The 68,662-nt window shown below is 49.5% G+C and overlaps 4 protein-coding genes across 8 annotated transcripts; all 4 read left to right on the top strand.

Moving 5' to 3' along the window:
• The first annotated feature begins 3,032 nt into the window (after window positions 1–3,032).
• On the top strand, window positions 3,033–6,673 carry LOC132344494 (testis-specific Y-encoded protein 3-like). Of its 2 annotated transcripts, XM_059884113.1 has the most exons (6): window positions 3,033–3,777; window positions 4,371–4,448; window positions 4,591–4,702; window positions 4,844–4,989; window positions 5,109–5,195; window positions 6,454–6,673. In XM_059884113.1, exons 1-6 carry the CDS (start codon window positions 3,250–3,252, stop codon window positions 6,475–6,477), a joined length of 975 nt encoding a protein of 324 aa, XP_059740096.1. In that variant the 5' UTR covers window positions 3,033–3,249; the 3' UTR covers window positions 6,478–6,673. The 2 variants fall into 2 exon arrangements, with proteins under 2 accessions (XP_059740096.1, XP_059740097.1); XM_059884114.1 differs by lacking the exon at window positions 4,371–4,448 and having other exon boundaries at window positions 3,033–3,798.
• Window positions 6,674–18,730: 12,057 nt separating this feature from the next.
• Window positions 18,731–22,371, top strand: LOC132344493 (testis-specific Y-encoded protein 3-like). Of its 2 annotated transcripts, XM_059884111.1 has the most exons (6): window positions 18,731–19,475; window positions 20,069–20,146; window positions 20,289–20,400; window positions 20,542–20,687; window positions 20,807–20,893; window positions 22,152–22,371. In XM_059884111.1, exons 1-6 carry the CDS (start codon window positions 18,948–18,950, stop codon window positions 22,173–22,175), a joined length of 975 nt encoding a protein of 324 aa, XP_059740094.1. In that variant the 5' UTR covers window positions 18,731–18,947; the 3' UTR covers window positions 22,176–22,371. The 2 variants fall into 2 exon arrangements, with proteins under 2 accessions (XP_059740094.1, XP_059740095.1); XM_059884112.1 differs by lacking the exon at window positions 20,069–20,146 and having other exon boundaries at window positions 19,030–19,496.
• Window positions 22,372–34,429: 12,058 nt separating this feature from the next.
• Window positions 34,430–38,070, top strand: LOC132344492 (testis-specific Y-encoded protein 3-like). 2 transcript variants are annotated; one of them, XM_059884109.1, is made up of 6 exons: window positions 34,430–35,174; window positions 35,768–35,845; window positions 35,988–36,099; window positions 36,241–36,386; window positions 36,506–36,592; window positions 37,851–38,070. In XM_059884109.1, exons 1-6 carry the CDS (start codon window positions 34,647–34,649, stop codon window positions 37,872–37,874), a joined length of 975 nt encoding a protein of 324 aa, XP_059740092.1. In that variant the 5' UTR covers window positions 34,430–34,646; the 3' UTR covers window positions 37,875–38,070. The 2 variants fall into 2 exon arrangements, with proteins under 2 accessions (XP_059740092.1, XP_059740093.1); XM_059884110.1 differs by lacking the exon at window positions 35,768–35,845 and having other exon boundaries at window positions 34,430–35,195.
• A 12,058-nt stretch (window positions 38,071–50,128) lies between these two features.
• On the top strand, window positions 50,129–53,769 carry LOC132344491 (testis-specific Y-encoded protein 3-like). 2 transcript variants are annotated; one of them, XM_059884107.1, is made up of 6 exons: window positions 50,129–50,873; window positions 51,467–51,544; window positions 51,687–51,798; window positions 51,940–52,085; window positions 52,205–52,291; window positions 53,550–53,769. In XM_059884107.1, the coding sequence occupies exons 1-6, from the start codon at window positions 50,346–50,348 to the stop codon at window positions 53,571–53,573; spliced, it is 975 nt and encodes a 324-aa protein (XP_059740090.1). In that variant the 5' UTR covers window positions 50,129–50,345; the 3' UTR covers window positions 53,574–53,769. The 2 variants fall into 2 exon arrangements, with proteins under 2 accessions (XP_059740090.1, XP_059740091.1); XM_059884108.1 differs by lacking the exon at window positions 51,467–51,544 and having other exon boundaries at window positions 50,129–50,894.
• Window positions 53,770–68,662: the final 14,893 nt, after the last annotated feature.

The following is a 68,662-nucleotide window of genomic DNA, read 5'->3' as shown; positions in this document are numbered from 1 at the left end:
AACTCCGTCAAGGCTTTCAGCAAAGGCCACATAGAGGAAACGTGAGGGAGGGGTGTGATTAGCCGGTGCAAACTTCTTGCTGTCACATCTTGTGTTCTTGAGGTGAGCTGGTGGCCAGCTAACTGTGTCCTGCAATCCTCAAGGGAAACAAGTATGATTCCCTATCCCCTGAAAGGAGATTCCCCAGATTGACTTTCACCCTCCAAGGTCCTGGTTGCGAGAAGGGGGTCCCCGTATAGCCTGGTAGTCCCAGCTGGAAGAGGCAGGTCTCAGTTCTCTGTGCCCTCCTCTTACCAAGGCCCCCACACACTGCCCGGCCACCTGCCATGAGGGAGCCAGGTACCCAGCACGCAGCTGACCCTCAGCCTCCTCCGTCTACCCAAATGGGGAGCTCGGTCCTGTAGACTGTGGCCCATGGACATTGCCACAACCATTCGGACATGGAGGTGGGCATGGGACACGGTGGCCGTTGCTTTGAAACCTGGGCCAGGCCGCTGAGTGGCTCCAGCAAGGCCTCCGGGACTCTGCAAGACACAGCCTTTCCTCACGCTTGTCCAAGCACCACAGTTCATTACCCAGCCCAAGGCCCAAGGGCCTGGAAGGCCCTGTGGGAAGGCTTTGATATCTCTCTCAGTGCATTCAGCTGAGAGGCTTTCTGTTGGTGGTGTTGGGTTTGCGAACTTCCCTAATGGTCTTGGGCTGAGGCCTGCAGCTCCGTTTTCCATCCTGCCTCTTTTACAGTGTCTTCCTGGATGAGCTGAGTCAACCTGTGACTAAAAGATGGTAACGTGGACCATCGGGGGCCATTTCCACTGGCCCGATGACCACATCCTACTCTCTTTCTATAACGCAGGGCTTTCAACGTGACAATGTCGTGTGATGTAAAAGCCTTCATCTTCCTCGAACTCAAGTATTTAACTCAGCATACTCTCCTCAAGAACATGTATTGCATACGGGGCTACCATTTATTTTTTCACTGCCGGAATTATACTGGACATGTGATGTACTTCCAACCATTATTTTGGGGCCATAGTCACGTTACAGTGTTTCTTTGGTTTCTGCTGTGCGTGAATCAAGTTTTAGCTGTACGTGTATCCCGTCAATTTTGGATTTCCTTCCCATTTAGGCCACCACAGAGCAGTCGAGTCCCTTTCTTCTTTCACTTTTTCTTTTTATTAAATTCAACTGGGGGTTAATTATGATACAATATTGTAATGGCTTCTGCCATGCATCAACATTAATAAGCCATAAGTACACAGGGGTCCCAGCTATCCTGGAGCCGCTCCCACATCCCTGCCTACGCTATTCTTCGGGATTGCTCCAGAGCACTTGCTCTGCATTCCCTGATTCATGCAGATGAAAACCAGAAAGATGATTTTTCTGCATAAAATATGCAATTGTCCTTCTTTCACATGTGAGAACATGGGTGCAGAGGTTTCTACCTGAAATAGGAAATCGGTATTTCATGTATGAAAATCGACTTGCATCATTTTCTTCATCATATGTGGAATCTTGTGTCTCCCAGACGTATATCTGTGCACACGTTTTCCTACATGAGTGGGGAATTCTATATATTTTACATATGAAAAGTTGAGCCTACAATTCCCTTCTTGAATCCTGAAATTGTATACATTTCGTATATGAAGATCTCAATGAAAGTTTACTGACATGAAGTGTGAAATTAAGATCTGGTGAACGAATATGGAATTGGAATTATCTCTATTTCATAAATGAAATTCTGGGCACCACTGTTTCTTCGTGAAATACTTAACTCCTTGTATTTCTCATGCATAAATCAAGGACTGTCCACCATGAAATAAGGAGTTCTCTATACTTCCTGTATCCAAATCTAGGCATGATTCTCCCTCATGGAAGATGGACTTCTCTATATTTCACATCTGAAGATCAGAATGAACATTTTCCCGTTAGAAATAAAGACATCTATGCATTTCATGCGATCCACTGGTTCTTCAGTCTCTGAAACACCTGTTGGCATTTGTGGCTCTGTGTGTTGCACGCATGTGTGTACTTGTGTCACGTGTTTGTGTGTGTTTGTGGGGGGGTGTGGGGGGTGGGGTGGGGTGTGGTGGGTCTGTGAGTGTGTCAGGACTAAGGGAGGTAGGTGCTCAGTGTGAAACAGCAGACATCCTAGGAGAAAGAGCGTGAGCAGTGGAAACTGTCCAGGCACTTAACCTGAGTGTGCCCACCTGAGCTAGGCGGCCCGGACGTAGGCGTAACTAATGGTCAGGAGGAGCACTTTGGTCCACTTGAAACACTTGCAGGAATAGCTCTGTGCCTCTGGCAAGTGCATCTGCAGGCGCACATCCTTAGCTACGTGGGCGCCTGCCCTAAGCCACGGGCCGGGGGAAAGGCCGAGGGCTGACAGATCGTAGGCCAGGGGTTCCAGGCTGGTTGGGCTTGCGGCTGCATCGTGGGGCTTGGACAGCTAGCCGAGGAAAGTGCTCTGCATCTTCCTCAGAGGAGGGCTGCATTCCTGACAACTGCTCAAGCCTAAGGCACAAGTTTAGCCATGACTCTGCAGCAGGTGCACATGGGTGAGGTCGGCGTAAGCCCGCCCCCACCCGGGCCCCCGCCCCGCTTCCCCATCCCCCTCCACCGCGCACTCCTCCCCCAAACCCCCCTACCCTGCCCGCCTCCCTCCTACTCCCCCCACCCCCACCCCGTGGCTTGCGGTTTGGATCGGAGGAGAGCAACTCTGTCCCTGAGGTACCCAGGAACCCTGTCTTCCTGAGTGTGTCCCTGAGCACACGGGCGCGCTGCCCCAGGGGCAACTTCAAGCTTGAGGACTGTTGCAGCTTCAGGTGGCCCTGGCTCTCCCAGTCGCTGCTCGGGCGCGGCTGCACTGCTAGGCAGGCAAAAGGCTTGCCAGGACACGCCCACTTTGCGCTGGGCCGACATTGGCCGCCTGTCACAGGCTGGCAAGAGGGCCCAGGATTCCAAGGGGCGTGTCCCAGGAGCGAACCGCTTTAGACTCCATTTGATTGGTTCTGGGATGAGGTCAGGAGGTCAGGGTGGAGAGTTCAGCCCCTTCCCGTCGCCATAGTAGGCGGGCCTGGTGGCAGAGGGTTCTGCGCATGCGTCTCTCCCTTTCGCCGTTCCCTGGCTCTTGCCCAGTAACCCGTCGGGAGTAGGACCACGTAGACTGCGGCCGGCGGGCGGCCCGTGAGGGCCGTCTGCCGTGCTCTAGCGTCCAGCTTGTTTGCAGTTCCGGGCTTCGGCGAGAATACCATGGAGAGTGAGACGGGGCCAGAGGAAGGCGGCAGCACTCCGGGATCCTGGATCTTAGTTGTGAGCCCGGGTCTTCATGAGGGAGGGGCCCTGGGGCCTTCCAGTCCGGTGGGGGCGGCAGAGGCGATGCAGGCCGCAGGTGGTGCGCCAGGCGAGGAGGCCGCCCTCTTCTGGGTGGAGGCAGTGGAGGAAGGTGCGGCTGTGGAGGAGGGAGAGGTGGCGGGACTCGGGCAGGAGTTCCAGCTGCTGGTGTTGGACGTCATGGAGGAGGTGGAGGTGGTGGCATACGAGGAGCAGGAGCAGGTGTCCTCGGAGGAGCATGTCCACGACCATCCAAGGCCCGGAGCCCTGAGTGACCGGCCTGCACTGGAGGCGCTGGCGGCCCTGCAGCTGGAGCTGGAGCCCGTGAATAAGAAAGCCGAAAGGGCGCATGCTCGCCTGAAACATAAGACCAGTCAGCGGCGGAAGGTGCATCTAGAGCACAGAAGCGCCATCATCCAGGGCATCCGTGGCTTCTGGGTCGAAGTTGTATCCCTTGGTGTGGTGCTTGTGAGTTTTGTGTTTGTTTGTTTGTTTAAGCCGGGCTATGGCAGGAACAGTTTACAGATCTGGCAGTTCTGGTACCGTATTTACTTTTCTGGATGGTGGGTATTGGTTACCGTCCTGCATATCTGTTCCTGATCGTAGGTGTGATGTCCTTGCTGTTCTGGCTAGCCCAAATTGATAGTTGGGCTATACTTTGAGAGGTCCCTATCAGAATTGTCATTAGCACCAGGGTCTCTTCGGAGAGAAGGCTTGTCTGGAATGGGGGAGGGGTGGGGAAGTGTAAGTGGTCCTACGGGTTCTAGCTAGGAGTGCTTGTTTTCCCGAAGTAAGCTAACTTTCAAGGGGCTGAGATGAAGCTTATCCGGTTAGGAAGAGAACCTCCTCGTGGTAGGGCATTCATGGGCACAGCCTTGGACCTTGTGCGGCATTCATATAGCCCCGCGTGAACCGAAATGTGACGAGTTAACCAGTAGCAAGTTGAAGTCAAACAGGGAGGGCCATTCTACTCTTTAGGCTAGCTTTGTTCTTCCAGCACTTTTACCTCTAGCATCTAGAGGCTCCTTGACCTAAAGCAGTTTATGAACCACCCCCAAATGTCAGTTTTGATGAGCAAGCAAGATGCAGACATGCTTCACTTCATGACCAACTTGGAGGTCAGGCAGGGGACACTGATGATTGTGGAGGGGAGGTGACTGGGGAGGGGAGAGGGCATGGTCTATCCCTAACACAGGAAAGGACAGCTCTTCTGTAAAGAGGTTTCACACCCACCCCACCCCGCACACTTTGTCCTGGCAGGTGGAGGAATTCAGGCATCCCACTCGTCACTGCAAGATCACATTGTCCTTTCGGAGGAATAGGTATTTCCAGAATGAAGTGATTGTCAAGGAGTACCTGATGAAGGTCACTGGTGAGAAGCTGCTCCCTGGATCTTGGGTGGGGGCGGGGGTGGGTAGGGGTGGCGGGCGGTGGCCCGGTGGTTGGGGGCAGAAAAGTCTAGGTTGAATCGAAAAGTGATTTAGGTCTTTCTCCCAAACTGCTTTTCCTGCAGGATACCACGCATCTCATTCCACTCCAGTTCAGTGGCACCAGGGCTTTGAATGGAAGGCATACAGGCGCAGGCACCACGACAGCAGCGTTAACTTCTTCAACTGGTTCTTTGACCACAATTTCACAGGATCTGACTGGATTGCTGAGGTGGGGTCCCACGTGGCCACTGGGCCAGAACTGGTGACTTATGTCGGAGTTGTTGGCCGTGCACGGGAGGGCTCATGGTCTGGCCAGGCCTGTGCTGACCTTGCTCATTTCCCTGGCAGATCATCATAAGGGATCTGTGGCCCAATCCTTTGCAGTACTATGTGAGGAGGAAGGCTGCACCACAAAAGGTACCAGGAGGACGAGAGGTGAGGCGCCCAGGGGCCGAGCACTGGCATAAGTGTTGTCAAAAACTTGGGTCATTTATTCCACTTGTGAAGACAGTGAGACTCCGTGGAGTACAGAGTGACACCAGGGCATGAGGGAATCAGCAAGGGACAGCAAGGGTAGAGAACTGGGGTGAAGAACAGGTTCTAAGTAGAGAAGCTTGAGGTGGATGAAGTGGCCTGGACAGGCCAAAGCCACTGCAGTTTATATCTGAGGCAGCTGCACATGGCTGAACCGTCATTCCATGGCCAACAAGTCCAGCCTCAGGCTGCTCTTAAATTGGGACCCACCTGCTCTTCCTCATGAAGTCCCATTTCCAAAAAGGCCTGTGAGTCTCCTTTGTGCAAGGCGGTTCCCCCAGTGACCCATCATTTGATTCGATTCTGATCACCACACTCGTTTTGGTTTTTAATTTGCGTTTGCATCTTTTTCCTGCCACCCTCATTCTGAGCATACTGACCACTCTGCAGGATTATGGAGAATCCTCTTTTATTTATTTTAACTGGAGGATTATGACTTTACAATACCGTGACAGGTTTTGCTGTACATGGGCCAACATGAATCACCGATAGGGATACACGTGTCCCCCCAAATGCCGAACCCGCCACCCACCGACCTCCCCTGCCTGGCTGTCTGGGTTGCCCCCAACATGACTTTGGTTGCCTTGCTGCACGCGTCAAACTCGCACTGGTCATCTGTTGTGCATAAGCTAATGTAAACGTTTTGGGGCTACTCTCTCACATTGACCCACCGTCACCACCTCCCACTGAGGCCAAAGTCTGTTCTTTATATGTCTGTTACTTCTTTGCTGCCCTGCATGTTGGATGTTCAGCACCACGTACAAGGTCCTCAACTCCATATATTTGTGTGAACGGACAGTGTTTGTCTTTCTCTTTCTGACTTACTTCACGCGGTATAGTAGGCTCCACGTTCATTCCATCTCATTAGAACTGACATGGACGCGTTCCATGTTAGTGCTGTGTAAGACACCGCTGTGTATGTGTACTCCAACTTCCTTATCCCTTCATCTGCTGATGGACACGTAGGCTGCTTCCACGTCCTAGCTATTGTAAATAGTTCTACGCTGAAGACTGGGATACCTGTTTTTTACTCTGTGCTTCTAGGGCATGTAAACGTTCACAGACACACCCCCCTGGGAACTGACTTGAAAGAATCAAGCTGTCTTTAGAGTTTCCGGGGAGGGTAAGTGTACATATCTCTGTCTCTCTGTTTTGAAAGGAACCCGATCCCCCCAGCTTTTGAGACACTTAACGATGGCGTGCCCCCCTTCACCTAAAACAGAAAACCGAAGAAGCTGCTTCACGTGAAGACCAATGGCCAGCATAGTTCTCTTGGACGGGAAAGTAGTGAAGAGTGGTCTGGTGCTGAAGTGGATCGACAGTGAGACACCAGTAACCCTGAATTCACTGCAAAGGAAAAATAAAAAGCATCAGCTGCATGCGTGCGTGTATTGTTTGGGCAGGTCCTCAGGACAAACACTTCAGCTGCATGTACGAGTGTCAGTTCACCGCGTGGGAATTACCAGTCTGTGGAGATTCATAGAGGGGGCTAAGTCGTATGTTGGGGTTGTGTCAGGGGGTGACGTTCTTCCTGTGGGGTGGGGGTTGGGGAGGACGGAGAAGGAAGATGAGGGGCCTATTGACTGTGGGTCTGGCAATTTTACAAGGGAAATGTGGCTGTTCGTGGAAAGGGTCTGGTGAACAAGGGCCAGAGATTGAAACAGTGGAATGCAATTCTGTTGGAAGGTGGTGGCCCAGGTATCTTCTCTGTTGCCTATCATCAGACACTTTAATAAGGGTACAGAACAAAGGAAAAGCCTTATCATTGAACTCGCTATGAACCTCGAAGGCCACGTGTGTATGAGTGTGTATATGAGTGCACGGTCAGCTTTGCTGAGAGTCTGCTTCCCAGAGCTAGGGTTCCAGGTAACATCTTAGGGCATTGTGTATAAGGTATATGGAGGGGGGCTGTGGCCTAGGGAGAAAGTGAGGGGTGGGAAGGCAGTGAGGATACTAGTTTCTGGCAAAGGTGACCAGGGGAAAAGAGAAATTGCAAGGAATCAGATAAAGGAAAACAGATCCCGTCGTAGATGTTAGAGCTCATGTGAACTCTGTTATTTTTTCCAAGAACTCAGCTTCGGTATAGCGTGTCCAGGGGCAGAAGTGAGGGGAAAGAGGCTGTTAGGGTGAGCCTATGCAGCCATGTGGTCTGTGTCCCATGCTGCTGCTGCTGCTGCTGCTGCTGCAGCTCAGGGGTCAATATCCCTTTTTCCAGGAAGGCTTAAGGTCTTTGCCCAAGGCCCTCTGTCAGGCCAAGCTGTAGAAAAAGCATTTTTTCTCACCAGCCCTCTGGTGACAGTTTCTCTTCCTTGTGGAATGGCTCAGCACAGAATGTTTTCAACCACAAAGGAGCTGTCCTTCATCTAGGGCTTTGCCACTACTGTGTGGGCCAAGGGCCAGTGGGAACAGCTGGAGCACATGGAGCTCACTGAGGGACTGGTCGGCACTTAGGGTGGTCCTTCTGAAGTAGATGACTGCTTTCTGGAATCGCGTCCACCTCTGGATTGAGCAAAAGACAGACTGGCACAAATGGAGTAGGCAGAGTTCAACGTCTGTCCCCCCACTGTTGTCCTCTCATCCCAGATAGAAGGGCTCCACCGTGGGCATGCCTGAGGGTGATGTCCCACATGAAGTTCTGTCTCGCATGAAGTTCTCACTCTACAACTTTTCTCCCTGAAGCAGCATCTCTTTTGAGGGCAAAGGGTAAAGTTCACAGGTTTTATGGATGTCCTCTTCACGGTGCCCTGCATGAGATCTCCTGCCCAGGGCCAGCTTTTGCATTTGACCATGTACACCCCAGCTTTGCCCCTTCTCCAGAGACGCATCTACAGCGCTAGAAGGCAAGGCTTGGCCGTCTCTGGGTGCTTTCTGAACAAGCAGCCCAGGAGACACTGGAAACATGTCTTCTTACTTTCTGAATCTGTCAACGTCCAAGAATCCGTGGGGCTCCGGCAGGCTGGTACCTGTCTTTCCCAGTCCTAGTTCAAAACAAAACAGAGCAGAAACTATGGTGTGATAACTCGACAGCGGGTGTGAGATGGCATACTGGGGCATGGTTTTCGGGACCTTAGACTGGGCTCATTCTAGGGACTGCATGGCATTTACCCACATTCAGAAGTTTCCGTAAGGCATTGCAAAGAAGTTAAAGACAAGAAAAGTTTAGGACAGGGTCCCCCAGTGCCTAATATTTCCTGCCAGTGCTTCAGGACCAGGGTTGGCATTAGCTCTAACCTGTCCTCGAGTGGAGTGCAGAGATAGTCTTCGTTGACTGGATGGTCATCCTCTGGAGACTTGCCGTGACTTGTGTCCCAGGCTCTCTAGGGCTTTCACTTGGGCCCTAAAGGCTAGGTGCTCTTAGAGTTGACTGCACACTTGGATGTGTCGTGTAAGGTTTTCTTCCGCCGAATATCGATGCGTGTGAGACTCGCCGGTTTAGTGATGAATTCACGCGCATTCTGGCTCAACCAGCCTGAGCTGCATTTGCTTCCTGTGCCCTGGATGTGTTCATGTTTTCCTCTGTTTAGAATGAAGACTGGGTGTCTCCATTGTGTTTGCCCATGAATGTGAGTTGATGTTTCTTCCTGTGGGTCTGCCTATGCCTCCTGTCCTCTTTCATGTTGCACCCATGCTTGTGCCATTATGCACAGCTCTGCTGCCATATCTGTCTGAGTTCTTGCACGTCCCTATTCAACCTACATGCGTGGTGTTGCTCGTATTTAGTCCTTCTTTGGTTAAGTTTGCGTATCTTTGTTAGACTGCATGTGAATTGGACCTATTCTTTCCTTCCTGGATCAAATGCTTCCAACATCTTGAATTGTGACTTTTTGAAAGACTTCCATGATATTTGTGCACATCAAGAAATGCTTTATCACAGGAATAGTTAACAGTGACCCACATGTGGAAACAAGAATACCCACACACTTACAGTAATGCCTGACGTGCAGGAATATCACTCATTGCAGGGAGAATATTGATTAGGATCACAGAGGGCAAAGATGTTGCAGGAATGCATATGTCAGGAAATGTTTTTGTTTTTCTCTGTCAGGAACGGTTTGGGGTTGACTTGTTAAGTGTTCTATAAACAGCGCCGCACGGTTGAAATACACTAACGTTTACCCCTACCCATGTGTCCTTGTGTTGATCATTCAACTGGCATTGCCCATGCAGAATTTCTTCATGATTGTCAGTAAATCATCCCCCAGGTGATAGGAATTGGGGCTTGCCTTTCTGTACAGAGAAAGTTGTGAAAGAGTTCTTGTGCTCACTGACCTTCTATAGCCTAGGGAAAAGGCGGTGCGAGATCAATTTCAAGTTCAAAGTCCCTTGCTATTTCTGTGTCGTTTCTGGAAGGAAAGCCCAGGGAATGGAATCACACCAACCCGACTGGCACGGTGAACCAGTCCAAGGCAACAGGAGTAGAGAACACAGGCACAGGTCACTCTGCTGTCCACAGTGAGGACTTCCAACCCTGCCAACCTCTTTGGATATCAGTCCCACTCATGAGCCATTCCCATTCACCTTCCACGATATACCATAGAAGTAGAAGAGGACACTGACTTGATCAATTACCGATTGAAAACATCAACGGGGCAAAAAAAAAAAAAAAAGAGTGGTGCTTACCAAAGTCCATTATCCTGGATCAGTAAACCAAAGTTCCGCATGTGTGCAAGTTGCTTTTCAGAATTGTTGGTGTGTGAGTGTGTGAGTGTGTGTATGAGTGTGTGTGTGCGTGCACGCGCGTGCAAACACATGTGCGCTGGGCAAAATGTGTGTGTGAACTCTCTGAACTGGCCTGGCTGGGGGATGGAAGAATGCACACTGAAAACATGAAAGAGCTTGTGTAAAGTACGACGATCTTGGGGCGGCAGAAACACTGGAGAAAAGCCCTGGAGGAAAGCCCAGGGATCTCACCCACGGAGCAAGCTGTACATGTAAACAGGCATGTAAGTGTAAACACGGATCCCTGAGGAGAAAGGAGAGGCAGGCCAAAAGCACCTGAGGCAAGTCAGGGAGGATGCTAAGGAGCAGAGCCAGAGTGGGCCAGACTCCCCGGCACAGAAGAGGGGCTACGCACAGCCCTTAGGACACCCGGCCACAAAGGGTTTTCTGTCCTCAGGTGAAGGAGCATTCTTTCCCCGACATGACCAGCCATATGAACACAGCTTGCCCTTTTCTCTAAGGTTTGGGAACTGTAGCAGCACTTAGCGCTGCTATGTGCAGCCTTTGCCAGTTTGAAACATCACTCCTTAAAAGGGTGTCCTAGGTTGATCCTCTCACCTGTCCCAGTCCCACAGGCCTGGGCTGATGGGGTAGGCTGGCGTGTGTTCTCACCTGGGGGCTGGATGAGAACAGAGCTACTTTGAAAGCGCCTCTGTACAATAAATGGGCAGACTTCAATTCCTCTGGCACTGGTGAGTCATGGCTCTTAGCGGGACACTGTTCTTAGCATCTCCGGATTGAGAGATGTTTCATCTCTAAATCTCTCTCTACACAGAGAAGTCCAGGTTTGTGTCACATTTGGACACGTGGGCAACAGTCTTTTACGTGAAGCGCGGAACTCGTTATTTCCCGAAAGAATACATGCATTAAGTTTTCTGCCAAGAAATGTGGCATTCTCTCTGTTTCACCTGTGAAAATCTCACCACAAACTTCCCAAAAGGGAAATGGAATTCTCTATATGTTATATGAATCATGGGTGCACGTGTTATTTGCCGGCATGAAATTTGGAATTCTGTGTATTTCCCGTATGAAAACCTGGGTGCTGACTTTTGCACATGAAATCTGGAATGTCGTGTATTAAACTTAGGAACATCAGGCCACTGATTTTAGCACACAAAATACGGAATTTTGATGACTTTACGTATGTAATCCGGGGCACTGATTTTTCCTCTGTTGAGTACGGATTTCCTTACATGTCTTTATCTTTCCTCTGTAAGAAAATCGTGGCAGAGACTTAGTCCATGAGCTAATGAACTGTTTATATTTCATGTAGGAGAATCTGGGTCGTGATTTTCCTACATGAAACATGCAGTTCTCTGTATTTAATGAATGAACATCCGGGCACCGATTTTCCTGCCTTGAATATGGGTTTCTCTACGTCGGCATTTGAAACTCCAGGCACGGAGCTTTTCCCTGCGAAATATGAAATTCTGGTATTTCACGTTGAATTGGGCATAAACAAGGTAACACGAAATACGGAATTTTTCATCTTTCTCATTTGAAAATCTGTGTGCTGACTTGCGTTATGAGTTACAGAACACTGTATATGTAACAACTGAAAGAATTGGCCTCGATTTTCCTACACAAAATATGGAATTTTCTATTTCATACATAAAGTGATTTTCACGCTTGAGGTATGAAGTCACTGTCAATGAAAACACGAAGTCAATCCTTGTTCAAGGTGATGAACAGGTAAGTCAAAAACCTTGAGCATGAGACCACACCTGAAAGGGGAACCCTGAATGTTCTGAAACTCTGAGACTGGATAAAACCTGGTCTTTTATGCAAAATGGGGGGACAGAAGTACTAACTAAGAGCCCTAACCCCAAGACCTGGATGTTTCCTCTTTAGCCACACTCACTCTTGAGCAGGGTTGCTTTAAAAAGCCACATGTAAGAACAATCAGTCTGGGGACAGCGGACAGCCGTGGTCAGCCGGCCTGGTGTGAATTCACAAGCGAGCTCTAAGGCAGGTCAAGCGGGGATTCTAGATCCTGGCTGCTACCATTCAAATGCCAATTAGACATTCACGGATTATGTGACCCCGGACAACCTGTTTGACCTGGCCAGATCTCAGTGTGCTCATCTGTAACATGGGAGTGAGGACGTCCCTGAAACCCCACTGGTTGAGACCTAGCCTTCCAATGTGGGGGGTACGGTTTTGATTCCCTACTCAGGGAGATAAGATTCCCCAAGCCTTGTAGTCAACGACACCAAAACGTTTTGAAAGAAGGAAAGTACAGCAATATTACAACAAATTCAATAAAGACCTTACAAATTGTCCACACTAAACAAAAGTGTTACTGATATGAAGCCCAATGAGACATTAGGCTTTCTCTCAAAAGACATTAGGTGTTCACTCAAAAACCCGCTTTCATTCTACAGCTGTCTAGCAACTCCTGTTCTAGGCCCCAGCAGGGAGCAGAAGGGACTCCCCAGAGAGCTGCAATTCTGGTGGTGATTTTCACTCCCCGGGTTCTCCAGACATGAACCTGCACATCACTCCAGAGCACCCTCATCCGACAGCAAGCTTTACTTGCCCGGATTAGACAGTGAGCATGAAAGCACTCGGCAAATTAAGAGAGAAGTAGAGAGGAGGGCTGGGGTGGTGGACGGGACGCTTTGGGAATCTGGGATTACCAGGTGCAAACTCTTATACGTAAAATAAACAACAAGGTCCTCCTGTGTAGCACAGGGAACGACAATCAATATCCTGTGGTAAGCCATAATGGAAAGGAATATGAAAAAGTATGCGTGTATATAACTGAATCATTGTCTTGTACCGTCGAAATTAATACACCCTTCTACATCACCTATACTTCAATAAAATAAATTTTAAAAGACAGAAGACAGAACCTAAATGGAGAGTGTGCCCACAAGTGAACACAGAGCAGGCAAGCCTGGCCACCACATCCCTAACAAGGACCAGGCCAAGAGAACAGGTGAGTTGGGGAGGGATTCCACCACTTCCTGGTCCCCTTTAATTCCTGGAAAGACCCAAAGCTGGGCTTCCCCAATCCAACCACGGGCACTCACTCTGCTAGCGTACTCGGCGGTGCCTGCAGCGACATCAGCTGAAGCGGTGGCGATGGGCGCGCTGACCGAAGATGCAAGGGTGCTCGTGGGTCCTGAGCTGGGGACCAGGGGCGACGAATCCGTGTTGGTCACCAGGGTGATGGTGGAGGTTGATGGCTTCTGTGTGATCTCGTTCTGCTGGACACCTGAAAAAGCAAATGTGCTTGGTCTCCCCACCGCCTGGGGAAGGCTGTCCCAGCTCCAAGCGGCGGTGGGAGCAGGGCCCAATCCACACTCTTCGAGTTTCTCTGCTTTCAAAGGAAAACGACTCTCACCTTAGCCAAATTTGAGCAAGGCTCCACGGAGCCCTTTCTCAGTAAGGCCTGCACCTGGGTCTTTAAGTTTGCAACAGCTCAAGGCTGCATGCCTTGGATGACCCCCACCCCTTTAAAGTCCCCACCTACGAAAACTCAAGGCTGCCAATAGAAGTGACTATGTGCTCCACTCAACACTTAAGGATAGGGCCCGTTGCCCAGTCTCTACGGGAGGGCAGAAAGCCTGCCTTTAAGAGGTAACAGGGTTAGCAAACCCAGATATTCCGCATGGACCAACACCCCCTGCGCACGTTCTGTCAAACTGTCATTTTCTGACTCTATAGACTTCCCATGATTCCCCTTGCCTATTCCCAAATTCTCCCTTTAAAACCCCAGTTCCTTGTGTACACATTGGTGTTGGTGTCAGTTCATGCTGGGCATTTGGCCCTCCTGCAATAGTAAATAGAGGACTAAAATCTATCCAAAGCAATCGATAGGGTCAGTGTAGTCCCTGTAAAGCTATGAGCAGTATTTGTCAGAGCACTAGGACCAGTCATTTCACAATTGGTATGGAAATCCAAAACACCTGGAAGAGCCAAAGCAATCTTGACAAAGAAGAATGGAACTGCAGGAATCAGCCTGCCTAACTTCAAGCTATACTACAAAGCCACAGTCATCAATGCAGTATGGTACTGGCACAAAGACAGAAACATAAGTCAATGGAACAAAAGAGAAAGCCCAGAGATTCATATCCGCACCTACGGACACCTTATCTTTGACAAAGCAGACGAGGATGTACAATGCAGAAAAGACAATCTCTTCAGCAAGGGGCGCTGGGAAAACTGGGCAACCACGCATAAAAGAATGAAACTACAACACTTGCTAACACCGCACACAAAATATAAACTCAAAATGGATCGAAGATCTAAACATGAGACCGCAAACGATTACACTGCTGAAGGAAAATTTAGGCAAAACACTCTCTGGTGTAAAGCACAGTAGGATCCTCTCTGGCGAACCTCCCAGAATAATGGGAATAAAAGCAAAACTAAAACAAATGGGACCTACTTAAACTTAAAAGCTTATGCTCAACGAAGGAAACTACAAGCAAAGTGGAAAGACAGAATTCAGAATGGGGGCAAATAATAGCAAATGAAGCAACTCGTACAGAATTAATCTAAAAAATATACAAGCAACTCCTGCACTCAATTCCAGAAAAGTAGGCGACCCAGGCCAAAAAAAATAATAATCATCATCATGGGCCAAAGAAGTAAACAGACATTTCTCCAAAAAAGAAATACAGATGGCTATCAAACACAGGAAAAGATGCGCAACATCCCTTACTATCAGAGAAACGCAAATCGAAACCACAATGAGGTACCATCTCAGGCCGGTCAGAATAGCTGCTGTCCAAAATCTACAGACAATGAATGTTTGAGAGGGGGCAGAGAAAAAAAGAAACCCTCTCACACTGTCTGTGTGAATTTCAAACTAGCACAGCCACTATGGGAACAACGTACAGAGTGCTCAAAAACCTGGAAATAGAACTGCCATACAACCCAGCAATCCCTCTGCTGGGCATACACACCGAAGAAACCAGAATTAAAACACACTCGTGCCCCAGTGTTCGTCGCGGCTCTCTTTACAACAGATAGGACGTGGAAGCAGCCTAGATGTCCGTGGGCAGACGAACTGGAGATGAAAGCTGGGGTAGATATAGACAGTAGAATTTTACTCAGCTCTTAAAAAGAATGCATTTGAATCAGTTCTAATGAGCTGGACGCAAGTGGAGCCTCTTATGCAGAGAAAAGTCAGTCAGAAGGAAAAACCCACGCATATATATGGAATTGAGACAGATGGAATTAACAGTGACCCTATATGCGAGACAGCAAAAGAGACACAGATGTAAAGAACAGATTTCGGGACTCTGTAGGAGAAGGCAAGGGTGCGATGGTTTGAGAGAATAGCATTGAAACATGTATATTATCACATACGAAATACATCGCCAGGCCAGGTTCGATGCACGAGACAGGGAGCTCAGGGCTGGTGCACTGGGATGACCCAGAGGGATGGGATGGGGAGTGGGAATCAGGACGGGGAATGCATGTACACGGCTGATTCGTGTGAACGTACGGCAAAAAGCACCACAATAATGTCAAGTAACTCACCTCCAATTAAACTAAACTTTTTAAAAAACGTACAGGATAACAAAGAGCGAGCAGAAGATACTTTAAACGAGTGAGAATAAAAACACAGCGTATCAGAATTCGTGAGATGCAGATCTAGACGTGCTTATAATTTTAAATGCTTGTATTAGAAAAGAATAAAAGCCTAAGCCAGTGGAAAGAGAAATGGCAAACTCCGTCAAGGCTTTCAGCAAAGGCCACATAGAGGAAACGTGAGGGAGGGGTGTGATTAGCCGGTGCAAACTTCTTGCTGTCACATCTTGTGTTCTTGAGGTGAGCTGGTGGCCAGCTAACTGTGTCCTGCAATCCTCAAGGGAAACAAGTATGATTCCCTATCCCCTGAAAGGAGATTCCCCAGATTGACTTTCACCCTCCAAGGTCCTGGTTGCGAGAAGGGGGTCCCCGTATAGCCTGGTAGTCCCAGCTGGAAGAGGCAGGTCTCAGTTCTCTGTGCCCTCCTCTTACCAAGGCCCCCACACACTGCCCGGCCACCTGCCATGAGGGAGCCAGGTACCCAGCACGCAGCTGACCCTCAGCCTCCTCCGTCTACCCAAATGGGGAGCTCGGTCCTGTAGACTGTGGCCCATGGACATTGCCACAACCATTCGGACATGGAGGTGGGCATGGGACACGGTGGCCGTTGCTTTGAAACCTGGGCCAGGCCGCTGAGTGGCTCCAGCAAGGCCTCCGGGACTCTGCAAGACACAGCCTTTCCTCACGCTTGTCCAAGCACCACAGTTCATTACCCAGCCCAAGGCCCAAGGGCCTGGAAGGCCCTGTGGGAAGGCTTTGATATCTCTCTCAGTGCATTCAGCTGAGAGGCTTTCTGTTGGTGGTGTTGGGTTTGCGAACTTCCCTAATGGTCTTGGGCTGAGGCCTGCAGCTCCGTTTTCCATCCTGCCTCTTTTACAGTGTCTTCCTGGATGAGCTGAGTCAACCTGTGACTAAAAGATGGTAACGTGGACCATCGGGGGCCATTTCCACTGGCCCGATGACCACATCCTACTCTCTTTCTATAACGCAGGGCTTTCAACGTGACAATGTCGTGTGATGTAAAAGCCTTCATCTTCCTCGAACTCAAGTATTTAACTCAGCATACTCTCCTCAAGAACATGTATTGCATACGGGGCTACCATTTATTTTTTCACTGCCGGAATTATACTGGACATGTGATGTACTTCCAACCATTATTTTGGGGCCATAGTCACGTTACAGTGTTTCTTTGGTTTCTGCTGTGCGTGAATCAAGTTTTAGCTGTACGTGTATCCCGTCAATTTTGGATTTCCTTCCCATTTAGGCCACCACAGAGCAGTCGAGTCCCTTTCTTCTTTCACTTTTTCTTTTTATTAAATTCAACTGGGGGTTAATTATGATACAATATTGTAATGGCTTCTGCCATGCATCAACATTAATAAGCCATAAGTACACAGGGGTCCCAGCTATCCTGGAGCCGCTCCCACATCCCTGCCTACGCTATTCTTCGGGATTGCTCCAGAGCACTTGCTCTGCATTCCCTGATTCATGCAGATGAAAACCAGAAAGATGATTTTTCTGCATAAAATATGCAATTGTCCTTCTTTCACATGTGAGAACATGGGTGCAGAGGTTTCTACCTGAAATAGGAAATCGGTATTTCATGTATGAAAATCGACTTGCATCATTTTCTTCATCATATGTGGAATCTTGTGTCTCCCAGACGTATATCTGTGCACACGTTTTCCTACATGAGTGGGGAATTCTATATATTTTACATATGAAAAGTTGAGCCTACAATTCCCTTCTTGAATCCTGAAATTGTATACATTTCGTATATGAAGATCTCAATGAAAGTTTACTGACATGAAGTGTGAAATTAAGATCTGGTGAACCAATATGGAATTGGAATTATCTCTATTTCATAAATGAAATTCTGGGCACCACTGTTTCTTCGTGAAATACTTAACTCCTTGTATTTCTCATGCATAAATCAAGGACTGTCCACCATGAAATAAGGAGTTCTCTATACTTCCTGTATCCAAATCTAGGCATGATTCTCCCTCATGGAAGATGGACTTCTCTATATTTCACATCTGAAGATCAGAATGAACATTTTCCCGTTAGAAATAAAGACATCTATGCATTTCATGCGATCCACTGGTTCTTCAGTCTCTGAAACACCTGTTGGCATTTGTGGCTCTGTGTGTTGCACGCATGTGTGTACTTGTGTCACGTGTTTGTGTGTGTTTGTGGGGGGGTGTGGGGGGTGGGGTGGGGTGTGGTGGGTCTGTGAGTGTGTCAGGACTAAGGGAGGTAGGTGCTCAGTGTGAAACAGCAGACATCCTAGGAGAAAGAGCGTGAGCAGTGGAAACTGTCCAGGCACTTAACCTGAGTGTGCCCACCTGAGCTAGGCGGCCCGGACGTAGGAGTAACTAATGGTCAGGAGGAGCACTTTGGTCCACTTGAAACACTTGCAGGAATAGCTCTGTGCCTCTGGCAAGTGCATCTGCAGGCGCACATCCTTAGCTACGTGGGCGCCTGCCCTAAGCCACGGGCCGGGGGAAAGGCCGAGGGCTGACAGATCGTAGGCCAGGGGCTCCAGGCTGGTTGGGCTTGCGGCTGCATCGTGGGGCTTGGACAGCTAGCCGAGGAAAGTGCTCTGCATCTTCCTCAGAGGAGGGCTGCATTCCTGACAACTGCTCAAGCCTAAGGCACAAGTTTAGCCATGACTCTGCAGCAGGTGCACATGGGTGAGGTCGGCGTAAGCCCGCCCCCACCCGGGCCCCCGCCCCGCTTCCCCATCCCCCTCCACCGCGCACTCCTCCCCCAAACCCCCCTACCCTGCCCGCCTCCCTCCTACTCCCCCCACCCCCACCCCGTGGCTTGCGGTTTGGATCGGAGGAGAGCAACTCTGTCCCTGAGGTACCCAGGAACCCTGTCTTCCTGAGTGTGTCCCTGAGCACACGGGCGCGCTGCCCCAGGGGCAACTTCAAGCTTGAGGACTGTTGCAGCTTCAGGTGGCCCTGGCTCTCCCAGTCGCTGCTCGGGCGCGGCTGCACTGCTAGGCAGGCAAAAGGCTTGCCAGGACACGCCCACTTTGCGCTGGGCCGACATTGGCCGCCTGTCACAGGCTGGCAAGAGGGCCCAGGATTCCAAGGGGCGTGTCCCAGGAGCGAACCGCTTTAGACTCCATTTGATTGGTTCTGGGATGAGGTCAGGAGGTCAGGGTGGAGAGTTCAGCCCCTTCCCGTCGCCATAGTAGGCGGGCCTGGTGGCAGAGGGTTCTGCGCATGCGTCTCTCCCTTTCGCCGTTCCCTGGCTCTTGCCCAGTAACCCGTCGGGAGTAGGACCACGTAGACTGCGGCCGGCGGGCGGCCCGTGAGGGCCGTCTGCCGTGCTCTAGCGTCCAGCTTGTTTGCAGTTCCGGGCTTCGGCGAGAATACCATGGAGAGTGAGACGGGGCCAGAGGAAGGCGGCAGCACTCCGGGATCCTGGATCTTAGTTGTGAGCCCGGGTCTTGATGAGGGAGGGGCCCTGGGGCCTTCCAGTCCGGTGGGGGCGGCAGAGGCGATGCAGGCCGCAGGTGGTGCGCCAGGCGAGGAGGCCGCCCTCTTCTGGGTGGAGGCAGTGGAGGAAGGTGCGGCTGTGGAGGAGGGAGAGGTGGCGGGACTCGGGCAGGAGTTCCAGCTGCTGGTGTTGGACGTCATGGAGGAGGTGGAGGTGGTGGCATACGAGGAGCAGGAGCAGGTGTCCTCGGAGGAGCATGTCCACGACCATCCAAGGCCCGGAGCCCTGAGTGACCGGCCTGCACTGGAGGCGCTGGCGGCCCTGCAGCTGGAGCTGGAGCCCGTGAATAAGAAAGCCGAAAGGGCGCATGCTCGCCTGAAACATAAGACCAGTCAGCGGCGGAAGGTGCATCTAGAGCACAGAAGCGCCATCATCCAGGGCATCCGTGGCTTCTGGGTCGAAGTTGTATCCCTTGGTGTGGTGCTTGTGAGTTTTGTGTTTGTTTGTTTGTTTAAGCCGGGCTATGGCAGGAACAGTTTACAGATCTGGCAGTTCTGGTACCGTATTTACTTTTCTGGATGGTGGGTATTGGTTACCGTCCTGCATATCTGTTCCTGATCGTAGGTGTGATGTCCTTGCTGTTCTGGCTAGCCCAAATTGATAGTTGGGCTATACTTTGAGAGGTCCCTATCAGAATTGTCATTAGCACCAGGGTCTCTTCGGAGAGAAGGCTTGTCTGGAATGGGGGAGGGGTGGGGAAGTGTAAGTGGTCCTACGGGTTCTAGCTAGGAGTGCTTGTTTTCCCGAAGTAAGCTAACTTTCAAGGGGCTGAGATGAAGCTTATCCGGTTAGGAAGAGAACCTCCTCGTGGTAGGGCATTCATGGGCACAGCCTTGGACCTTGTGCGGCATTCATATAGCCCCGCGTGAACCGAAATGTGACGAGTTAACCAGTAGCAAGTTGAAGTCAAACAGGGAGGGCCATTCTACTCTTTAGGCTAGCTTTGTTCTTCCAGCACTTTTACCTCTAGCATCTAGAGGCTCCTTGACCTAAAGCAGTTTATGAACCACCCCCAAATGTCAGTTTTGATGAGCAAGCAAGATGCAGACATGCTTCACTTCATGACCAACTTGGAGGTCAGGCAGGGGACACTGATGATTGTGGAGGGGAGGTGACTGGGGAGGGGAGAGGGCATGGTCTATCCCTAACACAGGAAAGGACAGCTCTTCTGTAAAGAGGTTTCACACCCACCCCACCCCGCACACTTTGTCCTGGCAGGTGGAGGAATTCAGGCATCCCACTCGTCACTGCAAGATCACATTGTCCTTTCGGAGGAATAGGTATTTCCAGAATGAAGTGATTGTCAAGGAGTACCTGATGAAGGTCACTGGTGAGAAGCTGCTCCCTGGATCTTGGGTGGGGGCGGGGGTGGGTAGGGGTGGCGGGCGGTGGCCCGGTGGTTGGGGGCAGAAAAGTCTAGGTTGAATCGAAAAGTGATTTAGGTCTTTCTCCCAAACTGCTTTTCCTGCAGGATACCACGCATCTCATTCCACTCCAGTTCAGTGGCACCAGGGCTTTGAATGGAAGGCATACAGGCGCAGGCACCACGACAGCAGCGTTAACTTCTTCAACTGGTTCTTTGACCACAATTTCACAGGATCTGACTGGATTGCTGAGGTGGGGTCCCACGTGGCCACTGGGCCAGAACTGGTGACTTATGTCGGAGTTGTTGGCCGTGCACGGGAGGGCTCATGGTCTGGCCAGGCCTGTGCTGACCTTGCTCATTTCCCTGGCAGATCATCATAAGGGATCTGTGGCCCAATCCTTTGCAGTACTATGTGAGGAGGAAGGCTGCACCACAAAAGGTACCAGGAGGACGAGAGGTGAGGCGCCCAGGGGCCGAGCACTGGCATAAGTGTTGTCAAAAACTTGGGTCATTTATTCCACTTGTGAAGACAGTGAGACTCCGTGGAGTACAGAGTGACACCAGGGCATGAGGGAATCAGCAAGGGACAGCAAGGGTAGAGAACTGGGGTGAAGAACAGGTTCTAAGTAGAGAAGCTTGAGGTGGATGAAGTGGCCTGGACAGGCCAAAGCCACTGCAGTTTATATCTGAGGCAGCTGCACATGGCTGAACCGTCATTCCATGGCCAACAAGTCCAGCCTCAGGCTGCTCTTAAATTGGGACCCACCTGCTCTTCCTCATGAAGTCCCATTTCCAAAAAGGCCTGTGAGTCTCCTTTGTGCAAGGCGGTTCCCCCAGTGACCCATCATTTGATTCGATTCTGATCACCACACTCGTTTTGGTTTTTAATTTGCGTTTGCATCTTTTTCCTGCCACCCTCATTCTGAGCATACTGACCACTCTGCAGGATTATGGAGAATCCTCTTTTATTTATTTTAACTGGAGGATTATGACTTTACAATACCGTGACAGGTTTTGCTGTACATGGGCCAACATGAATCACCGATAGGGATACACGTGTCCCCCCAAATGCCGAACCCGCCACCCACCGACCTCCCCTGCCTGGCTGTCTGGGTTGCCCCCAACATGACTTTGGTTGCCTTGCTGCACGCGTCAAACTCGCACTGGTCATCTGTTGTGCATAAGCTAATGTAAACGTTTTGGGGCTACTCTCTCACATTGACCCACCGTCACCACCTCCCACTGAGGCCAAAGTCTGTTCTTTATATGTCTGTTACTTCTTTGCTGCCCTGCATGTTGGATGTTCAGCACCACGTACAAGGTCCTCAACTCCATATATTTGTGTGAACGGACAGTGTTTGTCTTTCTCTTTCTGACTTACTTCACGCGGTATAGTAGGCTCCACGTTCATTCCATCTCATTAGAACTGACATGGACGCGTTCCATGTTAGTGCTGTGTAAGACACCGCTGTGTATGTGTACTCCAACTTCCTTATCCCTTCATCTGCTGATGGACACGTAGGCTGCTTCCACGTCCTAGCTATTGTAAATAGTTCTACGCTGAAGACTGGGATACCTGTTTTTTACTCTGTGCTTCTAGGGCATGTAAACGTTCACAGACACACCCCCCTGGGAACTGACTTGAAAGAATCAAGCTGTCTTTAGAGTTTCCGGGGAGGGTAAGTGTACATATCTCTGTCTCTCTGTTTTGAAAGGAACCCGATCCCCCCAGCTTTTGAGACACTTAACGATGGCGTGCCCCCCTTCACCTAAAACAGAAAACCGAAGAAGCTGCTTCACGTGAAGACCAATGGCCAGCATAGTTCTCTTGGACGGGAAAGTAGTGAAGAGTGGTCTGGTGCTGAAGTGGATCGACAGTGAGACACCAGTAACCCTGAATTCACTGCAAAGGAAAAATAAAAAGCATCAGCTGCATGCGTGCGTGTATTGTTTGGGCAGGTCCTCAGGACAAACACTTCAGCTGCATGTACGAGTGTCAGTTCACCGCGTGGGAATTACCAGTCTGTGGAGATTCATAGAGGGGGCTAAGTCGTATGTTGGGGTTGTGTCAGGGGGTGACGTTCTTCCTGTGGGGTGGGGGTTGGGGAGGACGGAGAAGGAAGATGAGGGGCCTATTGACTGTGGGTCTGGCAATTTTACAAGGGAAATGTGGCTGTTCGTGGAAAGGGTCTGGTGAACAAGGGCCAGAGATTGAAACAGTGGAATGCAATTCTGTTGGAAGGTGGTGGCCCAGGTATCTTCTCTGTTGCCTATCATCAGACACTTTAATAAGGGTACAGAACAAAGGAAAAGCCTTATCATTGAACTCGCTATGAACCTCGAAGGCCACGTGTGTATGAGTGTGTATATGAGTGCACGGTCAGCTTTGCTGAGAGTCTGCTTCCCAGAGCTAGGGTTCCAGGTAACATCTTAGGGCATTGTGTATAAGGTATATGGAGGGGGGCTGTGGCCTAGGGAGAAAGTGAGGGGTGGGAAGGCAGTGAGGATACTAGTTTCTGGCAAAGGTGACCAGGGGAAAAGAGAAATTGCAAGGAATCAGATAAAGGAAAACAGATCCCGTCGTAGATGTTAGAGCTCATGTGAACTCTGTTATTTTTTCCAAGAACTCAGCTTCGGTATAGCGTGTCCAGGGGCAGAAGTGAGGGGAAAGAGGCTGTTAGGGTGAGCCTATGCAGCCATGTGGTCTGTGTCCCATGCTGCTGCTGCTGCTGCTGCTGCTGCAGCTCAGGGGTCAATATCCCTTTTTCCAGGAAGGCTTAAGGTCTTTGCCCAAGGCCCTCTGTCAGGCCAAGCTGTAGAAAAAGCATTTTTTCTCACCAGCCCTCTGGTGACAGTTTCTCTTCCTTGTGGAATGGCTCAGCACAGAATGTTTTCAACCACAAAGGAGCTGTCCTTCATCTAGGGCTTTGCCACTACTGTGTGGGCCAAGGGCCAGTGGGAACAGCTGGAGCACATGGAGCTCACTGAGGGACTGGTCGGCACTTAGGGTGGTCCTTCTGAAGTAGATGACTGCTTTCTGGAATCGCGTCCACCTCTGGATTGAGCAAAAGACAGACTGGCACAAATGGAGTAGGCAGAGTTCAACGTCTGTCCCCCCACTGTTGTCCTCTCATCCCAGATAGAAGGGCTCCACCGTGGGCATGCCTGAGGGTGATGTCCCACATGAAGTTCTGTCTCGCATGAAGTTCTCACTCTACAACTTTTCTCCCTGAAGCAGCATCTCTTTTGAGGGCAAAGGGTAAAGTTCACAGGTTTTATGGATGTCCTCTTCACGGTGCCCTGCATGAGATCTCCTGCCCAGGGCCAGCTTTTGCATTTGACCATGTACACCCCAGCTTTGCCCCTTCTCCAGAGACGCATCTACAGCGCTAGAAGGCAAGGCTTGGCCGTCTCTGGGTGCTTTCTGAACAAGCAGCCCAGGAGACACTGGAAACATGTCTTCTTACTTTCTGAATCTGTCAACGTCCAAGAATCCGTGGGGCTCCGGCAGGCTGGTACCTGTCTTTCCCAGTCCTAGTTCAAAACAAAACAGAGCAGAAACTATGGTGTGATAACTCGACAGCGGGTGTGAGATGGCATACTGGGGCATGGTTTTCGGGACCTTAGACTGGGCTCATTCTAGGGACTGCATGGCATTTACCCACATTCAGAAGTTTCCGTAAGGCATTGCAAAGAAGTTAAAGACAAGAAAAGTTTAGGACAGGGTCCCCCAGTGCCTAATATTTCCTGCCAGTGCTTCAGGACCAGGGTTGGCATTAGCTCTAACCTGTCCTCGAGTGGAGTGCAGAGATAGTCTTCGTTGACTGGATGGTCATCCTCTGGAGACTTGCCGTGACTTGTGTCCCAGGCTCTCTAGGGCTTTCACTTGGGCCCTAAAGGCTAGGTGCTCTTAGAGTTGACTGCACACTTGGATGTGTCGTGTAAGGTTTTCTTCCGCCGAATATCGATGCGTGTGAGACTCGCCGGTTTAGTGATGAATTCACGCGCATTCTGGCTCAACCAGCCTGAGCTGCATTTGCTTCCTGTGCCCTGGATGTGTTCATGTTTTCCTCTGTTTAGAATGAAGACTGGGTGTCTCCATTGTGTTTGCCCATGAATGTGAGTTGATGTTTCTTCCTGTGGGTCTGCCTATGCCTCCTGTCCTCTTTCATGTTGCACCCATGCTTGTGCCATTATGCACAGCTCTGCTGCCATATCTGTCTGAGTTCTTGCACGTCCCTATTCAACCTACATGCGTGGTGTTGCTCGTATTTACTCCTTCTTTGGTTAAGTTTGCGTATCTTTGTTAGACTGCATGTGAATTGGACCTATTCTTTCCTTCCTGGATCAAATGCTTCCAACATCTTGAATTGTGACTTTTTGAAAGACTTCCATGATATTTGTGCACATCAAGAAATGCTTTATCACAGGAATAGTTAACAGTGACCCACATGTGGAAACAAGAATACCCACACACTTACAGTAATGCCTGACGTGCAGGAATATCACTCATTGCAGGGAGAATATTGATTAGGATCACAGAGGGCAAAGATGTTGCAGGAATGCATATGTCAGGAAATGTTTTTGTTTTTCTCTGTCAGGAACGGTTTGGGGTTGACTTGTTAAGTGTTCTATAAACAGCGCCGCACGGTTGAAATACACTAACGTTTACCCCTACCCATGTGTCCTTGTGTTGATCATTCAACTGGCATTGCCCATGCAGAATTTCTTCATGATTGTCAGTAAATCATCCCCCAGGTGATAGGAATTGGGGCTTGCCTTTCTGTACAGAGAAAGTTGTGAAAGAGTTCTTGTGCTCACTGACCTTCTATAGCCTAGGGAAAAGGCGGTGCGAGATCAATTTCAAGTTCAAAGTCCCTTGCTATTTCTGTGTCGTTTCTGGAAGGAAAGCCCAGGGAATGGAATCACACCAACCCGACTGGCACGGTGAACCAGTCCAAGGCAACAGGAGTAGAGAACACAGGCACAGGTCACTCTGCTGTCCACAGTGAGGACTTCCAACCCTGCCAACCTCTTTGGATATCAGTCCCACTCATGAGCCATTCCCATTCACCTTCCACGATATACCATAGAAGTAGAAGAGGACACTGACTTGATCAATTACCGATTGAAAACATCAACGGGGCAAAAAAAAAAAAAAAAAGAGTGGTGCTTATCAAAGTCCATTATCCTGGATCAGTAAACCAAAGTTCCGCATGTGTGCAAGTTGCTTTTCAGAATTGTTGGTGTGTGAGTGTGTGAGTGTGTGTATGAGTGTGTGTGTGCGTGCACGCGCGTGCAAACACATGTGCGCTGGGCAAAATGTGTGTGTGAACTCTCTGAACTGGCCTGGCTGGGGGATGGAAGAATGCACACTGAAAACATGAAAGAGCTTGTGTAAAGTACGACGATCTTGGGGCGGCAGAAACACTGGAGAAAAGCCCTGGAGGAAAGCCCAGGGATCTCACCCACGGAGCAAGCTGTACATGTAAACAGGCATGTAAGTGTAAACACGGATCCCTGAGGAGAAAGGAGAGGCAGGCCAAAAGCACCTGAGGCAAGTCAGGGAGGATGCTAAGGAGCAGAGCCAGAGTGGGCCAGACTCCCCGGCACAGAAGAGGGGCTACGCACAGCCCTTAGGACACCCGGCCACAAAGGGTTTTCTGTCCTCAGGTGAAGGAGCATTCTTTCCCCGACATGACCAGCCATATGAACACAGCTTGCCCTTTTCTCTAAGGTTTGGGAACTGTAGCAGCACTTAGCGCTGCTATGTGCAGCCTTTGCCAGTTTGAAACATCACTCCTTAAAAGGGTGTCCTAGGTTGATCCTCTCACCTGTCCCAGTCCCACAGGCCTGGGCTGATGGGGTAGGCTGGCGTGTGTTCTCACCTGGGGGCTGGATGAGAACAGAGCTACTTTGAAAGCGCCTCTGTACAATAAATGGGCAGACTTCAATTCCTCTGGCACTGGTGAGTCATGGCTCTTAGCGGGACACTGTTCTTAGCATCTCCGGATTGAGAGATGTTTCATCTCTAAATCTCTCTCTACACAGAGAAGTCCAGGTTTGTGTCACATTTGGACACGTGGGCAACAGTCTTTTACGTGAAGCGCGGAACTCGTTATTTCCCGAAAGAATACATGCATTAAGTTTTCTGCCAAGAAATGTGGCATTCTCTCTGTTTCACCTGTGAAAATCTCACCACAAACTTCCCAAAAGGGAAATGGAATTCTCTATATGTTATATGAATCATGGGTGCACGTGTTATTTGCCGGCATGAAATTTGGAATTCTGTGTATTTCCCGTATGAAAACCTGGGTGCTGACTTTTGCACATGAAATCTGGAATGTCGTGTATTAAACTTAGGAACATCAGGCCACTGATTTTAGCACACAAAATACGGAATTTTGATGACTTTACGTATGTAATCCGGGGCACTGATTTTTCCTCTGTTGAGTACGGATTTCCTTACATGTCTTTATCTTTCCTCTGTAAGAAAATCGTGGCAGAGACTTAGTCCATGAGCTAATGAACTGTTTATATTTCATGTAGGAGAATCTGGGTCGTGATTTTCCTACATGAAACATGCAGTTCTCTGTATTTAATGAATGAACATCCGGGCACCGATTTTCCTGCCTTGAATATGGGTTTCTCTACGTCGGCATTTGAAACTCCAGGCACGGAGCTTTTCCCCGCGAAATATGAAATTCTGGTATTTCACATTGAATTGGGCATAAACAAGGTAACACGAAATACGGAATTTTTCATCTTTCTCATTTGAAAATCTGTGTGCTGACTTGCGTTATGAGTTACAGAACACTGTATATGTAACAACTGAAAGAATTGGCCTCGATTTTCCTACACAAAATATGGAATTTTCTATTTCATACATAAAGTGATTTTCATGCTTGAGGTATGAAGTCACTGTCAATGAAAACACGAAGTCAATCCTTGTTCAAGGTGATGAACAGGTAAGTCAAAAACCTTGAGCATGAGACCACACCTGAAAGGGGAACCCTGAATGTTCTGAAACTCTGAGACTGGATAAAACCTGGTCTTTTATGCAAAATGGGGGGACAGAAGTACTAACTAAGAGCCCTAACCCCAAGACCTGGATGTTTCCTCTTTAGCCACACTCACTCTTGAGCAGGGTTGCTTTAAAAAGCCACATGTAAGAACAATCAGTCTGGGGACAGCGGACAGCCGTGGTCAGCCGGCCTGGTGTGAATTCACAAGCGAGCTCTAAGGCAGGTCAAGCGGGGATTCTAGATCCTGGCTGCTACCATTCAAATGCCAATTAGACATTCACGGATTATGTGACCCCGGACAACCTGTTTGACCTGGCCAGATCTCAGTGTGCTCATCTGTAACATGGGAGTGAGGACGTCCCTGAAACCCCACTGGTTGAGACCTAGCCTTCCAATGTGGGGGGTACGGTTTTGATTCCCTACTCAGGGAGATAAGATTCCCCAAGCCTTGTAGTCAACGACACCAAAACGTTTTGAAAGAAGGAAAGTACAGCAATATTACAACAAATTCAATAAAGACCTTACAAATTGTCCACACTAAACAAAAGTGTTACTGATATGAAGCCCAATGAGACATTAGGCTTTCTCTCAAAAGACATTAGGTGTTCACTCAAAAACCCGCTTTCATTCTACAGCTGTCTAGCAACTCCTGTTCTAGGCCCCAGCAGGGAGCAGAAGGGACTCCCCAGAGAGCTGCAATTCTGGTGGTGATTTTCACTCCCCGGGTTCTCCAGACATGAACCTGCACATCACTCCAGAGCACCCTCATCCGACAGCAAGCTTTACTTGCCCGGATTAGACAGTGAGCATGAAAGCACTCGGCAAATTAAGAGAGAAGTAGAGAGGAGGGCTGGGGTGGTGGACGGGACGCTTTGGGAATCTGGGATTACCAGGTGCAAACTCTTATACGTAAAATAAACAACAAGGTCCTCCTGTGTAGCACAGGGAACGACAATCAATATCCTGTGGTAAGCCATAATGGAAAGGAATATGAAAAAGTATGCGTGTATATAACTGAATCATTGTCTTGTACCGTCGAAATTAATACACCCTTCTACATCACCTATACTTCAATAAAATAAATTTTAAAAGACAGAAGACAGAACCTAAATGGAGAGTGTGCCCACAAGTGAACACAGAGCAGGCAAGCCTGGCCACCACATCCCTAACAAGGACCAGGCCAAGAGAACAGGTGAGTTGGGGAGGGATTCCACCACTTCCTGGTCCCCTTTAATTCCTGGAAAGACCCAAAGCTGGGCTTCCCCAATCCAACCACGGGCACTCACTCTGCTAGCGTACTCGGCGGTGCCTGCAGCGACATCAGCTGAAGCGGTGGCGATGGGCGCGCTGACCGAAGATGCAAGGGTGCTCGTGGGTCCTGAGCTGGGGACCAGGGGCGACGAATCCGTGTTGGTCACCAGGGTGATGGTGGAGGTTGATGGCTTCTGTGTGATCTCGTTCTGCTGGACACCTGAAAAAGCAAATGTGCTTGGTCTCCCCACCGCCTGGGGAAGGCTGTCCCAGCTCCAAGCGGCGGTGGGAGCAGGGCCCAATCCACACTCTTCGAGTTTCTCTGCTTTCAAAGGAAAACGACTCTCACCTTAGCCAAATTTGAGCAAGGCTCCACGGAGCCCTTTCTCAGTAAGGCCTGCACCTGGGTCTTTAAGTTTGCAACAGCTCAAGGCTGCATGCCTTGGATGACCCCCACCCCTTTAAAGTCCCCACCTACGAAAACTCAAGGCTGCCAATAGAAGTGACTATGTGCTCCACTCAACACTTAAGGATAGGGCCCGTTGCCCAGTCTCTACGGGAGGGCAGAAAGCCTGCCTTTAAGAGGTAACAGGGTTAGCAAACCCAGATATTCCGCATGGACCAACACCCCCTGCGCACGTTCTGTCAAACTGTCATTTTCTGACTCTATAGACTTCCCATGATTCCCCTTGCCTATTCCCAAATTCTCCCTTTAAAACCCCAGTTCCTTGTGTACACATTGGTGTTGGTGTCAGTTCATGCTGGGCATTTGGCCCTCCTGCAATAGTAAATAGAGGACTAAAATCTATCCAAAGCAATCGATAGGGTCAGTGTAGTCCCTGTAAAGCTATGAGCAGTATTTGTCAGAGCACTAGGACCAGTCATTTCACAATTGGTATGGAAATCCAAAACACCTGGAAGAGCCAAAGCAATCTTGACAAAGAAGAATGGAACTGCAGGAATCAGCCTGCCTAACTTCAAGCTATACTACAAAGCCACAGTCATCAATGCAGTATGGTACTGGCACAAAGACAGAAACATAAGTCAATGGAACAAAAGAGAAAGCCCAGAGATTCATATCCGCACCTACGGACACCTTATCTTTGACAAAGCAGACGAGGATGTACAATGCAGAAAAGACAATCTCTTCAGCAAGGGGCGCTGGGAAAACTGGGCAACCACGCATAAAAGAATGAAACTACAACACTTGCTAACACCGCACACAAAATATAAACTCAAAATGGATCGAAGATCTAAACATGAGACCGCAAACGATTACACTGCTGAAGGAAAATTTAGGCAAAACACTCTCTGGTGTAAAGCACAGTAGGATCCTCTCTGGCGAACCTCCCAGAATAATGGGAATAAAAGCAAAACTAAAACAAATGGGACCTACTTAAACTTAAAAGCTTATGCTCAACGAAGGAAACTACAAGCAAAGTGGAAAGACAGAATTCAGAATGGGGGCAAATAATAGCAAATGAAGCAACTCGTACAGAATTAATCTAAAAAATATACAAGCAACTCCTGCACTCAATTCCAGAAAAGTAGGCGACCCAGGCCAAAAAAAATAATAATCATCATCATGGGCCAAAGAAGTAAACAGACATTTCTCCAAAAAAGAAATACAGATGGCTATCAAACACAGGAAAAGATGCGCAACATCCCTTACTATCAGAGAAACGCAAATCGAAACCACAATGAGGTACCATCTCAGGCCGGTCAGAATAGCTGCTGTCCAAAATCTACAGACAATGAATGTTTGAGAGGGGGCAGAGAAAAAAAGAAACCCTCTCACACTGTCTGTGTGAATTTCAAACTAGCACAGCCACTATGGGAACAACGTACAGAGTGCTCAAAAACCTGGAAATAGAACTGCCATACAACCCAGCAATCCCTCTGCTGGGCATACACACCGAAGAAACCAGAATTAAAACACACTCGTGCCCCAGTGTTCGTCGCGGCTCTCTTTACAACAGATAGGACGTGGAAGCAGCCTAGATGTCCGTGGGCAGACGAACTGGAGATGAAAGCTGGGGTAGATATAGACAGTAGAATTTTACTCAGCTCTTAAAAAGAATGCATTTGAATCAGTTCTAATGAGCTGGACGCAAGTGGAGCCTCTTATGCAGAGAAAAGTCAGTCAGAAGGAAAAACCCACGCATATATATGGAATTGAGACAGATGGAATTAACAGTGACCCTATATGCGAGACAGCAAAAGAGACACAGATGTAAAGAACAGATTTCGGGACTCTGTAGGAGAAGGCAAGGGTGCGATGGTTTGAGAGAATAGCATTGAAACATGTATATTATCACATACGAAATACATCGCCAGGCCAGGTTCGATGCACGAGACAGGGAGCTCAGGGCTGGTGCACTGGGATGACCCAGAGGGATGGGATGGGGAGTGGGAATCAGGACGGGGAATGCATGTACACGGCTGATTCGTGTGAACGTACGGCAAAAAGCACCACAATAATGTCAAGTAACTCACCTCCAATTAAACTAAACTTTTTAAAAAACGTACAGGATAACAAAGAGCGAGCAGAAGATACTTTAAACGAGTGAGAATAAAAACACAGCGTATCAGAATTCGTGAGATGCAGATCTAGACGTGCTTATAATTTTAAATGCTTGTATTAGAAAAGAATAAAAGCCTAAGCCAGTGGAAAGAGAAATGGCAAACTCCGTCAAGGCTTTCAGCAAAGGCCACATAGAGGAAACGTGAGGGAGGGGTGTGATTAGCCGGTGCAAACTTCTTGCTGTCACATCTTGTGTTCTTGAGGTGAGCTGGTGGCCAGCTAACTGTGTCCTGCAATCCTCAAGGGAAACAAGTATGATTCCCTATCCCCTGAAAGGAGATTCCCCAGATTGACTTTCACCCTCCAAGGTCCTGGTTGCGAGAAGGGGGTCCCCGTATAGCCTGGTAGTCCCAGCTGGAAGAGGCAGGTCTCAGTTCTCTGTGCCCTCCTCTTACCAAGGCCCCCACACACTGCCCGGCCACCTGCCATGAGGGAGCCAGGTACCCAGCACGCAGCTGACCCTCAGCCTCCTCCGTCTACCCAAATGGGGAGCTCGGTCCTGTAGACTGTGGCCCATGGACATTGCCACAACCATTCGGACATGGAGGTGGGCATGGGACACGGTGGCCGTTGCTTTGAAACCTGGGCCAGGCCGCTGAGTGGCTCCAGCAAGGCCTCCGGGACTCTGCAAGACACAGCCTTTCCTCACGCTTGTCCAAGCACCACAGTTCATTACCCAGCCCAAGGCCCAAGGGCCTGGAAGGCCCTGTGGGAAGGCTTTGATATCTCTCTCAGTGCATTCAGCTGAGAGGCTTTCTGTTGGTGGTGTTGGGTTTGCGAACTTCCCTAATGGTCTTGGGCTGAGGCCTGCAGCTCCGTTTTCCATCCTGCCTCTTTTACAGTGTCTTCCTGGATGAGCTGAGTCAACCTGTGACTAAAAGATGGTAACGTGGACCATCGGGGGCCATTTCCACTGGCCCGATGACCACATCCTACTCTCTTTCTATAACGCAGGGCTTTCAACGTGACAATGTCGTGTGATGTAAAAGCCTTCATCTTCCTCGAACTCAAGTATTTAACTCAGCATACTCTCCTCAAGAACATGTATTGCATACGGGGCTACCATTTATTTTTTCACTGCCGGAATTATACTGGACATGTGATGTACTTCCAACCATTATTTTGGGGCCATAGTCACGTTACAGTGTTTCTTTGGTTTCTGCTGTGCGTGAATCAAGTTTTAGCTGTACGTGTATCCCGTCAATTTTGGATTTCCTTCCCATTTAGGCCACCACAGAGCAGTCGAGTCCCTTTCTTCTTTCACTTTTTCTTTTTATTAAATTCAACTGGGGGTTAATTATGATACAATATTGTAATGGCTTCTGCCATGCATCAACATTAATAAGCCATAAGTACACAGGGGTCCCAGCTATCCTGGAGCCGCTCCCACATCCCTGCCTACGCTATTCTTCGGGATTGCTCCAGAGCACTTGCTCTGCATTCCCTGATTCATGCAGATGAAAACCAGAAAGATGATTTTTCTGCATAAAATATGCAATTGTCCTTCTTTCACATGTGAGAACATGGGTGCAGAGGTTTCTACCTGAAATAGGAAATCGGTATTTCATGTATGAAAATCGACTTGCATCATTTTCTTCATCATATGTGGAATCTTGTGTCTCCCAGACGTATATCTGTGCACACGTTTTCCTACATGAGTGGGGAATTCTATATATTTTACATATGAAAAGTTGAGCCTACAATTCCCTTCTTGAATCCTGAAATTGTATACATTTCGTATATGAAGATCTCAATGAAAGTTTACTGACATGAAGTGTGAAATTAAGATCTGGTGAACCAATATGGAATTGGAATTATCTCTATTTCATAAATGAAATTCTGGGCACCACTGTTTCTTCGTGAAATACTTAACTCCTTGTATTTCTCATGCATAAATCAAGGACTGTCCACCATGAAATAAGGAGTTCTCTATACTTCCTGTATCCAAATCTAGGCATGATTCTCCCTCATGGAAGATGGACTTCTCTATATTTCACATCTGAAGATCAGAATGAACATTTTCCCGTTAGAAATAAAGACATCTATGCATTTCATGCGATCCACTGGTTCTTCAGTCTCTGAAACACCTGTTGGCATTTGTGGCTCTGTGTGTTGCACGCATGTGTGTACTTGTGTCACGTGTTTGTGTGTGTTTGTGGGGGGGTGTGGGGGGTGGGGTGGGGTGTGGTGGGTCTGTGAGTGTGTCAGGACTAAGGGAGGTAGGTGCTCAGTGTGAAACAGCAGACATCCTAGGAGAAAGAGCGTGAGCAGTGGAAACTGTCCAGGCACTTAACCTGAGTGTGCCCACCTGAGCTAGGCGGCCCGGACGTAGGAGTAACTAATGGTCAGGAGGAGCACTTTGGTCCACTTGAAACACTTGCAGGAATAGCTCTGTGCCTCTGGCAAGTGCATCTGCAGGCGCACATCCTTAGCTACGTGGGCGCCTGCCCTAAGCCACGGGCCGGGGGAAAGGCCGAGGGCTGACAGATCGTAGGCCAGGGGCTCCAGGCTGGTTGGGCTTGCGGCTGCATCGTGGGGCTTGGACAGCTAGCCGAGGAAAGTGCTCTGCATCTTCCTCAGAGGAGGGCTGCATTCCTGACAACTGCTCAAGCCTAAGGCACAAGTTTAGCCATGACTCTGCAGCAGGTGCACATGGGTGAGGTCGGCGTAAGCCCGCCCCCACCCGGGCCCCCGCCCCGCTTCCCCATCCCCCTCCACCGCGCACTCCTCCCCCAAACCCCCCTACCCTGCCCGCCTCCCTCCTACTCCCCCCACCCCCACCCCGTGGCTTGCGGTTTGGATCGGAGGAGAGCAACTCTGTCCCTGAGGTACCCAGGAACCCTGTCTTCCTGAGTGTGTCCCTGAGCACACGGGCGCGCTGCCCCAGGGGCAACTTCAAGCTTGAGGACTGTTGCAGCTTCAGGTGGCCCTGGCTCTCCCAGTCGCTGCTCGGGCGCGGCTGCACTGCTAGGCAGGCAAAAGGCTTGCCAGGACACGCCCACTTTGCGCTGGGCCGACATTGGCCGCCTGTCACAGGCTGGCAAGAGGGCCCAGGATTCCAAGGGGCGTGTCCCAGGAGCGAACCGCTTTAGACTCCATTTGATTGGTTCTGGGATGAGGTCAGGAGGTCAGGGTGGAGAGTTCAGCCCCTTCCCGTCGCCATAGTAGGCGGGCCTGGTGGCAGAGGGTTCTGCGCATGCGTCTCTCCCTTTCGCCGTTCCCTGGCTCTTGCCCAGTAACCCGTCGGGAGTAGGACCACGTAGACTGCGGCCGGCGGGCGGCCCGTGAGGGCCGTCTGCCGTGCTCTAGCGTCCAGCTTGTTTGCAGTTCCGGGCTTCGGCGAGAATACCATGGAGAGTGAGACGGGGCCAGAGGAAGGCGGCAGCACTCCGGGATCCTGGATCTTAGTTGTGAGCCCGGGTCTTCATGAGGGAGGGGCCCTGGGGCCTTCCAGTCCGGTGGGGGCGGCAGAGGCGATGCAGGCCGCAGGTGGTGCGCCAGGCGAGGAGGCCGCCCTCTTCTGGGTGGAGGCAGTGGAGGAAGGTGCGGCTGTGGAGGAGGGAGAGGTGGCGGGACTCGGGCAGGAGTTCCAGCTGCTGGTGTTGGACGTCATGGAGGAGGTGGAGGTGGTGGCATACGAGGAGCAGGAGCAGGTGTCCTCGGAGGAGCATGTCCACGACCATCCAAGGCCCGGAGCCCTGAGTGACCGGCCTGCACTGGAGGCGCTGGCGGCCCTGCAGCTGGAGCTGGAGCCCGTGAATAAGAAAGCCGAAAGGGCGCATGCTCGCCTGAAACATAAGACCAGTCAGCGGCGGAAGGTGCATCTAGAGCACAGAAGCGCCATCATCCAGGGCATCCGTGGCTTCTGGGTCGAAGTTGTATCCCTTGGTGTGGTGCTTGTGAGTTTTGTGTTTGTTTGTTTGTTTAAGCCGGGCTATGGCAGGAACAGTTTACAGATCTGGCAGTTCTGGTACCGTATTTACTTTTCTGGATGGTGGGTATTGGTTACCGTCCTGCATATCTGTTCCTGATCGTAGGTGTGATGTCCTTGCTGTTCTGGCTAGCCCAAATTGATAGTTGGGCTATACTTTGAGAGGTCCCTATCAGAATTGTCATTAGCACCAGGGTCTCTTCGGAGAGAAGGCTTGTCTGGAATGGGGGAGGGGTGGGGAAGTGTAAGTGGTCCTACGGGTTCTAGCTAGGAGTGCTTGTTTTCCCGAAGTAAGCTAACTTTCAAGGGGCTGAGATGAAGCTTATCCGGTTAGGAAGAGAACCTCCTCGTGGTAGGGCATTCATGGGCACAGCCTTGGACCTTGTGCGGCATTCATATAGCCCCGCGTGAACCGAAATGTGACGAGTTAACCAGTAGCAAGTTGAAGTCAAACAGGGAGGGCCATTCTACTCTTTAGGCTAGCTTTGTTCTTCCAGCACTTTTACCTCTAGCATCTAGAGGCTCCTTGACCTAAAGCAGTTTATGAACCACCCCCAAATGTCAGTTTTGATGAGCAAGCAAGATGCAGACATGCTTCACTTCATGACCAACTTGGAGGTCAGGCAGGGGACACTGATGATTGTGGAGGGGAGGTGACTGGGGAGGGGAGAGGGCATGGTCTATCCCTAACACAGGAAAGGACAGCTCTTCTGTAAAGAGGTTTCACACCCACCCCACCCCGCACACTTTGTCCTGGCAGGTGGAGGAATTCAGGCATCCCACTCGTCACTGCAAGATCACATTGTCCTTTCGGAGGAATAGGTATTTCCAGAATGAAGTGATTGTCAAGGAGTACCTGATGAAGGTCACTGGTGAGAAGCTGCTCCCTGGATCTTGGGTGGGGGCGGGGGTGGGTAGGGGTGGCGGGCGGTGGCCCGGTGGTTGGGGGCAGAAAAGTCTAGGTTGAATCGAAAAGTGATTTAGGTCTTTCTCCCAAACTGCTTTTCCTGCAGGATACCACGCATCTCATTCCACTCCAGTTCAGTGGCACCAGGGCTTTGAATGGAAGGCATACAGGCGCAGGCACCACGACAGCAGCGTTAACTTCTTCAACTGGTTCTTTGACCACAATTTCACAGGATCTGACTGGATTGCTGAGGTGGGGTCCCACGTGGCCACTGGGCCAGAACTGGTGACTTATGTCGGAGTTGTTGGCCGTGCACGGGAGGGCTCATGGTCTGGCCAGGCCTGTGCTGACCTTGCTCATTTCCCTGGCAGATCATCATAAGGGATCTGTGGCCCAATCCTTTGCAGTACTATGTGAGGAGGAAGGCTGCACCACAAAAGGTACCAGGAGGACGAGAGGTGAGGCGCCCAGGGGCCGAGCACTGGCATAAGTGTTGTCAAAAACTTGGGTCATTTATTCCACTTGTGAAGACAGTGAGACTCCGTGGAGTACAGAGTGACACCAGGGCATGAGGGAATCAGCAAGGGACAGCAAGGGTAGAGAACTGGGGTGAAGAACAGGTTCTAAGTAGAGAAGCTTGAGGTGGATGAAGTGGCCTGGACAGGCCAAAGCCACTGCAGTTTATATCTGAGGCAGCTGCACATGGCTGAACCGTCATTCCATGGCCAACAAGTCCAGCCTCAGGCTGCTCTTAAATTGGGACCCACCTGCTCTTCCTCATGAAGTCCCATTTCCAAAAAGGCCTGTGAGTCTCCTTTGTGCAAGGCGGTTCCCCCAGTGACCCATCATTTGATTCGATTCTGATCACCACACTCGTTTTGGTTTTTAATTTGCGTTTGCATCTTTTTCCTGCCACCCTCATTCTGAGCATACTGACCACTCTGCAGGATTATGGAGAATCCTCTTTTATTTATTTTAACTGGAGGATTATGACTTTACAATACCGTGACAGGTTTTGCTGTACATGGGCCAACATGAATCACCGATAGGGATACACGTGTCCCCCCAAATGCCGAACCCGCCACCCACCGACCTCCCCTGCCTGGCTGTCTGGGTTGCCCCCAACATGACTTTGGTTGCCTTGCTGCACGCGTCAAACTCGCACTGGTCATCTGTTGTGCATAAGCTAATGTAAACGTTTTGGGGCTACTCTCTCACATTGACCCACCGTCACCACCTCCCACTGAGGCCAAAGTCTGTTCTTTATATGTCTGTTACTTCTTTGCTGCCCTGCATGTTGGATGTTCAGCACCACGTACAAGGTCCTCAACTCCATATATTTGTGTGAACGGACAGTGTTTGTCTTTCTCTTTCTGACTTACTTCACGCGGTATAGTAGGCTCCACGTTCATTCCATCTCATTAGAACTGACATGGACGCGTTCCATGTTAGTGCTGTGTAAGACACCGCTGTGTATGTGTACTCCAACTTCCTTATCCCTTCATCTGCTGATGGACACGTAGGCTGCTTCCACGTCCTAGCTATTGTAAATAGTTCTACGCTGAAGACTGGGATACCTGTTTTTTACTCTGTGCTTCTAGGGCATGTAAACGTTCACAGACACACCCCCCTGGGAACTGACTTGAAAGAATCAAGCTGTCTTTAGAGTTTCCGGGGAGGGTAAGTGTACATATCTCTGTCTCTCTGTTTTGAAAGGAACCCGATCCCCCCAGCTTTTGAGACACTTAACGATGGCGTGCCCCCCTTCACCTAAAACAGAAAACCGAAGAAGCTGCTTCACGTGAAGACCAATGGCCAGCATAGTTCTCTTGGACGGGAAAGTAGTGAAGAGTGGTCTGGTGCTGAAGTGGATCGACAGTGAGACACCAGTAACCCTGAATTCACTGCAAAGGAAAAATAAAAAGCATCAGCTGCATGCGTGCGTGTATTGTTTGGGCAGGTCCTCAGGACAAACACTTCAGCTGCATGTACGAGTGTCAGTTCACCGCGTGGGAATTACCAGTCTGTGGAGATTCATAGAGGGGGCTAAGTCGTATGTTGGGGTTGTGTCAGGGGGTGACGTTCTTCCTGTGGGGTGGGGGTTGGGGAGGACGGAGAAGGAAGATGAGGGGCCTATTGACTGTGGGTCTGGCAATTTTACAAGGGAAATGTGGCTGTTCGTGGAAAGGGTCTGGTGAACAAGGGCCAGAGATTGAAACAGTGGAATGCAATTCTGTTGGAAGGTGGTGGCCCAGGTATCTTCTCTGTTGCCTATCATCAGACACTTTAATAAGGGTACAGAACAAAGGAAAAGCCTTATCATTGAACTCGCTATGAACCTCGAAGGCCACGTGTGTATGAGTGTGTATATGAGTGCACGGTCAGCTTTGCTGAGAGTCTGCTTCCCAGAGCTAGGGTTCCAGGTAACATCTTAGGGCATTGTGTATAAGGTATATGGAGGGGGGCTGTGGCCTAGGGAGAAAGTGAGGGGTGGGAAGGCAGTGAGGATACTAGTTTCTGGCAAAGGTGACCAGGGGAAAAGAGAAATTGCAAGGAATCAGATAAAGGAAAACAGATCCCGTCGTAGATGTTAGAGCTCATGTGAACTCTGTTATTTTTTCCAAGAACTCAGCTTCGGTATAGCGTGTCCAGGGGCAGAAGTGAGGGGAAAGAGGCTGTTAGGGTGAGCCTATGCAGCCATGTGGTCTGTGTCCCATGCTGCTGCTGCTGCTGCTGCTGCTGCAGCTCAGGGGTCAATATCCCTTTTTCCAGGAAGGCTTAAGGTCTTTGCCCAAGGCCCTCTGTCAGGCCAAGCTGTAGAAAAAGCATTTTTTCTCACCAGCCCTCTGGTGACAGTTTCTCTTCCTTGTGGAATGGCTCAGCACAGAATGTTTTCAACCACAAAGGAGCTGTCCTTCATCTAGGGCTTTGCCACTACTGTGTGGGCCAAGGGCCAGTGGGAACAGCTGGAGCACATGGAGCTCACTGAGGGACTGGTCGGCACTTAGGGTGGTCCTTCTGAAGTAGATGACTGCTTTCTGGAATCGCGTCCACCTCTGGATTGAGCAAAAGACAGACTGGCACAAATGGAGTAGGCAGAGTTCAACGTCTGTCCCCCCACTGTTGTCCTCTCATCCCAGATAGAAGGGCTCCACCGTGGGCATGCCTGAGGGTGATGTCCCACATGAAGTTCTGTCTCGCATGAAGTTCTCACTCTACAACTTTTCTCCCTGAAGCAGCATCTCTTTTGAGGGCAAAGGGTAAAGTTCACAGGTTTTATGGATGTCCTCTTCACGGTGCCCTGCATGAGATCTCCTGCCCAGGGCCAGCTTTTGCATTTGACCATGTACACCCCAGCTTTGCCCCTTCTCCAGAGACGCATCTACAGCGCTAGAAGGCAAGGCTTGGCCGTCTCTGGGTGCTTTCTGAACAAGCAGCCCAGGAGACACTGGAAACATGTCTTCTTACTTTCTGAATCTGTCAACGTCCAAGAATCCGTGGGGCTCCGGCAGGCTGGTACCTGTCTTTCCCAGTCCTAGTTCAAAACAAAACAGAGCAGAAACTATGGTGTGATAACTCGACAGCGGGTGTGAGATGGCATACTGGGGCATGGTTTTCGGGACCTTAGACTGGGCTCATTCTAGGGACTGCATGGCATTTACCCACATTCAGAAGTTTCCGTAAGGCATTGCAAAGAAGTTAAAGACAAGAAAAGTTTAGGACAGGGTCCCCCAGTGCCTAATATTTCCTGCCAGTGCTTCAGGACCAGGGTTGGCATTAGCTCTAACCTGTCCTCGAGTGGAGTGCAGAGATAGTCTTCGTTGACTGGATGGTCATCCTCTGGAGACTTGCCGTGACTTGTGTCCCAGGCTCTCTAGGGCTTTCACTTGGGCCCTAAAGGCTAGGTGCTCTTAGAGTTGACTGCACACTTGGATGTGTCGTGTAAGGTTTTCTTCCGCCGAATATCGATGCGTGTGAGACTCGCCGGTTTAGTGATGAATTCACGCGCATTCTGGCTCAACCAGCCTGAGCTGCATTTGCTTCCTGTGCCCTGGATGTGTTCATGTTTTCCTCTGTTTAGAATGAAGACTGGGTGTCTCCATTGTGTTTGCCCATGAATGTGAGTTGATGTTTCTTCCTGTGGGTCTGCCTATGCCTCCTGTCCTCTTTCATGTTGCACCCATGCTTGTGCCATTATGCACAGCTCTGCTGCCATATCTGTCTGAGTTCTTGCACGTCCCTATTCAACCTACATGCGTGGTGTTGCTCGTATTTAGTCCTTCTTTGGTTAAGTTTGCGTATCTTTGTTAGACTGCATGTGAATTGGACCTATTCTTTCCTTCCTGGATCAAATGCTTCCAACATCTTGAATTGTGACTTTTTGAAAGACTTCCATGATATTTGTGCACATCAAGAAATGCTTTATCACAGGAATAGTTAACAGTGACCCACATGTGGAAACAAGAATACCCACACACTTACAGTAATGCCTGACGTGCAGGAATATCACTCATTGCAGGGAGAATATTGATTAGGATCACAGAGGGCAAAGATGTTGCAGGAATGCATATGTCAGGAAATGTTTTTGTTTTTCTCTGTCAGGAACGGTTTGGGGTTGACTTGTTAAGTGTTCTATAAACAGCGCCGCACGGTTGAAATACACTAACGTTTACCCCTACCCATGTGTCCTTGTGTTGATCATTCAACTGGCATTGCCCATGCAGAATTTCTTCATGATTGTCAGTAAATCATCCCCCAGGTGATAGGAATTGGGGCTTGCCTTTCTGTACAGAGAAAGTTGTGAAAGAGTTCTTGTGCTCACTGACCTTCTATAGCCTAGGGAAAAGGCGGTGCGAGATCAATTTCAAGTTCAAAGTCCCTTGCTATTTCTGTGTCGTTTCTGGAAGGAAAGCCCAGGGAATGGAATCACACCAACCCGACTGGCACGGTGAACCAGTCCAAGGCAACAGGAGTAGAGAACACAGGCACAGGTCACTCTGCTGTCCACAGTGAGGACTTCCAACCCTGCCAACCTCTTTGGATATCAGTCCCACTCATGAGCCATTCCCATTCACCTTCCACGATATACCATAGAAGTAGAAGAGGACACTGACTTGATCAATTACCGATTGAAAACATCAACGGGGCAAAAAAAAAAAAAAAAGAGTGGTGCTTACCAAAGTCCATTATCCTGGATCAGTAAACCAAAGTTCCGCATGTGTGCAAGTTGCTTTTCAGAATTGTTGGTGTGTGAGTGTGTGAGTGTGTGTATGAGTGTGTGTGTGCGTGCACGCGCGTGCAAACACATGTGCGCTGGGCAAAATGTGTGTGTGAACTCTCTGAACTGGCCTGGCTGGGGGATGGAAGAATGCACACTGAAAACATGAAAGAGCTTGTGTAAAGTACGACGATCTTGGGGCGGCAGAAACACTGGAGAAAAGCCCTGGAGGAAAGCCCAGGGATCTCACCCACGGAGCAAGCTGTACATGTAAACAGGCATGTAAGTGTAAACACGGATCCCTGAGGAGAAAGGAGAGGCAGGCCAAAAGCACCTGAGGCAAGTCAGGGAGGATGCTAAGGAGCAGAGCCAGAGTGGGCCAGACTCCCCGGCACAGAAGAGGGGCTACGCACAGCCCTTAGGACACCCGGCCACAAAGGGTTTTCTGTCCTCAGGTGAAGGAGCATTCTTTCCCCGACATGACCAGCCATATGAACACAGCTTGCCCTTTTCTCTAAGGTTTGGGAACTGTAGCAGCACTTAGCGCTGCTATGTGCAGCCTTTGCCAGTTTGAAACATCACTCCTTAAAAGGGTGTCCTAGGTTGATCCTCTCACCTGTCCCAGTCCCACAGGCCTGGGCTGATGGGGTAGGCTGGCGTGTGTTCTCACCTGGGGGCTGGATGAGAACAGAGCTACTTTGAAAGCGCCTCTGTACAATAAATGGGCAGACTTCAATTCCTCTGGCACTGGTGAGTCATGGCTCTTAGCGGGACACTGTTCTTAGCATCTCCGGATTGAGAGATGTTTCATCTCTAAATCTCTCTCTACACAGAGAAGTCCAGGTTTGTGTCACATTTGGACACGTGGGCAACAGTCTTTTACGTGAAGCGCGGAACTCGTTATTTCCCGAAAGAATACATGCATTAAGTTTTCTGCCAAGAAATGTGGCATTCTCTCTGTTTCACCTGTGAAAATCTCACCACAAACTTCCCAAAAGGGAAATGGAATTCTCTATATGTTATATGAATCATGGGTGCACGTGTTATTTGCCGGCATGAAATTTGGAATTCTGTGTATTTCCCGTATGAAAACCTGGGTGCTGACTTTTGCACATGAAATCTGGAATGTCGTGTATTAAACTTAGGAACATCAGGCCACTGATTTTAGCACACAAAATACGGAATTTTGATGACTTTACGTATGTAATCCGGGGCACTGATTTTTCCTCTGTTGAGTACGGATTTCCTTACATGTCTTTATCTTTCCTCTGTAAGAAAATCGTGGCAGAGACTTAGTCCATGAGCTAATGAACTGTTTATATTTCATGTAGGAGAATCTGGGTCGTGATTTTCCTACATGAAACATGCAGTTCTCTGTATTTAATGAATGAACATCCGGGCACCGATTTTCCTGCCTTGAATATGGGTTTCTCTATGTCGGCATTTGAAACTCCAGGCACGGAGCTTTTCCCCGCGAAATATGAAATTCTGGTATTTCACGTTGAATTGGGCATAAACAAGGTAACACGAAATACGGAATTTTTCATCTTTCTCATTTGAAAATCTGTGTGCTGACTTGCGTTATGAGTTACAGAACACTGTATATGTAACAACTGAAAGAATTGGCCTCGATTTTCCTACACAAAATATGGAATTTTCTATTTCATACATAAAGTGATTTTCACGCTTGAGGTATGAAGTCACTGTCAATGAAAACACGAAGTCAATCCTTGTTCAAGGTGATGAACAGGTAAGTCAAAAACCTTGAGCATGTGACCACACCTGAAAGGGGAACCCTGAATGTTCTGAAACTCTGAGACTGGATAAAACCTGGTCTTTTATGCAAAATGGGGGGACAGAAGTACTAACTAAGAGCCCTAACCCCAAGACCTGGATGTTTCCTCTTTAGCCACACTCACTCTTGAGCAGGGTTGCTTTAAAAAGCCACATGTAAGAACAATCAGTCTGGGGACAGCGGACAGCCGTGGTCAGCCGGCCTGGTGTGAATTCACAAGCGAGCTCTAAGGCAGGTCAAGCGGGGATTCTAGATCCTGGCTGCTACCATTCAAAATGCCAATTAGACATTCACGGATTATGTGACCCCGGACAACCTGTTTGACCTGGCCAGATCTCAGTGTGCTCATCTGTAACATGGGAGTGAGGACGTCCCTGAAACCCCACTGGTTGAGACCTAGCCTTCCAATGTGGGGGGTACGGTTTTGATTCCCTACTCAGGGAGATAAGATTCCCCAAGCCTTGTAGTCAACGACACCAAAACGTTTTGAAAGAAGGAAAGTACAGCAATATTACAACAAATTCAATAAAGACCTTACAAATTGTCCACACTAAACAAAAGTGTTACTGATATGAAGCCCAATGAGACATTAGGCTTTCTCTCAAAAGACATTAGGTGTTCACTCAAAAACCCGCTTTCATTCTACAGCTGTCTAGCAACTCCTGTTCTAGGCCCCAGCAGGGAGCAGAAGGGACTCCCCAGAGAGCTGCAATTCTGGTGGTGATTTTCACTCCCCGGGTTCTCCAGACATGAACCTGCACATCACTCCAGAGCACCCTCATCCGACAGCAAGCTTTACTTGCCCGGATTAGACAGTGAGCATGAAAGCACTCGGCAAATTAAGAGAGAAGTAGAGAGGAGGGCTGGGGTGGTGGACGGGACGCTTTGGGAATCTGGGATTACCAGGTGCAAACTCTTATACGTAAAATAAACAACAAGGTCCTCCTGTGTAGCACAGGGAACGACAATCAATATCCTGTGGTAAGCCATAATGGAAAGGAATATGAAAAAGTATGCGTGTATATAACTGAATCATTGTCTTGTACCGTCGAAATTAATACACCCTTCTACATCACCTATACTTCAATAAAATAAATTTTAAAAGACAGAAGACAGAACCTAAATGGAGAGTGTGCCCACAAGTGAACACAGAGCAGGCAAGCCTGGCCACCACATCCCTAACAAGGACCAGGCCAAGAGAACAGGCGAGTTGGGGAGGGATTCCACCACTTCCTGGTCCCCTTTAATTCCTGGAAAGACCCAAAGCTGGGCTTCCCCAATCCAACCACGGGCACTCACTCTGCTAGCGTACTCGGCGGTGCCTGCAGCGACATCAGCTGAAGCGGTGGCGATGGGCGCGCTGACCGAAGATGCAAGGGTGCTCGTGGGTCCTGAGCTGGGGACCAGGGGCGACGAATCCGTGTTGGTCACCAGGGTGATGGTGGAGGTTGATGGCTTCTGTGTGATCTCGTTCTGCTGGACACCTGAAAAAGCAAATGTGCTTGGTCTCCCCACCGCCTGGGGAAGGCTGTCCCAGCTCCAAGCGGCGGTGGGAGCAGGGCCCAATCCACACTCTTCGAGTTTCTCTGCTTTCAAGGGAAAACGACTCTCACCTTAGCCAAATTTGAGCAAGGCTCCACGGAGCCCTTTCTCAGTAAGGCCTGCACCTGGGTCTTTAAGTTTGCAACAGCTCAAGGCTGCATGCCTTGGATGACCCCCACCCCTTTAAAGTCCCCACCTACGAAAACTCAAGGCTGCCAATAGAAGTGACTATGTGCTCCACTCAACACTTAAGGATAGGGCCCGTTGCCCAGTCTCTACGGGAGGGCAGAAAGCCTGCCTTTAAGAGGTAACAGGGTTAGCAAACCCAGATATTCCGCATGGACCAACACCCCCTGCGCACGTTCTGTCAAACTGTCATTTTCTGACTCTATAGACTTCCCATGATTCCCCTTGCCTATTCCCAAATTCTCCCTTTAAAACCCCAGTTCCTTGTGTACACATTGGTGTTGGTGTCAGTTCATGCTGGGCATTTGGCCCTCCTGCAATAGTAAATAGAGGACTAAAATCTATCCAAAGCAATCGATAGGGTCAGTGTAGTCCCTGTAAAGCTATGAGCAGTATTTGTCAGAGCACTAGGACCAGTCATTTCACAATTGGTATGGAAATCCAAAACACCTGGAAGAGCCAAAGCAATCTTGACAAAGAAGAATGGAACTGCAGGAATCAGCCTGCCTAACTTCAAGCTATACTACAAAGCCACAGTCATCAATGCAGTATGGTACTGGCACAAAGACAGAAACATAAGTCAATGGAACAAAAGAGAAAGCCCAGAGATTCATATCCGCACCTACGGACACCTTATCTTTGACAAAGCAGACGAGGATGTACAATGCAGAAAAGACAATCTCTTCAGCAAGGGGCGCTGGGAAAACTGGGCAACCACGCATAAAAGAATGAAACTACAACACTTGCTAACACCGCACACAAAATATAAACTCAAAATGGATCGAAGATCTAAACATGAGACCGCAAACGATTACACTGCTGGAGGAAAATTTAGGCAAAACACTCTCTGGTGTAAAGCACAGTAGGATCCTCTCTGGCGAACCTCCCAGAATAATGGGAATAAAAGCAAAACTAAAACAAATGGGACCTACTTAAACTTAAAAGCTTATGCTCAACGAAGGAAACTACAAGCAAAGTGGAAAGACAGAATTCAGAATGGGGGCAAATAATAGCAAATGAAGCAACTCGTACAGAATTAATCTAAAAAATATACAAGCAACTCCTGCACTCAATTCCAGAAAAGTAGGCGACCCAGGCCAAAAAAAATAATAATCATCATCATGGGCCAAAGAAGTAAACAGACATTTCTCCAAAAAAGAAATACAGATGGCTATCAAACACAGGAAAAGATGCGCAACATCCCTTACTATCAGAGAAACGCAAATCGAAACCACAACGAGGTACCATCTCAGGCCGGTCAGAATAGCTGCTGTCCAAAATCTACAGACAATGAATGTTTGAGAGGGGGCAGAGAAAAAAAGAAACCCTCTCACACTGTCTGTGTGAATTTCAAACTAGCACAGCCACTATGGGAACAACGTACAGAGTGCTCAAAAACCTGGAAATAGAACTGCCATACAACCCAGCAATCCCTCTGCTGGGCATACACACCGAAGAAACCAGAATTAAAACACACTCGTGCCCCAGTGTTCGTCGCGGCTCTCTTTACAACAGATAGGACGTGGAAGCAGCCTAGATGTCCGTGGGCAGACGAACTGGAGATGAAAGCTGGGGTAGATATAGACAGTAGAATTTTACTCAGCTCTTAAAAAGAATGCATTTGAATCAGTTCTAATGAGCTGGACGCAAGTGGAGCCTCTTATGCAGAGAAAAGTCAGTCAGAAGGAAAAACCCACGCATATATATGGAATTGAGACAGATGGAATTAACAGTGACCCTATATGCGAGACAGCAAAAGAGACACAGATGTAAAGAACAGATTTCGGGACTCTGTAGGAGAAGGCAAGGGTGCGATGGTTTGAGAGAATAGCATTGAAACATGTATATTATCACATACGAAATACATCGCCAGGCCAGGTTCGATGCACGAGACAGGGAGCTCAGGGCTGGTGCACTGGGATGACCCAGAGGGATGGGATGGGGAGTGGGAATCAGGACGGGGAATGCATGTACACGGCTGATTCGTGTGAACGTACGGCAAAAAGCACCACAATAATGTCAAGTAACTCACCTCCAATTAAACTAAACTTTTTAAAAAACGTACAGGATAACAAAGAGCGAGCAGAAGATACTTTAAACGAGTGAGAATAAAAACACAGCGTATCAGAATTCGTGAGATGCAGATCTAGACGTGCTTATAATTTTAAATGCTTGTATTAGAAAAGAATAAAAGCCTAAGCCAGTGGAAAGAGAAATGGCAAACTCCGTCAAGGCTTTCAGCAAAGGCCACATAGAGGAAACGTGAGGGAGGGGTGTGATTAGCCGGTGCAAACTTCTTGCTGTCACATCTTGTGTTCTTGAGGTGAGCTGGTGGCCAGCTAACTGTGTCCTGCAATCCTCAAGGGAAACAAGTATGATTCCCTATCCCCTGAAAGGAGATTCCCCAGATTGACTTTCACCCTCCAAGGTCCTGGTTGCGAGAAGGGGGTCCCCGTATAGCCTGGTAGTCCCAGCTGGAAGAGGCAGGTCTCAGTTCTCTGTGCCCTCCTCTTACCAAGGCCCCCACACACTGCCCGGCCACCTGCCATGAGGGAGCCAGGTACCCAGCACGCAGCTGACCCTCAGCCTCCTCCGTCTACCCAAATGGGGAGCTCGGTCCTGTAGACTGTGGCCCATGGACATTGCCACAACCATTCGGACATGGAGGTGGGCATGGGACACGGTGGCCGTTGCTTTGAAACCTGGGCCAGGCCGCTGAGTGGCTCCAGCAAGGCCTCCGGGACTCTGCAAGACACAGCCTTTCCTCACGCTTGTCCAAGCACCACAGTTCATTACCCAGCCCAAGGCCCAAGGGCCTGGAAGGCCCTGTGGGAAGGCTTTGATATCTCTCTCAGTGCATTCAGCTGAGAGGCTTTCTGTTGGTGGTGTTGGGTTTGCGAACTTCCCTAATGGTCTTGGGCTGAGGCCTGCAGCTCCGTTTTCCATCCTGCCTCTTTTACAGTGTCTTCCTGGATGAGCTGAGTCAACCTGTGACTAAAAGATGGTAACGTGGACCATCGGGGGCCATTTCCACTGGCCCGATGACCACATCCTACTCTCTTTCTATAACGCAGGGCTTTCAACGTGACAATGTCGTGTGATGTAAAAGCCTTCATCTTCCTCGAACTCAAGTATTTAACTCAGCATACTCTCCTCAAGAACATGTATTGCATACGGGGCTACCATTTATTTTTTCACTGCCGGAATTATACTGGACATGTGATGTACTTCCAACCATTATTTTGGGGCCATAGTCACGTTACAGTGTTTCTTTGGTTTCTGCTGTGCGTGAATCAAGTTTTAGCTGTACGTGTATCCCGTCAATTTTGGATTTCCTTCCCATTTAGGCCACCACAGAGCAGTCGAGTCCCTTTCTTCTTTCACTTTTTCTTTTTATTAAATTCAACTGGGGGTTAATTATGATACAATATTGTAATGGCTTCTGCCATGCATCAACATTAATAAGCCATAAGTACACAGGGGTCCCAGCTATCCTGGAGCCGCTCCCACATCCCTGCCTACGCTATTCTTCGGGATTGCTCCAGAGCACTTGCTCTGCATTCCCTGATTCATGCAGATGAAAACCAGAAAGATGATTTTTCTGCATAAAATATGCAATTGTCCTTCTTTCACATGTGAGAACATGGGTGCAGAGGTTTCTACCTGAAATAGGAAATCGGTATTTCATGTATGAAAATCGACTTGCATCATTTTCTTCATCATATGTGGAATCTTGTGTCTCCCAGACGTATATCTGTGCACACGTTTTCCTACATGAGTGGGGAATTCTATATATTTTACATATGAAAAGTTGAGCCTACAATTCCCTTCTTGAATCCTGAAATTGTATACATTTCGTATATGAAGATCTCAATGAAAGTTTACTGACATGAAGTGTGAAATTAAGATCTGGTGAACGAATATGGAATTGGAATTATCTCTATTTCATAAATGAAATTCTGGGCACCACTGTTTCTTCGTGAAATACTTAACTCCTTGTATTTCTCATGCATAAATCAAGGACTGTCCACCATGAAATAAGGAGTTCTCTATACTTCCTGTATCCAAATCTAGGCATGATTCTCCCTCATGGAAGATGGACTTCTCTATATTTCACATCTGAAGATCAGAATGAACATTTTCCCGTTAGAAATAAAGACATCTATGCATTTCATGCGATCCACTGGTTCTTCAGTCTCTGAAACACCTGTTGGCATTTGTGGCTCTGTGTGTTGCACGCATGTGTGTACTTGTGTCACGTGTTTGTGTGTGTTTGTGGGGGGGTGTGGGGGGTGGGGTGGGGTGTGGTGGGTCTGTGAGTGTGTCAGGACTAAGGGAGGTAGGTGCTCAGTGTGAAACAGCAGACATCCTAGGAGAAAGAGCGTGAGCAGTGGAAACTGTCCAGGCACTTAACCTGAGTGTGCCCACCTGAGCTAGGCGGCCCGGACGTAGGCGTAACTAATGGTCAGGAGGAGCACTTTGGTCCACTTGAAACACTTGCAGGAATAGCTCTGTGCCTCTGGCAAGTGCATCTGCAGGCGCACATCCTTAGCTACGTGGGCGCCTGCCCTAAGCCACGGGCCGGGGGAAAGGCCGAGGGCTGACAGATCGTAGGCCAGGGGTTCCAGGCTGGTTGGGCTTGCGGCTGCATCGTGGGGCTTGGACAGCTAGCCGAGGAAAGTGCTCTGCATCTTCCTCAGAGGAGGGCTGCATTCCTGACAACTGCTCAAGCCTAAGGCACAAGTTTAGCCATGACTCTGCAGCAGGTGCACATGGGTGAGGTCGGCGTAAGCCCGCCCCCACCCGGGCCCCCGCCCCGCTTCCCCATCCCCCTCCACCGCGCACTCCTCCCCCAAACCCCCCTACCCTGCCCGCCTCCCTCCTACTCCCCCCACCCCCACCCCGTGGCTTGCGGTTTGGATCGGAGGAGAGCAACTCTGTCCCTGAGGTACCCAGGAACCCTGTCTTCCTGAGTGTGTCCCTGAGCACACGGGCGCGCTGCCCCAGGGGCAACTTCAAGCTTGAGGACTGTTGCAGCTTCAGGTGGCCCTGGCTCTCCCAGTCGCTGCTCGGGCGCGGCTGCACTGCTAGGCAGGCAAAAGGCTTGCCAGGACACGCCCACTTTGCGCTGGGCCGACATTGGCCGCCTGTCACAGGCTGGCAAGAGGGCCCAGGATTCCAAGGGGCGTGTCCCAGGAGCGAACCGCTTTAGACTCCATTTGATTGGTTCTGGGATGAGGTCAGGAGGTCAGGGTGGAGAGTTCAGCCCCTTCCCGTCGCCATAGTAGGCGGGCCTGGTGGCAGAGGGTTCTGCGCATGCGTCTCTCCCTTTCGCCGTTCCCTGGCTCTTGCCCAGTAACCCGTCGGGAGTAGGACCACGTAGACTGCGGCCGGCGGGCGGCCCGTGAGGGCCGTCTGCCGTGCTCTAGCGTCCAGCTTGTTTGCAGTTCCGGGCTTCGGCGAGAATACCATGGAGAGTGAGACGGGGCCAGAGGAAGGCGGCAGCACTCCGGGATCCTGGATCTTAGTTGTGAGCCCGGGTCTTCATGAGGGAGGGGCCCTGGGGCCTTCCAGTCCGGTGGGGGCGGCAGAGGCGATGCAGGCCGCAGGTGGTGCGCCAGGCGAGGAGGCCGCCCTCTTCTGGGTGGAGGCAGTGGAGGAAGGTGCGGCTGTGGAGGAGGGAGAGGTGGCGGGACTCGGGCAGGAGTTCCAGCTGCTGGTGTTGGACGTCATGGAGGAGGTGGAGGTGGTGGCATACGAGGAGCAGGAGCAGGTGTCCTCGGAGGAGCATGTCCACGACCATCCAAGGCCCGGAGCCCTGAGTGACCGGCCTGCACTGGAGGCGCTGGCGGCCCTGCAGCTGGAGCTGGAGCCCGTGAATAAGAAAGCCGAAAGGGCGCATGCTCGCCTGAAACATAAGACCAGTCAGCGGCGGAAGGTGCATCTAGAGCACAGAAGCGCCATCATCCAGGGCATCCGTGGCTTCTGGGTCGAAGTTGTATCCCTTGGTGTGGTGCTTGTGAGTTTTGTGTTTGTTTGTTTGTTTAAGCCGGGCTATGGCAGGAACAGTTTACAGATCTGGCAGTTCTGGTACCGTATTTACTTTTCTGGATGGTGGGTATTGGTTACCGTCCTGCATATCTGTTCCTGATCGTAGGTGTGATGTCCTTGCTGTTCTGGCTAGCCCAAATTGATAGTTGGGCTATACTTTGAGAGGTCCCTATCAGAATTGTCATTAGCACCAGGGTCTCTTCGGAGAGAAGGCTTGTCTGGAATGGGGGAGGGGTGGGGAAGTGTAAGTGGTCCTACGGGTTCTAGCTAGGAGTGCTTGTTTTCCCGAAGTAAGCTAACTTTCAAGGGGCTGAGATGAAGCTTATCCGGTTAGGAAGAGAACCTCCTCGTGGTAGGGCATTCATGGGCACAGCCTTGGACCTTGTGCGGCATTCATATAGCCCCGCGTGAACCGAAATGTGACGAGTTAACCAGTAGCAAGTTGAAGTCAAACAGGGAGGGCCATTCTACTCTTTAGGCTAGCTTTGTTCTTCCAGCACTTTTACCTCTAGCATCTAGAGGCTCCTTGACCTAAAGCAGTTTATGAACCACCCCCAAATGTCAGTTTTGATGAGCAAGCAAGATGCAGACATGCTTCACTTCATGACCAACTTGGAGGTCAGGCAGGGGACACTGATGATTGTGGAGGGGAGGTGACTGGGGAGGGGAGAGGGCATGGTCTATCCCTAACACAGGAAAGGACAGCTCTTCTGTAAAGAGGTTTCACACCCACCCCACCCCGCACACTTTGTCCTGGCAGGTGGAGGAATTCAGGCATCCCACTCGTCACTGCAAGATCACATTGTCCTTTCGGAGGAATAGGTATTTCCAGAATGAAGTGATTGTCAAGGAGTACCTGATGAAGGTCACTGGTGAGAAGCTGCTCCCTGGATCTTGGGTGGGGGCGGGGGTGGGTAGGGGTGGCGGGCGGTGGCCCGGTGGTTGGGGGCAGAAAAGTCTAGGTTGAATCGAAAAGTGATTTAGGTCTTTCTCCCAAACTGCTTTTCCTGCAGGATACCACGCATCTCATTCCACTCCAGTTCAGTGGCACCAGGGCTTTGAATGGAAGGCATACAGGCGCAGGCACCACGACAGCAGCGTTAACTTCTTCAACTGGTTCTTTGACCACAATTTCACAGGATCTGACTGGATTGCTGAGGTGGGGTCCCACGTGGCCACTGGGCCAGAACTGGTGACTTATGTCGGAGTTGTTGGCCGTGCACGGGAGGGCTCATGGTCTGGCCAGGCCTGTGCTGACCTTGCTCATTTCCCTGGCAGATCATCATAAGGGATCTGTGGCCCAATCCTTTGCAGTACTATGTGAGGAGGAAGGCTGCACCACAAAAGGTACCAGGAGGACGAGAGGTGAGGCGCCCAGGGGCCGAGCACTGGCATAAGTGTTGTCAAAAACTTGGGTCATTTATTCCACTTGTGAAGACAGTGAGACTCCGTGGAGTACAGAGTGACACCAGGGCATGAGGGAATCAGCAAGGGACAGCAAGGGTAGAGAACTGGGGTGAAGAACAGGTTCTAAGTAGAGAAGCTTGAGGTGGATGAAGTGGCCTGGACAGGCCAAAGCCACTGCAGTTTATATCTGAGGCAGCTGCACATGGCTGAACCGTCATTCCATGGCCAACAAGTCCAGCCTCAGGCTGCTCTTAAATTGGGACCCACCTGCTCTTCCTCATGAAGTCCCATTTCCAAAAAGGCCTGTGAGTCTCCTTTGTGCAAGGCGGTTCCCCCAGTGACCCATCATTTGATTCGATTCTGATCACCACACTCGTTTTGGTTTTTAATTTGCGTTTGCATCTTTTTCCTGCCACCCTCATTCTGAGCATACTGACCACTCTGCAGGATTATGGAGAATCCTCTTTTATTTATTTTAACTGGAGGATTATGACTTTACAATACCGTGACAGGTTTTGCTGTACATGGGCCAACATGAATCACCGATAGGGATACACGTGTCCCCCCAAATGCCGAACCCGCCACCCACCGACCTCCCCTGCCTGGCTGTCTGGGTTGCCCCCAACATGACTTTGGTTGCCTTGCTGCACGCGTCAAACTCGCACTGGTCATCTGTTGTGCATAAGCTAATGTAAACGTTTTGGGGCTACTCTCTCACATTGACCCACCGTCACCACCTCCCACTGAGGCCAAAGTCTGTTCTTTATATGTCTGTTACTTCTTTGCTGCCCTGCATGTTGGATGTTCAGCACCACGTACAAGGTCCTCAACTCCATATATTTGTGTGAACGGACAGTGTTTGTCTTTCTCTTTCTGACTTACTTCACGCGGTATAGTAGGCTCCACGTTCATTCCATCTCATTAGAACTGACATGGACGCGTTCCATGTTAGTGCTGTGTAAGACACCGCTGTGTATGTGTACTCCAACTTCCTTATCCCTTCATCTGCTGATGGACACGTAGGCTGCTTCCACGTCCTAGCTATTGTAAATAGTTCTACGCTGAAGACTGGGATACCTGTTTTTTACTCTGTGCTTCTAGGGCATGTAAACGTTCACAGACACACCCCCCTGGGAACTGACTTGAAAGAATCAAGCTGTCTTTAGAGTTTCCGGGGAGGGTAAGTGTACATATCTCTGTCTCTCTGTTTTGAAAGGAACCCGATCCCCCCAGCTTTTGAGACACTTAACGATGGCGTGCCCCCCTTCACCTAAAACAGAAAACCGAAGAAGCTGCTTCACGTGAAGACCAATGGCCAGCATAGTTCTCTTGGACGGGAAAGTAGTGAAGAGTGGTCTGGTGCTGAAGTGGATCGACAGTGAGACACCAGTAACCCTGAATTCACTGCAAAGGAAAAATAAAAAGCATCAGCTGCATGCGTGCGTGTATTGTTTGGGCAGGTCCTCAGGACAAACACTTCAGCTGCATGTACGAGTGTCAGTTCACCGCGTGGGAATTACCAGTCTGTGGAGATTCATAGAGGGGGCTAAGTCGTATGTTGGGGTTGTGTCAGGGGGTGACGTTCTTCCTGTGGGGTGGGGGTTGGGGAGGACGGAGAAGGAAGATGAGGGGCCTATTGACTGTGGGTCTGGCAATTTTACAAGGGAAATGTGGCTGTTCGTGGAAAGGGTCTGGTGAACAAGGGCCAGAGATTGAAACAGTGGAATGCAATTCTGTTGGAAGGTGGTGGCCCAGGTATCTTCTCTGTTGCCTATCATCAGACACTTTAATAAGGGTACAGAACAAAGGAAAAGCCTTATCATTGAACTCGCTATGAACCTCGAAGGCCACGTGTGTATGAGTGTGTATATGAGTGCACGGTCAGCTTTGCTGAGAGTCTGCTTCCCAGAGCTAGGGTTCCAGGTAACATCTTAGGGCATTGTGTATAAGGTATATGGAGGGGGGCTGTGGCCTAGGGAGAAAGTGAGGGGTGGGAAGGCAGTGAGGATACTAGTTTCTGGCAAAGGTGACCAGGGGAAAAGAGAAATTGCAAGGAATCAGATAAAGGAAAACAGATCCCGTCGTAGATGTTAGAGCTCATGTGAACTCTGTTATTTTTTCCAAGAACTCAGCTTCGGTATAGCGTGTCCAGGGGCAGAAGTGAGGGGAAAGAGGCTGTTAGGGTGAGCCTATGCAGCCATGTGGTCTGTGTCCCATGCTGCTGCTGCTGCTGCTGCTGCTGCAGCTCAGGGGTCAATATCCCTTTTTCCAGGAAGGCTTAAGGTCTTTGCCCAAGGCCCTCTGTCAGGCCAAGCTGTAGAAAAAGCATTTTTTCTCACCAGCCCTCTGGTGACAGTTTCTCTTCCTTGTGGAATGGCTCAGCACAGAATGTTTTCAACCACAAAGGAGCTGTCCTTCATCTAGGGCTTTGCCACTACTGTGTGGGCCAAGGGCCAGTGGGAACAGCTGGAGCACATGGAGCTCACTGAGGGACTGGTCGGCACTTAGGGTGGTCCTTCTGAAGTAGATGACTGCTTTCTGGAATCGCGTCCACCTCTGGATTGAGCAAAAGACAGACTGGCACAAATGGAGTAGGCAGAGTTCAACGTCTGTCCCCCCACTGTTGTCCTCTCATCCCAGATAGAAGGGCTCCACCGTGGGCATGCCTGAGGGTGATGTCCCACATGAAGTTCTGTCTCGCATGAAGTTCTCACTCTACAACTTTTCTCCCTGAAGCAGCATCTCTTTTGAGGGCAAAGGGTAAAGTTCACAGGTTTTATGGATGTCCTCTTCACGGTGCCCTGCATGAGATCTCCTGCCCAGGGCCAGCTTTTGCATTTGACCATGTACACCCCAGCTTTGCCCCTTCTCCAGAGACGCATCTACAGCGCTAGAAGGCAAGGCTTGGCCGTCTCTGGGTGCTTTCTGAACAAGCAGCCCAGGAGACACTGGAAACATGTCTTCTTACTTTCTGAATCTGTCAACGTCCAAGAATCCGTGGGGCTCCGGCAGGCTGGTACCTGTCTTTCCCAGTCCTAGTTCAAAACAAAACAGAGCAGAAACTATGGTGTGATAACTCGACAGCGGGTGTGAGATGGCATACTGGGGCATGGTTTTCGGGACCTTAGACTGGGCTCATTCTAGGGACTGCATGGCATTTACCCACATTCAGAAGTTTCCGTAAGGCATTGCAAAGAAGTTAAAGACAAGAAAAGTTTAGGACAGGGTCCCCCAGTGCCTAATATTTCCTGCCAGTGCTTCAGGACCAGGGTTGGCATTAGCTCTAACCTGTCCTCGAGTGGAGTGCAGAGATAGTCTTCGTTGACTGGATGGTCATCCTCTGGAGACTTGCCGTGACTTGTGTCCCAGGCTCTCTAGGGCTTTCACTTGGGCCCTAAAGGCTAGGTGCTCTTAGAGTTGACTGCACACTTGGATGTGTCGTGTAAGGTTTTCTTCCGCCGAATATCGATGCGTGTGAGACTCGCCGGTTTAGTGATGAATTCACGCGCATTCTGGCTCAACCAGCCTGAGCTGCATTTGCTTCCTGTGCCCTGGATGTGTTCATGTTTTCCTCTGTTTAGAATGAAGACTGGGTGTCTCCATTGTGTTTGCCCATGAATGTGAGTTGATGTTTCTTCCTGTGGGTCTGCCTATGCCTCCTGTCCTCTTTCATGTTGCACCCATGCTTGTGCCATTATGCACAGCTCTGCTGCCATATCTGTCTGAGTTCTTGCACGTCCCTATTCAACCTACATGCGTGGTGTTGCTCGTATTTAGTCCTTCTTTGGTTAAGTTTGCGTATCTTTGTTAGACTGCATGTGAATTGGACCTATTCTTTCCTTCCTGGATCAAATGCTTCCAACATCTTGAATTGTGACTTTTTGAAAGACTTCCATGATATTTGTGCACATCAAGAAATGCTTTATCACAGGAATAGTTAACAGTGACCCACATGTGGAAACAAGAATACCCACACACTTACAGTAATGCCTGACGTGCAGGAATATCACTCATTGCAGGGAGAATATTGATTAGGATCACAGAGGGCAAAGATGTTGCAGGAATGCATATGTCAGGAAATGTTTTTGTTTTTCTCTGTCAGGAACGGTTTGGGGTTGACTTGTTAAGTGTTCTATAAACAGCGCCGCACGGTTGAAATACACTAACGTTTACCCCTACCCATGTGTCCTTGTGTTGATCATTCAACTGGCATTGCCCATGCAGAATTTCTTCATGATTGTCAGTAAATCATCCCCCAGGTGATAGGAATTGGGGCTTGCCTTTCTGTACAGAGAAAGTTGTGAAAGAGTTCTTGTGCTCACTGACCTTCTATAGCCTAGGGAAAAGGCGGTGCGAGATCAATTTCAAGTTCAAAGTCCCTTGCTATTTCTGTGTCGTTTCTGGAAGGAAAGCCCAGGGAATGGAATCACACCAACCCGACTGGCACGGTGAACCAGTCCAAGGCAACAGGAGTAGAGAACACAGGCACAGGTCACTCTGCTGTCCACAGTGAGGACTTCCAACCCTGCCAACCTCTTTGGATATCAGTCCCACTCATGAGCCATTCCCATTCACCTTCCACGATATACCATAGAAGTAGAAGAGGACACTGACTTGATCAATTACCGATTGAAAACATCAACGGGGCAAAAAAAAAAAAAAAAGAGTGGTGCTTACCAAAGTCCATTATCCTGGATCAGTAAACCAAAGTTCCGCATGTGTGCAAGTTGCTTTTCAGAATTGTTGGTGTGTGAGTGTGTGAGTGTGTGTATGAGTGTGTGTGTGCGTGCACGCGCGTGCAAACACATGTGCGCTGGGCAAAATGTGTGTGTGAACTCTCTGAACTGGCCTGGCTGGGGGATGGAAGAATGCACACTGAAAACATGAAAGAGCTTGTGTAAAGTACGACGATCTTGGGGCGGCAGAAACACTGGAGAAAAGCCCTGGAGGAAAGCCCAGGGATCTCACCCACGGAGCAAGCTGTACATGTAAACAGGCATGTAAGTGTAAACACGGATCCCTGAGGAGAAAGGAGAGGCAGGCCAAAAGCACCTGAGGCAAGTCAGGGAGGATGCTAAGGAGCAGAGCCAGAGTGGGCCAGACTCCCCGGCACAGAAGAGGGGCTACGCACAGCCCTTAGGACACCCGGCCACAAAGGGTTTTCTGTCCTCAGGTGAAGGAGCATTCTTTCCCCGACATGACCAGCCATATGAACACAGCTTGCCCTTTTCTCTAAGGTTTGGGAACTGTAGCAGCACTTAGCGCTGCTATGTGCAGCCTTTGCCAGTTTGAAACATCACTCCTTAAAAGGGTGTCCTAGGTTGATCCTCTCACCTGTCCCAGTCCCACAGGCCTGGGCTGATGGGGTAGGCTGGCGTGTGTTCTCACCTGGGGGCTGGATGAGAACAGAGCTACTTTGAAAGCGCCTCTGTACAATAAATGGGCAGACTTCAATTCCTCTGGCACTGGTGAGTCATGGCTCTTAGCGGGACACTGTTCTTAGCATCTCCGGATTGAGAGATGTTTCATCTCTAAATCTCTCTCTACACAGAGAAGTCCAGGTTTGTGTCACATTTGGACACGTGGGCAACAGTCTTTTACGTGAAGCGCGGAACTCGTTATTTCCCGAAAGAATACATGCATTAAGTTTTCTGCCAAGAAATGTGGCATTCTCTCTGTTTCACCTGTGAAAATCTCACCACAAACTTCCCAAAAGGGAAATGGAATTCTCTATATGTTATATGAATCATGGGTGCACGTGTTATTTGCCGGCATGAAATTTGGAATTCTGTGTATTTCCCGTATGAAAACCTGGGTGCTGACTTTTGCACATGAAATCTGGAATGTCGTGTATTAAACTTAGGAACATCAGGCCACTGATTTTAGCACACAAAATACGGAATTTTGATGACTTTACGTATGTAATCCGGGGCACTGATTTTTCCTCTGTTGAGTACGGATTTCCTTACATGTCTTTATCTTTCCTCTGTAAGAAAATCGTGGCAGAGACTTAGTCCATGAGCTAATGAACTGTTTATATTTCATGTAGGAGAATCTGGGTCGTGATTTTCCTACATGAAACATGCAGTTCTCTGTATTTAATGAATGAACATCCGGGCACCGATTTTCCTGCCTTGAATATGGGTTTCTCTATGTCGGCATTTGAAACTCCAGGCACGGAGCTTTTCCCCGCGAAATATGAAATTCTGGTATTTCACGTTGAATTGGGCATAAACAAGGTAACACGAAATACGGAATTTTTCATCTTTCTCATTTGAAAATCTGTGTGCTGACTTGCGTTATGAGTTACAGAACACTGTATATGTAACAACTGAAAGAATTGGCCTCGATTTTCCTACACAAAATATGGAATTTTCTATTTCATACATAAAGTGATTTTCACGCTTGAGGTATGAAGTCACTGTCAATGAAAACACGAAGTCAATCCTTGTTCAAGGTGATGAACAGGTAAGTCAAAAACCTTGAGCATGTGACCACACCTGAAAGGGGAACCCTGAATGTTCTGAAACTCTGAGACTGGATAAAACCTGGTCTTTTATGCAAAATGGGGGGACAGAAGTACTAACTAAGAGCCCTAACCCCAAGACCTGGATGTTTCCTCTTTAGCCACACTCACTCTTGAGCAGGGTTGCTTTAAAAAGCCACATGTAAGAACAATCAGTCTGGGGACAGCGGACAGCCGTGGTCAGCCGGCCTGGTGTGAATTCACAAGCAAGCTCTAAGGCAGGTCAAGTGGGGATTCTAGATCCTGGCTGCTACCATTCAAAATGCCAATTAGACATTCACGGATTATGTGACCCCGGACAACCTGTTTGACCTGGCCAGATCTCAGTGTGCTCATCTGTAACATGGGAGTGAGGACGTCCCTGAAACCCCACTGGTTGAGACCTAGCCTTCCAATGTGGGGGGTACGGTTTTGATTCCCTACTCAGGGAGATAAGATTCCCCAAGCCTTGTAGTCAACGACACCAAAACGTTTTGAAAGAAGGAAAGTACAGCAATATTACAACAAATTCAATAAAGACCTTACAAATTGTCCACACTAAACAAAAGTGTTACTGATATGAAGCCCAATGAGACATTAGGCTTTCTCTCAAAAGACATTAGGTGTTCACTCAAAAACCCGCTTTCATTCTACAGCTGTCTAGCAACTCCTGTTCTAGGCCCCAGCAGGGAGCAGAAGGGACTCCCCAGAGAGCTGCAATTCTGGTGGTGATTTTCACTCCCCGGGTTCTCCAGACATGAACCTGCACATCACTCCAGAGCACCCTCATCCGACAGCAAGCTTTACTTGCCCGGATTAGACAGTGAGCATGAAAGCACTCGGCAAATTAAGAGAGAAGTAGAGAGGAGGGCTGGGGTGGTGGACGGGACGCTTTGGGAATCTGGGATTACCAGGTGCAAACTCTTATACGTAAAATAAACAACAAGGTCCTCCTGTGTAGCACAGGGAACGACAATCAATATCCTGTGGTAAGCCATAATGGAAAGGAATATGAAAAAGTATGCGTGTATATAACTGAATCATTGTCTTGTACCGTCGAAATTAATACACCCTTCTACATCACCTATACTTCAATAAAATAAATTTTAAAAGACAGAAGACAGAACCTAAATGGAGAGTGTGCCCACAAGTGAACACAGAGCAGGCAAGCCTGGCCACCACATCCCTAACAAGGACCAGGCCAAGAGAACAGGTGAGTTGGGGAGGGATTCCACCACTTCCTGGTCCCCTTTAATTCCTGGAAAGACCCAAAGCTGGGCTTCCCCAATCCAACCACGGGCACTCACTCTGCTAGCGTACTCGGCGGTGCCTGCAGCGACATCAGCTGAAGCGGTGGCGATGGGCGCGCTGACCGAAGATGCAAGGGTGCTCGTGGGTCCTGAGCTGGGGACCAGGGGCGACGAATCCGTGTTGGTCACCAGGGTGATGGTGGAGGTTGATGGCTTCTGTGTGATCTCGTTCTGCTGGACACCTGAAAAAGCAAATGTGCTTGGTCTCCCCACCGCCTGGGGAAGGCTGTCCCAGCTCCAAGCGGCGGTGGGAGCAGGGCCCAATCCACACTCTTCGAGTTTCTCTGCTTTCAAGGGAAAACGACTCTCACCTTAGCCAAATTTGAGCAAGGCTCCACGGAGCCCTTTCTCAGTAAGGCCTGCACCTGGGTCTTTAAGTTTGCAACAGCTCAAGGCTGCATGCCTTGGATGACCCCCACCCCTTTAAAGTCCCCACCTACGAAAACTCAAGGCTGCCAATAGAAGTGACTATGTGCTCCACTCAACACTTAAGGATAGGGCCCGTTGCCCAGTCTCTACGGGAGGGCAGAAAGCCTGCCTTTAAGAGGTAACAGGGTTAGCAAACCCAGATATTCCGCATGGACCAACACCCCCTGCGCACGTTCTGTCAAACTGTCATTTTCTGACTCTATAGACTTCCCATGATTCCCCTTGCCTATTCCCAAATTCTCCCTTTAAAACCCCAGTTCCTTGTGTACACATTGGTGTTGGTGTCAGTTCATGCTGGGCATTTGGCCCTCCTGCAATAGTAAATAGAGGACTAAAATCTATCCAAAGCAATCGATAGGGTCAGTGTAGTCCCTGTAAAGCTATGAGCAGTATTTGTCAGAGCACTAGGACCAGTCATTTCACAATTGGTATGGAAATCCAAAACACCTGGAAGAGCCAAAGCAATCTTGACAAAGAAGAATGGAACTGCAGGAATCAGCCTGCCTAACTTCAAGCTATACTACAAAGCCACAGTCATCAATGCAGTATGGTACTGGCACAAAGACAGAAACATAAGTCAATGGAACAAAAGAGAAAGCCCAGAGATACATATCCGCACCTACGGACACCTTATCTTTGACAAAGCAGACGAGGATGTACAATGCAGAAAAGACAATCTCTTCAGCAAGGGGCGCTGGGAAAACTGGGCAACCACGCATAAAAGAATGAAACTACAACACTTGCTAACACCGCACACAAAATATAAACTCAAAATGGATCGAAGATCTAAACATGAGACCGCAAACGATTACACTGCTGGAGGAAAATTTAGGCAAAACACTCTCTGGTGTAAAGCACAGTAGGATCCTCTCTGGCGAACCTCCCAGAATAATGGGAATAAAAGCAAAACTAAAACAAATGGGACCTACTTAAACTTAAAAGCTTATGCTCAACGAAGGAAACTACAAGCAAAGTGGAAAGACAGAATTCAGAATGGGGGCAAATAATAGCAAATGAAGCAACTCGTACAGAATTAATCTAAAAAATATACAAGCAACTCCTGCACTCAATTCCAGAAAAGTAGGCGACCCAGGCCAAAATAAAAAAATAATAATAATCATGGGCCAAAGAAGTAAACAGACATTTCTCCAAAAAAGAAATACAGATGGCTATCAAACACAGGAAAAGATGCGCAACATCCCTTACTATCAGGGAACCGCAAATCGAAACCACAACGAGGTACCATCTCAGGCCGGTCAGAATAGCTGTTGTCCAAAATCTACAGAAAATAAATGTTTGAGAGGGGGCAGAGAAAAAATGAAACCCTCTCACACTGTCTGTGTGAATTTCAAACTAGCACAGCCACTATGGGAACAACGTACAGATTGCTGAAAAACCTTGAAATAGAACTGCCTTACAACCCAGCAATCCCTCTGCTGGGCATACACACCGAAGAAACCAGAATTAAAAGACTCTCGTGCCCCAGTGTTCCTCGCGGCTCTCTTTACAACAGATAGGACGTGGAAGCAGCCTAGATGTCCATGGGCAGACGGACTGGAGATGAAAGCTGGGGTAGATATAGACAGTAGAATATTACTCAGCTCTTAAAAAGAATGCATTTGAATCAGTTCTATTCTCAGCCCTGTACCCTGGCGACTCAGAAACCAGTTTGTTTTCATGTGTGTGTGTCTGTGTGTCTGTGTTTGTGCGTGTGCTCTTCTAAGCCCTGTGCCCTTGAGACTGTGCAAGTGGTTTGTGTCTGTGTGTTTGTGTGTGTGGCATTCTCAGCTCTGTGCACTGGCTACTGTGCAACCAGTTGTGTGTGTGTGTATGTATGTGTGCTGTTCTCAGCCCAGTACCCTACCAACTGTGCAACCGGGTTTTGGGTGTGTGTGTGTATGTGTGTGTGTGTTTGCTCTTTTAAGTCCCGTGCCCTTGCGACTGTGCACCTGGTTTGTGTCTGTGTGTTTGTGTGTGTGCTGTTCTCCGCCTGGTGCCCTGGCTACCGTGCAACCAGTTTGTGTGTGTGTGTGTCTATGTGTGTGTGTGTGCTGTTCTCAGCCCTGTGTCCTGACAACTGTGCAACAGGTTTGTGTGTGAGTGTGTGTTGTTCTCAGCCCTCTGCCCTTGTGAATATGCAACAGGTTTGTGTGTGTGTGTGTGTGTGTGTGTGTGTGTGTGTTGGCATTCACAGCCCGGTGCCCTGGCGACTGTGCAACCAGTTTGTGTGGTTGTGTGTGTTTGTGTGCTGTTCTCAGCCCTATACCCTGGAGATTCTGAAACAGGGGTGTGTGTGTGTGTTTGTGTGTGTGTGTCGTTCTCAACCCTGTGTCTTGGCAACTGTGCAACAGGTTTGTGTGGTTGTGTGTGTGTGTGTGCTGTTCTCAGTTCTGTGCCCTGGCTACTGTGCAACCAGTTGTGTGTGTGTGTATGTATGTGTGCTGTTCTCAGCCCAGTACCCTTACAACTGTGCAACCGGTTTTTGGGTGTGTGTGTGTATGTGTGTGTGTGTGCTCTTCTAAATCCCGTGCCCTTGCGACTGTGCACCTGGTATATGTCTGTGTGTTTGTGTGTGTGCTGTTCTCTGTCTGGAGCCCTGGCTACTGTGCAACCAGTTTGTGTGTGTGTGTCTATGTGTGTGTGTGTGCTGTTCTCAGCCCTATGCCCTGACAACTGTGGAACAGGTTTGTGTGTGAGTGTGTGTTGTTCTCAGCCCTCTGCCCTTGCGAATATGCAACAGGTTTGTGTGTGTGTGTGTGTGTTGCCATTCACAGCCCGGTGCCCTGGTGACTGTGCAACCAGTTTGTGTGTCTGTGTGTTTGTGTGCTGTTCTCAGCCCTGTACCCTGGAGATTCTGAAACAGGGGTGTGTGTGTGTGTGTGTGTGTGCCATTCTCAACCCTGTGTCCTGGCAACTGTGCAACGGGTTTGTGTGGTTGTGTGTGTGTGTGTGCTGTTCTCAGCCCTGTGCCCTGGTGACTGTGAAACCAGTGTGTATGTGTGTCTGTATGTGTGGGAGTGCTGAAATCAGTCCTGTGCCCAGGAGACTGTGCAACCAGTTTGTGTGTGTGTGTGTGTGTGTGTGTGTGTGTGTGCTGTTCTCAGCCCTGTCACCAGGCGACTGTGCAACGAGTTTGTGTGGTTGTGTGTGTGTGTTCTGTTCTCAGCCCTGTGTCCTGGAGACTGTGCAACCAGTTTTTGTGTGTGTGTGTGCCATTCTCATCCATGTGCCCTGGCAAATATGCAATCAGTTTGTGTGTGTGTGTGTGTGTGTGCTATTCTCAGCCCTGTGCCATGCCAATTGTGCAATGATTTGTGTGTGTATGTGTGTAGGTGTGTGTGCCAATCTGAGCCTTGTGCCCTGGCGAGTGTGCAACCAGTTTGTGTATGTGTCTGTTTGTCTGTGTGTGTGTGCTGTTCTCAGCCCTGTGCCTGGCGACTGTGCACAGGTTTGTGTGTCTGTGTGTATGTGTGTGAGAGCTGTTTTAAGCCCTTTGATCTGGCGACAGTGAAACCAGTGTGTGTGTGTGTGTGTGTGTGTGCCATCTGAACCCTGTGCCCTGGCGACTGTGCAACTGGTTTGTGTGTTTGTGTGTGAGTGTATGTGTGCTGTTCTCAGCCCTGTACCCTGGCAACTGTGCAACCTGTTTGTGTGTGTGTGTCCGTGTGTGTTAGATCTCTTCTGAGCCCTGTGACTTGGCGACTGTGCAACCAGTTTTATGTGTATGTGTATGTGTGTGTGTGAGTGCCATTCTCAGCCGTGTGACTGGCGACTGTGCAACCGGTGTGTGTGTGTGTGTGTGTGTGTGTGAATGCTGTTCTCAGGCCTGTGACCTGGCAACTGTGCAACAGGTCTGTGTGTGTGTGTGTGTGTGTGTGTGTGTGTGTGTGTGTAAATTCTCAGCCCTTTGCCCTGGTGGCTGTACAACCGATTTGTGTGTGTGTGTGTTTGTGGTGTTCTCAGCTCTGTGCCCTGGCAACAGTGAAACTGGTTGTGCCTCTGTGTGTGTGTGTGTGTTGTGTGTGCATTTCTCAGCCGTGTGCTCTGGCAACTGTGCAACCGGTTTGTTCATGTGTGTGTGTGTGTGTGTGTGTGTGTGTGTGTGTGTGCCATTCTCAGCTCTGTGCTTTGGTGACTGTGCAACCGGTTTGTATGTGTGTGTGTGTTTGTGTGTGTGTGAGTCTATGTATGAGTGCCACGCTTAGCCTTGTGCACTGGCAAATGTTCAACCGGTTTTTGTAAGTATGTGTGTGTGTGTGCTCTTCTAAGCCCTGTGCCCTTGCAACTGTGCACCTAGTTTGTGTCTTTGTGCTTGTGCGTGCGCTGTTCTCAGCTCTGTGCCCTGGCTACTGTGCAGCCAGTTTGTGTCTGTGTGTCTGTGTGTGTGTATGTGCTGTTCTCAGCCCTGTGCCCTGACAACTGTACAACCGATTTGTGTGTGTGCTGTTCTCATCCCTGTGCCCTGGCCACAGTGCAACTAGTTTATGTGTGCGTGTGTGTGTGTGTGCTCTTCACAGGATTGTGCTCTGGCAACTGTGAACCCGGTTTATATATGTGTGTGTGAGTGTGTGTGTGTGTGTGTGTTCTGTTCTCAGCCCTGTACAGTGGCGACTGTGCAACTGGTTTGTATGTGTGTGTGTGTGTCTGTGTGTGTGTGTTAGAGCTGTTCTGAGCTTTGTGCCTTGGCGACAGTGCAACCGGTTTATGTGTATGTGTATGTGTGTGTTGGAGTATGTGTGTGTGCCGTTCTCAGGCCTGTGCCTGGTGAGTGTGCAACTGGTGTGTGTGTGAGTGTGTGTGTGCTGTTCTCAGCCCTGTGCCCTGTGACAGTGTAACCGGTTTGTGCGTGTGTGTGTGTGTTTTTGTGTGGCATTCTCAACACTGTGTCGTGGCGACATTGCAAATGGTTTGTGTGTGTGTTTTTCTGTGTGAATGTGCCACGGGTTTGTGTGAGTGTGTGTGTGTGTATGTGTGTGTGTGTGTGTATGTGCCATTCTCATCCCCATGCCCTGGCGACTATACAACTAGTTTGTGTCTCTGTGTGTGTGTGTGTGTGCCGTTCTCAGCCCTGTGCCTGGTGACTGTGCAACCGGTGTGTGTGTGTGTGTGCTGTTCTCAGCCCTGTGCCCTGGTGGCAGTTCAACCGGTTTGTCTGTGTGTGTGGTGTGTGTGTGTGTGTGTGTGTGTGTGTGCCATTCTCAGCCCTGTGCCCTGGCGACTGTGCAACCTGTTTGTTTGTGTGTGTGTGTGCGCGTGCGTATGTGTGTGTGCCATTCTCAGTTCTGTGTCCTGGTGACTGTGCAAACCGTTTGTGTGTGTGTGTGTGTGTGAGTGTGTGTGTGTGCCATTCTCAGGCCTGTGCTTGGTGACTGTGCAACCAGTATGTGTCTGTGTGTGTGTGCTGTTCTCAGCCCTGTGCCCTGGCGACAGTGCAAACGGTTTGTGTGTGTGTTTATGTGTGTGTGCTCTTCTCAGCCCTGTGCACTGGTGACTGTGCAACTGGTTTGTGTGTGTGTGTGTATATTTGGGGCTGCTGATCTCATCCCTGTGCTCTGGCTACTGAGAAACAGGTTTGTGTGTGTGTGTGTGTGTGTGTGTGTGCTGTACATAGCCCTGTGCCCTGGCAATTGTGCAACCAGTTTGTGTGTGTGTGTGTGCTGTACACTGCGCTGTGCCTGGCAATTGTGCAGTTTGTGTGTGTGTGTGTGTGTGTGTGTGTGTGTGTGTGTGCTGTTCTCAGCCGTGTGCCCTGGCGACAGTGCAACCAGTTTGTGTGTGTGTTTATGTGCCTGTGCTCTTCTCAGGTCTGTGCGCTGGTGACTGTGCATCCGGTTTGTGTGTGTGTGTGTATGTGTGGGAGTGCTGATCTCATCCCAGTGCTCTGGCGTGTGTGTGTGTGTGTGTGTGTGTGCTGTACATAGCCCTGTGCCCTGGCAAATTCCAAGCAGTTTGTGTGTGTGTGTGTGTGTGTGTGTGTGTGTGTGTGCTTTTCTCAGGCTTGTGCCCTGGTGACTGTGAAACCGGTTTGTTTGTGTGTGTGTGTGTGTGTGTGTGTGTGTGTGTGTGTATGTTTATGTGTTTGTGTGACTGTATGTAATCCGTTCTCAACCCTGTGCATGCGGTTTGTGTGTGTGTGTGTGTGCGTGTGTGTGTGTGTGTGTGTGTGTGTACTGTTCTCATACCCGTGGCCTGGTGACAGTGCAACTGGTTTGTGAGTGTGTGTGTGTGCCATTTTCAGCCCTGTGCCCAGGCGACCGTGCAATGGTTTGTTCATGTGTGTGTGTGTGTGTTTGTCTGCCATTCTCAGCCCTTTGCCCTGGGAATTATGCAAGCAGTTTGTGTGTGTGTGTGTGTGTGTGTGTGTGTATGTGCTGTTCTCAGCACTGTGCCCTGGCGACTGTGAAACCGGTTTATGTGTGTGTGTGTGTGTGTGCGTGTTCCGTTCTCAGCCCTGGGCACTGGCGACTGTACAAGAGGTTTGTGTGTGTATGTGTGTGAGTGTATATGTGTGTGTGTGTGTGTGTTGGTGATGTTTTCAGGCCTGTGCCTTAGACAGTGTAACCGGTGTTTGTGTGTGTGTGTTTGTGTGTGCCATTCACAGCCCTGTGCCCTGGCCACTGTGCAAGCAGTTTGTGTGTGCATGTGTCTGTGTGTATGTGTCTGTTTGTGCATCTGTCTGTGTGTGTATATGCTGTTCTCAGCCCTGTGCCCTGGCGACTGAGAAACCGCTTTGTGTGTGTGTGTGTGTGTGTGTGTGTGTGTGCCAGTCTCAGCCCTGTGCCTTGGTGACTGTGCAAGTGGTTTGTGTGTGTATGTGTGTGAGTGTATATGTGTGTGTGTGATTTGTCCAGTTTTCATCCCTGTGCCTTAGTGACTGTGTAACTGGTGTGTGTGTGTGTGTGTGTGTGTGTGTGTGTGTGCTCTTCTCAGCCCTGTGCCCTGTTGACTGTGCAACCGGTTTGTCTGTGTATGTGAGTGGGTGCTGTTCTCAGCCCTGTGCCCTGGCAACTGTGCAAGAGGTTTGTTTTTGTTGAGTGTAAGTTTGAATTCTCAGCCCTGTGCCCTGGAGACTGTTCAACTGGTATGTGTGTGTGTGTGTGTGTGTATGTTAGAGGTGTTTTTAGCCCTGTGCCTTTGCTAGTGCGCAACCGGTTTATGTGTTTGTGTATGTGTGTGTGTGAATCTCTGTGTGTGCTGTTCTCAATCCTGTGCCCTGGAAACAGTGCAACAGTTTTGTGCGTGTGTATGTGTGTGTGTGTGTTTCATTCTCAGACCTGGGTCCTGGCAACTGTGCAACCCGTTTGTGTGTCCCTGTGTGTGTTGGTGTGCTGTTCTCAGTCCTGTGCCCTGGCGAATGTGCAACTAATTTGTGTGTGTGCGTGTGTGTGTCTGTGTTGTTCTCAGGCTTGTCCTCTGGCGACTGTGAAACCGGTTTATGTCTGTGTGTGTGTGTGTTCTGTTCTCAGCCATGAACCCTGGTGACTGTGCAATCGGTTTGTGTGTGTGTGTTAGAATGATCTGAGCCCTGTGACTTGGAGAGTGCACAACCAGTTTATGTATTTGTGTATGTGTGTGTGTGAATCTGTGTGTGTGCTGTTCTCAATCCTGTGCCCTGGAAACTGTGCAACAGTTTTGTGTGTGTGTGTATGTGTGTGCTGTTCTGAGCCCTGTTTCCTGTCGACTGTGAAACCGGTTTGTGTTTATTTTTGTGTGTGTGTGTGTGTGTGCCGTTTTCAGCCCTGTGCCCTGGCAACAATGCAACTAGTTTGTTCATGTGTGTGTGTGTATGTGTGTGTGTGTGTGTGTGCGTCGTTCTCATCCCTGTGCCCTGGAGACTGTGCAAGCAGTTTTTTGTGTAGGTGTGTGTGTGTGTGTGTGTGTGTGTGTGTGCTGTTCTCAGCCCTTTGGCCTGGCGACACTGCAACCGGCTTATGAATGTATGTGTGTGTTTGTGTGCCATTCTCAGCCCTGGGCCCTGGCGACTGTGCAATGGTTTGTTCATGTGTGTGTGTGTGTGTGTGTGTGTGTGTGTTCCATTCTCAGCCCTTTTACCTGGCAACTGTGCAAGCACTTTTTGTGTGTATG

This window comes from Bos taurus, chromosome Y, assembly GCF_002263795.3.
Source record: "Bos taurus isolate L1 Dominette 01449 registration number 42190680 breed Hereford chromosome Y, ARS-UCD2.0, whole genome shotgun sequence".
NCBI lineage: Eukaryota > Metazoa > Chordata > Mammalia > Artiodactyla > Bovidae > Bos > Bos taurus.
The sequence above is the reverse complement of the archived record's forward strand: the minus strand, read 5'-3'. Positions and strand labels throughout refer to the sequence as shown.

What these genes read in the sequence shown, in the direction of transcription:
- LOC132344494 (XM_059884113.1), top strand. Translation starts at nt 3,250, where the DNA reads ATGGAGAGTGAGACGGGGCCAGAGGAAGGCGGCAGCACTCCGGGATCC. An exon ending in GTGGCTTCTGGGTCGAAGTT is followed by an intron (nt 3,778 to 4,370) that starts GTATCCCTTGGT and finishes GACCTAAAGCAG; the next exon opens with TTTATGAACCACCCCCAAAT. An exon ending in AGGTACCAGGAGGACGAGAG is followed by an intron (nt 5,196 to 6,453) that starts GTGAGGCGCCCA and finishes CTGTTTTGAAAG; the next exon opens with GAACCCGATCCCCCCAGCTT.
- LOC132344493 (XM_059884111.1), top strand. Translation starts at nt 18,948, where the DNA reads ATGGAGAGTGAGACGGGGCCAGAGGAAGGCGGCAGCACTCCGGGATCC. An exon ending in GTGGCTTCTGGGTCGAAGTT is followed by an intron (nt 19,476 to 20,068) that starts GTATCCCTTGGT and finishes GACCTAAAGCAG; the next exon opens with TTTATGAACCACCCCCAAAT. An exon ending in ACTTCATGACCAACTTGGAG is followed by an intron (nt 20,147 to 20,288) that starts GTCAGGCAGGGG and finishes TTGTCCTGGCAG; the next exon opens with GTGGAGGAATTCAGGCATCC.
- LOC132344492 (XM_059884109.1), top strand. Translation starts at nt 34,647, where the DNA reads ATGGAGAGTGAGACGGGGCCAGAGGAAGGCGGCAGCACTCCGGGATCC. An exon ending in ACTTCATGACCAACTTGGAG is followed by an intron (nt 35,846 to 35,987) that starts GTCAGGCAGGGG and finishes TTGTCCTGGCAG; the next exon opens with GTGGAGGAATTCAGGCATCC. An exon ending in GTACCTGATGAAGGTCACTG is followed by an intron (nt 36,100 to 36,240) that starts GTGAGAAGCTGC and finishes CTTTTCCTGCAG; the next exon opens with GATACCACGCATCTCATTCC.
- LOC132344491 (XM_059884107.1), top strand. Translation starts at nt 50,346, where the DNA reads ATGGAGAGTGAGACGGGGCCAGAGGAAGGCGGCAGCACTCCGGGATCC. An exon ending in ACTTCATGACCAACTTGGAG is followed by an intron (nt 51,545 to 51,686) that starts GTCAGGCAGGGG and finishes TTGTCCTGGCAG; the next exon opens with GTGGAGGAATTCAGGCATCC. An exon ending in GATCTGACTGGATTGCTGAG is followed by an intron (nt 52,086 to 52,204) that starts GTGGGGTCCCAC and finishes TTTCCCTGGCAG; the next exon opens with ATCATCATAAGGGATCTGTG.